Source organism: Protopterus annectens, chromosome 8.part0 (genome assembly GCF_019279795.1).
Source record: "Protopterus annectens isolate FY-2018-M chromosome 8.part0, PAN1.0, whole genome shotgun sequence".
Classification (NCBI taxonomy): Eukaryota; Metazoa; Chordata; order Ceratodontiformes; family Protopteridae; genus Protopterus; species Protopterus annectens.
In genome coordinates, this window is record NC_056741.1 from 1,800,761,202 (window position 1) to 1,800,833,290 (window position 72,089).

Genomic DNA, 72,089 nt, shown 5'->3' on the forward strand with positions numbered 1-72,089 from the left:
AAAGTTATTGAAGAAATAAACAAACTAAATGAGAAATACAAAGAAATTTTAACTCATAAAGTTAAAATAACTTTAGAGAAATACAAGTTTTGTCTTATTCAATAAGCCCCAAATACTTACATAGACTTAAAAATAAAACAAAAGGTTGAATAAACAAAACCATATCAAAGAAATCTTTTCTCTAAGGAAAAAGAAGAATGTTTCTAGTATACCAGAAATACTAGATGAATTTAGAAATCACTTTCACAAAATTAATCATAATAACATTAACATGGAACCTAAAGATAAAATAAAGGAGTTTATAACCACAAACATGAATAAAAAGCTTAATAAACAACAAATTAAACTATTGGACAAAATTATTTCATATACAGAGGTTATTACACAAATAAATAAGCTTAAATCAAACAAAGCACCGGGTAATGATGGTATTATACCAGAGATATATAAAATCCTTTCTAAAAGTACATATTCATTAATACATAAGGTTTTTATTTTGGCCCAAACTGAGTTAATAACCCCCCCCCCATCTTGGCAATATACATTTATTTCGCCAATTTTAAAACCTAATAAAGATCCAACCAGATGTACTTCATATCGCCCATCTCATTACTTAATGTTGATTATAAAATGTTTATGAGTATTTTTGCTGATAGATTGAAGACAATCATCCCGGCATTATAGATATAGATCAGACAGGCTTCATTGTAAATAGAAATACTTTTGATAATATAAGAAGAACTTTAACATTAATTGATTTTGCAAATAGGAAAAGAAAGATTTAACACTTATTAGTCTTGATATAAGTTCAGCATTTGATTCAGTAAGTTGGGACTATCTGTTTACCTTACTGAAGTGCACAAACTTCTCAGATGCATTTGTAAATCTAATTGAGCATTTATACAAAGGAACATTGGCTTATATTAAGGTAGGAACATATGTTTCACAAAAAATACCCATTTTTAAAGGTACAAAACAAGGATGTCAACTTTCTCCACTATTATTCACTTTAGTAATGGAGCCTTGGGCTAATTTGATCAGAAACAGTACTGACATAGAGTGTTTTGAAATAGATGAAAATACAACATCCAAAATTCAACTTTTTGCAGATGATGTTCTAATTACATCAGCAGGATCTAATTCTTCTATGCAGTCTCTATTTGATAAAATGATGAATTTTAAAAGTATTTCTGGTTTAATATTCAATGAAGAAAAAACTAAAATACTACCTATATATACACAAAAAATATTCTCATTAGTGATTTTACTAAATATATACCCAATTCAGGTCAGATAACTTATTTAGGTATAATACTATCTAAAGATATTAAATCTATTATATATAATAATTATAATACCTGTTTTCTTAATATACAAAATCTTTTTAATACCTGGAATAATATGTTTTTTACTATGGAGGAGAGACTTACAATTATTAAAATGATAATATTCCCATAGATTTTATACTTAATACAATCAATAATACTTCCACCTACAAAAATAATTATCAAGAAACTGAATACACTAATGTTAAATTTTCTATGGGCACCTAATAGACCTAGGATTGCATTAAAGAAACATACTAATAGCTGGTCTCAAGGGGGTATTTATTTTCCAGACTTTAATTTATATACTATCTCTTCTATTGTAAAAGTTATTACTTTATTAATAGATCAGTCATATGCCGCAAAATGGAAAGATTATTGGGAGCTAATTAGTATGCACTTCATGAAAATCTCCTTAACACATAAAAATATGATTGTAAATAACTCCATGTTATGGTTACTAAAGGAATTTTGTACTTCACCTATTACACCTAAACATATGGTTTGTTACCCATTAAATATTATTATTAGCTATCGTAACTTTATATTCATGCACCCTAAGTATAGGGAATGGAATTTTATTATATTCCTATAATGTATACTCAGGGTATGCTTTTGTCATCTACTTCTGAAGGAACTCATTTAGCTATAGATAATGATCTAAAGTACTGGTATCAGTTGATATCTGATAATAAAGTTAAAAATCTAGATTTCTTAAAACAAGAATTTGATCTAAGAGAAACTTGCTGGTTAGAGGTTCAGACCTTTAGACAACATCTCATTGATAGAATAGATCTAATGTCTATAACAGTTAAAGAATCTATTCCAACACTGATTGATTACTTGATATTAAATTTACAACATAAAGTTTCTGATAAAGGTAAACTTTCATACATACATAAAATTATCAGACAAGAAACTTTTTACAGTGCAGATACATACTGGAATTATTTCACTTCTATTAATGGGGACCCACCAAATCAACAAGATAAACAATATATATTGGAATCTGCCTATAGAACTACGTCTTCCATTGTCTGGAGACTTTATACATGGAAATTTTTACATAGATCTTTTTATACACCTTTGATGATGAATAAAATAAATAATAAAGATTATCTATGTAAGAGATGTAATGTAGAAATTAATGCTGACTGGGCTCATATGTTTTATGACTGTATAAAATTGAAAGAATACTGGAAGTCAATTAATGAATTTTGCAGGCTCTTTTACAGATAATTTCATTATTTCTAAATCTCTTATATTATTCAACACACCTGTACCTCAAAGTGTTAAAAGGTTAAGCTTCCCTTGTTATGGTCTATTCTAGCAGTGGCTAGGAAAATAATAACCAGAAATTGGATTTCAGATACACCTCCTTCGTTCAATGAATTTAAAAATGTTATGAATATAGTGTGCCATATGGAAATAAACACAATTAGGTCAAGAACAACTAGAAAAACATCTTATTATATTGTATGGGATAATTTACAAAATTTGTTAAAAAAATCCTAATTTCAATAGCATGGTATTTTAGTTTAATTAATTGATCTGATTGTAGTGGATGTCTTTGTAAATACTTTAGTTGTTTTGTTGAATGTTATAATCATATCTATTTTTAATTACTTGTATAAAATTGTTATGATATTTCTCTTGTATGTTAAAAACAATAAACCTGTTTTGAAAAAAAAAAAATTCAAAATGCAAGAATTCTACAAGCAATCCAGAAGAAACGGAAGTGAGCAACTACCATAGCAGAGGCTCTGTGGCCAATGCCATTGCTACCATCTTAGGAACTGGTAATAATTGCAATAATGCCAACCCCAGTCCAGATGTTCAGGTGTATAACAATGCAAAAAACGACAAGGGCTTGCCAAAAATGATGAGAATCAAGTAGCAGCGGGGGAGAAGTTGTTTTCGGCAATAACAACTTCTTGTGAATGTAATGTGAGATTTCATACTAAACCTTTGGTTAAACTGTTCAGTTTATCTAGTGTGAAGCTAAATAATGCTCAAATGCGTTTGTTAGATTTAAGTCTAGGTTTTATACCTAGCAAACGAGCTGATTTAGCTTGTTGTCTTTTGGAGCTGAAATTATACACACGAAAGTTGAACCTCACATTATGAAGGATGTTGAAGTAAAATCTAGTATTTTAGTTAAAAAAAATCAGTTTTTAATCCAAGTCTGCATAACAATTTTAAAGTATTTGAAATGCATTGTTCTAATGACATCAAGGAAGTGTTGAATAGTAGAACTGTTAAACCTTTTTATAATTTGTCTAATGAAGACAGAAAAGCTTTGCTGGAATTACATACTAGAAGTAATTTGCGAATTATGAAGGCCGACAAGGGGGGTGGTTTGGTTATTATGCACAGTGTTGATTATGTTGCTTCTATGGAAAGGTTGTCGAGCAGTGGGGATGAATACAGTGTAACATCTCTAGAAGCAATTGAGCGTAGTTACAAGTATGTCAAATATGCTTTGTATGACTATTTTGTTGATGGCGACCTTTCTATTGAATTATATGAGTTTTTCTCTTTTACAAATCCTAAAGTGGGGTTTCTTTCTGGAATTCCCAAGGATTCGTAAGGATCCCATTAACCCCCCTTTTCGGCCAATTGTGTCTTCAGCTGGTTGTATAACAGAAGGCATTTCTGTATATCTAGACAAATTATTGAATCCTTTAGTTCAGGGATTGGTATCTTATGTTAAAGACTCTTGGTCTTTCTTAGAACTTATTAGAAAGTTTAGTTCATCATAAAGTGGTTCTTTTCTCACATTGAACACTGAGTTTTGTTTAGTGACAGTAGATGTTGTTTCTTTATATACATCAATCCCTCAGGTGTTAGGTTTAGAATTTATTTCTAAATTCCTATATAAATACACCAATTGGTCTAAGTCTTCCATCACCACTTGTATTTTTTTGTTGGAGCTTATTTTGGAACATAATTATTTTATTTCAACAAAAAATATTATAAACAACTGAAAGGTGTTGCGATGGGTGCATCAGTAGTACCCGCTGTTTCTGGGTTAGTTATGGCTTGGTGGGAGTTGGGAACAGTTGGTTAAGATCACTAGTGCCCTGGATATTTTAATTTATTGTCATTATATTGACAATTTGTTTTTTATTATAAAAGGGTCAGTTGATTGTGTTCCTATTTTTATGGAACAACTAAATCAAAGTAGTGATTTTTTAAAATTCACTTTGAGTGATTATGGACACTAGGTCAACTATCTAGATGTCACCCTTAGTCGACATTTACATAATAAACATTTTTATAGTAAGATGTTTAGGAAGAATACATATGTAAATAATTTTTTACATTATTCTAGTGGTCATCCCAAATTTATGACACGTAATTTTCCTAAAGGACAGTTTGTTAGAGTATCAGGTCTTATTAGTGATGAGGACGTGTTTTTATCAGAGATTAAGTTTATCATTGAGTTATTGTTAGAGAGAGGTTATTCTGAATTTTTATTGAATAGCTTAGCTAGTGAAATCCTAAGTCGAAGGTTGCCTGATTCCCTCCATTCTTATTAAAGGATTACCAACAGAGCAGGGCAAAAATTATAAGGGAGCAGAAAGAAAGAAAAAAGAAGACATGGAAACTGGAAATTAAGTTGAAATAGTTGATATAAGTTTCAAATGAACAGTAACCTTAGATGTGTTCTGGACATTTCAGTTGATAGTGAAACTATTAAAAACATCACTATTAATAACTGGAAAATTATTAGTGGTAATAGCAATCTATTTGCTGTATTGGGTAATGGTCCAAATTTTGTTTATAAGAAACCAGGGAGCATTAAAAATATGTTGGAACATTCTGAAACCAAAGTTTGGTTTAGTAACTAACAGACCTAAAGGTACTTATAAGTATTATGAATGTTCAGTTTGTAGATTTATACATGAAGGTCCACATGTTTGTCTTGCTCATTTAGATAAGACTATTTATATTCCAGGTAGGTTTTCTTGTAAAACATTTAATGTAGTTTACATTGCCTTGTGTTCGGGATGTACAGCATTCTACATTGGGATGACCACTAGACAGCTGAGCAAACATATAAAAGAACACTATTATGCCATTAAGGTGAAGGATTACAGCAATGCTCTTTATAGGCATGTTTGTTTATGTATTAGGTATAAAAAATTTCTATTTTCTATTTTAGAGCATGTGACTGAAGATTTAAGAGGGGGCACCATGAAAAACAGGGTCGAAAGAAAAGAGACCCTGTGGCAACTCAGATTAGGGGCTGATAGTCCGCCTGGACTAAATGAATCAGTCAACATTAAGTGCTTTCTGAAAGATAGAAAGTTAGTTAATTTTATTCATAAGGGTTGCTGAGCCATGTGTTATTCATAAGTATTATATATATCATCATGTTTTTTTAAATGTTTTATCATGCTTCAGTTTAAATTGTATTACAAAGTGTTATATACTTTTAAATGAATATTCATTGCTAATTGGTTTATTGAGTATGTAATTAATTGATTAATGCTGGGCATTATTTAAAGTATGGAAGTTTTTAGTTGTATGTATTTCTGATGAAGTCTCTTTGACGAAAGCGTTGGAATTGTTTAGCACTCTAAAGTTTTGAGGTTTTATTTGGTCTTCCTCGAGTTCCTACAGTGTTCCTTTTGGTATTTTCATTTTTACACTGTGTGCTGTTTTTTCTTGATTGCTGTAGGTCTATTGCCAGCCTCCCTGACCAGTTTTCATCTTGTCTTTTCATCAATTTTGGACGGATGTCCATTTCTTTGCAAAGTCACTGTTACCCCATATTTTCTCCACTTTTTGATGACTGTCTTCACTGTGTTCCATGGTATATGCTGTGGATATTTTTTGTACCCTTCTCCTGACTGACACCTTTCAACAATGAGATCCATTTGATGTTTTGTAAGTCTCTGCAAACCATGGCTTTTGCTGTAGCAGGCAACTGAGTAAATGTCAAGCAAATCCTACTAGGACAGGTGAACTTTATTTAGGGATAATCAGAGTCTCTTTAATTGATGGCAGGTGTGTACCCAAGAAGACTGAATGCTGTAATTAAATCAAAAGGTGCTTCAACAAAGTATTAGTTTAAGGGTGTGCACACTTATGCAACCAGCGTATTGTACATTTTTTGTTTTTTATATTTTTCCCCTAACAGATTTGTTTGTTTTACAATTGAATTGTACAGGTTATAGGTCACATTAAAGGTGGGAAAAGTTTTTAAATTATTTATTGTGGTCTCATTTTTTTTTATATCACAAAAACCTGGCATTTTAACGGGGGGTGTGTAAACTTTTTATATCCACACTGTAGGTGTGTGTGTGTGTTCATGTATGTATGCATATATGTGCCCGACACACCCCCTGCACATTATATATACCAGTTCCAAGATCACACTACAGTGACAATACAGGTGGATTCCCCAATCTGTACTGTAGTGTGATCTGCATTTGACACCTGCAACCACTGCAAGTACAAGCTACTGTACACACAAAAAGAAAAAGAAGATTGATCACACTACTCCGTATTCTGTCAGGCTTCACAACATCTATGGCATACAGGAAGAAACAACCAGCAGCACTAAGTAGGCTGGTGAAACAGACTTTGGTAAAGTATGGTTTCACACAAGTGGAATTGCAGGGAAGTGCAATTGCTTATCTGCAATTCAAAGAACTATAATTTTGATTAAAAACAGTAGACCCATATAAATATGTGTGTGTATGTATATATCTACATCTGTGTGTGAGCCTGTATGGATCTATATGTGTTGATATGTGTATGTATATATATATATATATATATATATATATATATATATAGAGAGAGAGAGAGAGAGAGTGAGAGAGAAATGTGTGTGTGTGTGTGTGTGTGTGTGTGTGTGTGTGTGTGTGTGTGTGTGTGTGTGTGTGTGTGCATGTACAAATATATATCTATAGCTATCTATATATCTATATCTATATATATATATATATATATATAGAGAGAGAGAGAGATATGTGTGTGTGTGTGTGTGTGTGTGTGTGTGTGTGTGTGTGTGTGTGTGTGTGTGTGTGTGTGTGTGTGTGTGTGTGTGTGTGTGTGTGTGTGTATGTGTGCATGTACAAATATATATCTATAGCTATCTATATATCTATATCTATATATATACATATATATATATATATATATATAGAGAGAGAGAGAGAGAGAGAGATGTGTGTGTGTGTGTGTGTGTGTGTGTGTGTGTGTGCGTGTGTGTGGTTGTGTGTGTGAAAATATATATCTATATCTATAGCTATCTATATCGAGATATATATATATATATATATATATATATATATATATATATATATATATATATATATAGATAGATATGGGTAATGTGAAAATAATCAAAACAACACAGTAGACATTAAGTACTTGTCTGACTGGTTCTGGTGTCCTGGCTGTGTATATGCAATGTGTTTGTGTAAGACTGGCAAACAGATGGGTTAAGGTTGTCTCACAATTTCCCCATTGTTCAGATTAAGATTGAAGGCCAATGAGGTACTTTCACATGAAGTGGGAGCCTGTTCTAAAGGTGTGGTAACCTCTGGGAGACAAATCCATCCCTCCAGCAGGTTCTATTAATGTCACATACCAGGTTAAGGTCTTCAGAGCGAGTAACCTGTGTATCATTTGACTTGCGGATCTGCAGCATTTCCAATAAAGCAGGTTCAGAGATTGCATAATAATGAAAGCAGAGATAGCCTCTGAGTAGTCTATATGAAACAGAATAAAGTGACAATGGTTTCAGATGATCCATATAGGACAGATGATGAATACCTTGAATTTTCCTTGTGAGGACCCTTTGTGGTTTCTCCAATTGCTGCAGATGGTTGGAAAGGTTACATACCAAAAGGGGCGCTGTACTCAGTTATTGGCCTGCTGAGGGAAGAGAACAGGGAGGTTATAACTTCTTTTTTTCTGGAGGCAATGCCCTTGCTTATGAGATGAACAATATAGAATGCCCTTCTTACCAGTGTGGAGGGATGGTGATCAAAGGTAAGATTTCTGTCAACCTGTGTGCCTAGGTCTCTCATCACTGGGTGCATACTTAGGGTGTTGCTATTGATGTGAAAGTTAGCAGGAGCATCGCTCTTACCAAAAGGGGTGATAATACATTTTTTTGCATTGAGTTTAAGGCCATGACTTTGGCACCAATCATTTCTTTGTGTAAGACCCTCTTGTAGGATGTTGACATCATTTGGAGATTCTATGACTGCTTCCAATTTGCAGTCATCAGCAAACTTTGTCAGCCTAAGACCTTTAGTTTTTGCTTGTACTTCATAGAAATAGATTCCAAACAGTAGAGGTCTCAAGACAGATCCCTGTGAAACACCACTGGTTACAGGTCTGCTGTTGGAGGTGGATTCACCTATATTCACTATAAGGGTTCTATCAGTGAGCCAGTTAGCAACCCATCTAACAATATAAGGGTTGATACCTAGCTGGGTGAGTTTATCAGTGATGACTGAGTATCAAAAGCCTTGGTTAAGTCTAGGTAGTCTGTATACACAGAGCCTTAGTGACTGTCTCAAAGATGTCCACCCAGTTTAACAGGCATGATTTCCCTCTGACAAATCCAAACTGAGTAAGATCAAGTGTTTGGAGATTACCTATATCTTTGTTGATAAGGTCCATTATGATTCACTCCATGGCCTTGCAGATAAGGCTAGTCAGGCTAATAGGTCTATAGCTGCTGGGTTCAGTGGAAGCACAGACTTTGTGCAAGGGAATAACGGTGGCCATTTCCCATTCAGCTGGAATGAAGCCGGTGCTTAGAATATGACTGAAAAGAGTACCCACCGGTGTTGCTAATTCTTGTTGGGGTCCATATAGGATGCAGCCTAGGATGTTATCAGGTCCCATAGATGCTGTGTTTTTAGCCTTAGAGAGGGAGTTTGTGACCTGCTCTTTAGAGATACAAGGTAGGGGACAGGTGGTAGGGATGTCATGGGGTGTATGTGGCAGGGACAGGTTAATGAAGTTTTCACAGAACCTGTCAGCCAACAGGTTAGCTATGTCCACAGGCTCAGTATATATGGTATTATTAACTACCAGTTCAGCACAAATCTGGGCCTTTCCTTTTAGGTTATGGATTTAGCTAAAGAACACCTTATGGTTGTCCTTAGTTGAGGAAGCTAATTTGGATTCATAGTTTGCTTTGGAAGACTTCACAAGAAGTCTTATTTGCTTCTTTAAGCTGAGGAGGGAGTGATTCCAGTTTAGGGCTCACTCCCTCTTACTCTTAGACAGCAATTTCTTCCTCTTATTGTAATGCCTGTTAATGGCAGTTGTCCATCAGGCTCTTTTAGGAGTTCATTTTGGTTCTATCAGGTACAGCCGAGTCAATGCAATTATACAGGTGTTTGTATAAAGCATTGGTGTAGAAAACGGCATAGTTGCCAATTTCATCGGGGGGGGTGTGTGTGTGCAGTGAAGCTATTTATACCATCCTGGAAGAGGGTTATAATCTCCTTTGGAGAAGTTTTTTAGTTTAGTTGCTGCTGGGAGAGGGGGTCAGGTGTGATAGTTACTTTGAATGAAACTGATTTGTGGTCAGGTCTCACCAGGGAAGACGTCACAGTGGGGGTGCTGCAGTGGTCCTCCATATTGGTAAGCACCAGATTAAGGATGTTGGCACCGTTTGTGTTGGTGTCAACTAGCTGGTCCAGGACACTGGAGTTCACGAAGTCAAGTAATCTTTGGGCAAGTGGGTTTGAGCACGAGTAATTATACCCAGACAAAGGATGGGTAGGTAAAAATCACACAAAACCATGGTGTTCAGATGTATCTTAATAGACTCAAGTAGATCCAAATAGGCAGAGTGGGAGTCCTGATTCATGGAGGGGGTCCTGTAGCTAGCGATGACTTGAATAGGTGTCCTAACAACATTTAATTGCACCTGAAGTATCTCCAGGGAATCATATTGTTTAAACAACCTGGATGTGTATATATCTTTAATGAATATTGATACACCTCCTTTAGTTTTCAAAGCTTCAGTGTGTGGTCTGAATGTGTGTGTGTGTGTGTGTGTGTGTGTGTGTGTGTGTGTGTGTGTGTGTGTGTGTGTGTGTGTGTGTGGACCCAAATGGGCCAGGCATACTTACGCGAAAGTGCTTTTCACAGAAGAAGCACTTTTGTGTAAGTATGCCTGTTCCCGAGGCCATACTACGGTGCGTATAAGGGAAAGTTCCCTTTTCCCCACTGTAGAGTGGTCTCGGAGGGAGAATATTAAAGTAGGGGGGTGTGGAGGGTGTAGGGGAAGCCCCCCTGCTAAAATGTTAATGTAGTGTTTTTTTTTTAGTAACACACTTTAATGAAAGCGCTTTTTCGATAAAAAAAAGTGTGTTCGGTGGTTATGGATTTAGATGTTTACTCATTCGAGCAAATGTTCTAGATCCATATATATATATATATATATATATTTATATATATATATATATATATATATATATTTATATATATTTATGGGTCTACTTCGAAAAAGGCCAAAATACCGATGACCACAACACCGAGACGAAAATCACAAAACACTGAGTCATGAATCAGGTAAGTATGCACAGGGCAAGTGAATACTTGCTCAAAGCAACAGTAACTAACAACACATCACCTAAAACCCAGATAGGTGGGGGCTATGCCCCCCACCCCCCAACTATATATACCAACTCTGGGATCGCACTATAGTGGAGAAATGGCATAATTCCCCCATTGGACAAGTATTGATTACTGGCCTGGGGTAAAGAGAGGATGTTACTTATTGGTGTCAGAGTAGTAGGATACTAATTGAACTTTAGTAACCTGTGGACAGTTGTGTACTCTCAACAGCCACAATGTGAGCATTCAGAGTTTCATTTTTGCATAGTTTTATTTATTTTTAGTTAGTTTAGTTTAGTCAGGGAAAGCAGGCAAAGATGTTAGCAGAGGATTATGGTAAGCTGAAAAAGAACCGTTTGGCCAAGGGACTGAAGCATGTAGCTGGACTAAAAAGGAAATTATTTCAACTTTAATCACAGTTGTTGCACTGTCCAGTGGCCAGGAGGACAACCAGTCTGGTGTTGGGGATGTGCAATCTTCAGAAACAGGATAGTTCACCTTTTCCTCAGAGGACTTAAAAATCCATCTGGAGTTAAAGAGACTAGAGGCTAAAAAAAGGAGAAGCAGTGTCAGCATGAATTGGAGGCCAAACATTTGGAGTTGGGGTCAGGAGAGAGACTGTGGCATTTGGAGACCAAAGAGAGACTGTGACATTGGGAGACCAAAGAAAAGAAGAAGCAGTGTTAATTGGAGGCCAAACGTTTGGAGACTGAAGACAGACTGTGTCATTTGGAGATTGAAGAAAATGAGAGACTGGAGTAATTGGAGGCTGAAGAAAAAGAGAAGCAGTGACAGCATGAGAAAAAGATGTTGACCCTTCATCAAGGTTATGAAGGTAATGGGGAAAGGAATAAGAGGACCCCACAAGCAATAAAGGTCAGTAAATTTCTTCCACAATTTGCTGAGGGGAATGACTTTGATAGTTTTATTCACATATTTGAAAGAGTGTGCAAGCAATATAATGTTGACCAAGAGCTCTAGGAATGGTTCCTGACCACCCTTACTCCATGGTAAAACTGTAACTGATGTTTCTAAATTGTCTGATACTAATTGGTTAAACTATGCTAGAGTAAAACAATGTTTATTGAACTGTTATAAATTAATACTTGAAGCTTACAGAAAAAAAGTTTTGTGAGCATAGATGCAAGGCAGATGAAAGTGTACATGATTATATTTCTGAGTTAACCACTTATTTTCATAGGGGGTGAGTGGGTGTCAGGTGACCACTTTTGAAAGACTGGCAGTCCTTTTGGTGAGGGAACAAGCCCTTAGTACTTTGCCTAAGGACATGAGAATCTGGTTGGCAGACCAAGAGTGTAACTGCAGATGAGCTGGGGAGAAAAGGGGATCTCTGCTTAGCAAACAGGAAATCACTGTACAAGAAGGGGATACCCAGTGCTGCACATGGATATAAGGAAACCCATGGTGGGCAGCCTAACTTACCCCAACATAGTCTATCAGTAATAGTGGAACCACTAGTTTAGGTATATAGACAGGATCAGGGGTTAGATGTTTTAAATGTAACCAGTGGGGCCATGTAGCATACAAATGTCCACTGAAGCAACGTGGGGAACAAAAAGTGAGTGAGCCAGCAAGTGGGAATAACAGGGTGCCAGTAACAACAGGAATACCAGATTATCACTGGAGTTTGTATCCTATCTTAGTGGATGGAAGCCAGGCCACTGATAAGAGAAAGACAGTCTCTAACATAACCATTGGGATGCATGCAGTGGCTAAAGAGGATCAGTACTTGCTTAGGGAGTCCACTCCAATCAGAGCTTTAGGAGGGATCCCATTCCACATACTTGTGGCCAATGTTCATCTTGACTGGGAGAATGAAAAAGGAAGCAAGCGGGTAGCTGTGGTTGAGGATATTCCTGCAGATTTCTTGATAGGGAATGATTTTGATAATGCAGTACCTTGTGTGTATGCAGTTTCATGAAGTCAGACTTGGAGACAGGCGTGTAGGTCTGGTAGCTTGCAGGAGACCCAGACAGACCCCACACCTGAAGCTGGGGCTGGTGATGTGGCTATTTCATGGAGGGAGCTACTGTGTAGCAGTGAGCCTGAAAGTAAGACACATCTGCTGGTAGGTACTGATGCTCCTGTGTGCAAGGTGACTGCAAGGACAGAAGTGAGTGGTAGTACCCAGCCTGACAGTGAGGCACCACTATCAGAAGATACTACGATTCCCTGTGGAAGGGGAGCTGGGAGGTCTTACAAAGGTAGAGTTGAGACAGGGTCAGCTTTCGAACCCTACCCTACCATACGAAGCTTGAGGGAGGTAGCTAAGGAGACACCTGATGCTCAAGGAAAAGGGGAGTCTGTATATTGGAATAAAGGGTTACTGTATAGGGAGTGGACCCCTGAAGGAGAGCTAGAGGGTGAGGTAATACAGCAGATGGTAGTGCCCAGAGCCTACCATCTGAAACTTCTAGCCATAGCCCATGACATTCACTTTTTAGGTCATATGGGCATAAAGCATACCAAGAGACGTATTATACAGAACCTCTATTGGCCTGGGATTGCAAGAGGTGTAACAGGGTACTCTAGGACCTGTGAGCAGTGCCAAAAGGTAGTCAAGGTATGGGACAAGGTCAAAGCTCCTTTGATGCTTTTGCTTGTGATTGAGGATACATTTCAGAGGGTAGCTATGGATATTGTGGGGACTCTGGGTACCCCATGTTCCACAGGGAAGAAGTATAACCTGGTGGTAGTAATTATGCTACAAGATACCCTGAGATGGTGGCTCTGTACTCCATTGAGGCAGAGAAGGTGGCAAATGCTTTGTTAGAGATTTTCAGCAGGGTAGATTTCCTGAGAGAAATACTAAATGACAGAGGTGCCAATTTCATGTGATAAGGTAAAACTTGTTAAATGAACATGTAGTCTCTCGGCAGTTCAAAGCACAAACTCTTTTATTAGAAAATAGTAAAACAGACGTGTGGGAGACAGTATTCAGAAAGTCATGTCTCCCCGATCAAAGAAAGCAAGCATATTATATAGAAAATCTTATCATGATAATAAATTTTATCTATGAAACAATTACTAACATCCAATAGAAATATAACAAAACAGTACATTTCATACATCAGACCACTACTCTATATCCAATAGAAAAATGCCAAGCTCGAAGAAATTACACTTCATATTTCTTATCTATACTTTACCCTATTAAGGAATGACTTTCCATTCTACTACATGCCTGCAAGGAAAACAGGATCTCAGGCTAAGTTACTAGAAACTACGAGAAGTTTCTTTCCAGTACTTTTCCATAACATCAGGATACTCTTGCAATCATGTGCACTAACCTGTTACCATACACATGCATTTCATTTCATTATTTTCAACCTCTACACATGTCAGACCTGCTGGCTTGTCTGTGGAAGCATTGTGGGGTGAAGCATTTAAAGACCACCCCATACCACCTCCAGACTAACGGTCTTGTGGAGAGGTTAAACTACATGAAAGACCATGATACAGGCATTTGCAGACACGTTCAGGAGAGAGTGGGACAAATATTTGCCCCATCTGTTGTTTGCATACATAGAGCTACCCTAGGAATCCACAGTTGTTTTGCCCTTTGAGTTGCTGTATGGGCATAGGATGAGAGGGACTTTAGATTTGATTCATAATGAGTGGGAAGGTGAGTGTGAATCCTTCAAGGAGTCTGTTGTGGCATTATGTCCTTATTTGACTTAGGGAGCTCATCGGCTTGGCCCAGGACAACCTGGAAGGAGCCCAACAGCAGAAAAAGGTCTTGTAAGACAGGAATGCTCAAGCCCAAGAGTATGCTGTGGGACAGCAGGTTATGGTGCTCATTACTCGCAATTACAATAAGGTGCAGACACCTTGAGAGGGACCCTTTGAAGTGGTAAGGAAGGTCAGTATTGTTAGTTACATGGTAAATATGCTAGGTTGGAGGCAGGGGCACAAATTGTACTAAGTTAAAATAATGAAGCTTCAGAGCATGTCAGGAAGGACCTGGGCAGACTGCAAAGGGCAGAGTTGACCATTAAGCTCAGTGAGTGTTAGGTGGGTATGGCAGAGGTCTCTTACCTGGGACATAGAGTAGGAAGTGGTAAGATTAGGCCAGAACCTGCCAAAGTGGAAGCCATTCAGGCGTGGCCTGCTCTGTTACCAAAAAGCAGGTGAGGGCATTCTTTGGGACAGCGGAGTACTATAGAAAGTTTGTTCCCAATTATAATACTATAGCTGTTCCCCTCACAGACCTGACAAGGAAAAATAGACTAGATAAGGTAGTGTGGACCCCAGCCTGTGAACAGGCATTCAAAAAGCCTATAGGAGCTTTGGGAGGACCCCTTGTATTAACCAGTAGAGATTACAGCAAAAAAATTGTTGTACATGTGGATGCTTCAATACATGGGGTGGGGCCTGTACTCAGCCATGTTTCCACAGAGAGTGAGAAAGAAGAGCACCCAGTTGTATATCTCAGCCATAGACTCAACCCAGGGAGGAATGTTATGCAGGTGTAGAAAAAGAATGTCTAGTCATAGTATTGGCACTGCAGAAACTTCAGTCTTATCTGTATGCAAGGAAATTCACTGTGGTTACAGACCACAATCCCTTAACATGGCTACATAGAGTCTGTGAACAAAATGCCAATTATTAAGGTAGAGCCTGGGGTTGCAGGCATAAGACATGACAGTACAGCACTGTAGTGGGGTCAGCAATGCCAATGCAGATGGACTGTCAAGACAGTGTATAGGTTTATGTGTTCCCAGACAGGCCCATTCCTCTCAAACATTTTTTCCAGGGTCACTTGAAAACATAGTTTGAGTCTTCAAAGGTGTGGGGGTGGGAGATGTGACAATGTGAGGTATTGCTATCTATGCCAGGGAGAATAGGACAGTGCATGTGTAACATATGCCAACATAGTTAGCTGGAGTTTTGTAAATAATTTTGTGTTATTTAACTATCATACTGACTTGTACAGATGCTACACTTGTATCGACAGTAATATTATAACTGATTAAATGTTTATGTTTAAAGAAAAATTCTGGAAGGGAAGAGTACAGGTTTTTGAAATTGTTCTATAGCTTTCAGATACTGCAATAGTTCTTAGCAAAGCTCTGAATGTGTATGGTACCTGTGTCAAGTGATCAAATGTAATGTAATTCTATAACCAGCACTGAGAGAATGGAACTCTCATAGCAGCTTGTTTTGTTTTCTTTGGAACCTGATATAAAAATCTATGACAGTCAGTGGGTCTATATTAGAACACTGAAGTATTACTACTTCAAATGTTCTAATATCGAACCTTTTGCATCGAACGCTGAAAATAACAAAGCTGCAGAATATTGAATACTTTCCTAGGGAAAGTATTTGGTAGGCCATTTCTGCAGCTTTGCTATTTCCTCGACTGTGGAGCGAAGGTTATGGACTGGATTAAGGTAGGTGTGCGAACAAAGGTAAGTGTGCGATAGGGACCTTAGGGTTAGGGAGCAGCAAAGGTGAGTGTGCGATAGGGACTTTAGGGTTAGGGAGCAGGTAAGGTGAGTGTGCGATAGGGAGTTTAGGGTTAGGGAGTGAGTAAGGTGAGTGTGCAATAGGAAATTTAGGGTTAGGGAGCGGGTAGGGTGAGTGTGCAATGGGGACTTTAGGGTTAGGGAGCAGGTAAGGTGAGTATGCGGTAGTTACTGACCTTAGGGTTAGGGTTGGGTTAAGGTAAGTGGATAGCTAGTAGTGTATGTATGGTTTAGTGTAGGGTTTTGTGAAGTGTATGTGTGTGGATTATGTAGTTTGGTGTGCTTGTGTTGTGTGTATGTTTGTTGGAACAGCAAATTTTTTTTTCCTGGGAAAAAACTCGCTTTTCTGAGTGTTCGATGTTATAGTGTTTCGAGTGAAATGGTTCGATATTAGAACATTCTATGTAGTAATACTTCGATGTTCTGATATAGACCTACAGTCAGTTGAGTTAGTTTAGTTCAGTTTTAGTTTGAAGCTCATCACCTTGCCTTGTGGAAGTAAATATCTCAGTATATAATTTTGCCTTGCTGTATTAATTAAGTTAGCTAGGGAACAGTTATTCTTTAGACAGTCAGAAAATACAGTGAGATTAATTGAGTATTGTTTATCTGCATCTGATTAAACCTGTCCAACTGTGTTATTTTTATTTCTCCTGTAATTGAAACTCTGGTGTTTATTATACTTATTTAGTATTCTCATGTTTTCTATTTTATCATTTATTATTACATATTTTTATACCTTTCATTGTGGCTGGTCTTTTAGAGAATACTTTTAACATCTTGAGAGTACTTATGTTTATTTTAGTGACACCTTGGCAACTCCAAAAAGGCACAACAAGAAAGTTTACTAAAACCAAAATTTATTGTTTGTAGTTAAGCGCTTTCGGCAAGGGTAATCCAAACCTTCCTCAGAACAATTCAAAAAGTCATATGACCACCCTTTAAATACTCAAATATAATTAATTTAAAGAGCCGTGCAATATCTAAAACATTTAATAAAAATATATTTATATAAAAAATTCATCTATCAAATCTTCTCAATTTCAATACACTAGAGATAGAAACTACTTCATTTAGTCCTGGAAATGAAATTGCATTTAAAAACAAAATCCACCACAGTTCCCTTTGCTCTAAAATTAATTTCCACGGTCCACCCCTAGGGTTAACTCGTACATGTTCCAGGACTAAGAATTTAAATGTATGCTCGGGATATTCGTTTATATGCCTAGCCAAAGCACTAGTATATTTCCTTATCCAGATGTCATTACAATGCTCACATATATGTTGTTTGAGCCTTCACTTCGTTTTTCCCACATAATATGCTATGCAAAGGCAACACTTTGCTGCATATACCATCCCTTTCGTCTGACATGAATACCTTCCAGACATGGAAAAATTCAGCTACAGCTTTATTCCTGCATCAATGTTCTCCCCGTTCCTCTGATACCACAGCAAACCTACATAATCACTTCTAACCACGTTATATCAACTATCATGAAAACCAAAAACATCAGTTCCATAGGTTTTTGTAACATTCCCCACTGTTTGTAAATGCTAAGCACTGCATGTTCAAAACTTCCTAAATCTTGTAACCTACCCTCTATCCCTGAAGCATTGTATATTGTCATTATGGAGCATCTAAGTAAGGTCAACTCCATGAGTGAACTTATTATTCTTACTAGTTTAATCAGTTTGTCTTTGTGAAGGGCAGGTCCAGTCTGCTTAACCTTGTTGGCTTCTTTGACAGGTTCCATGAGGGTCTGCAGATGGACTTGTCTATACTGTCTATGTTGATCTAGTTAAGGCTTTCAATACCTACTCTCAATACTGGCATTATAGACAAACTTTACAAACTCAGTATTAATCAATTTATAATCTATTGAATAGAAACCTTGCTAAATGATACCACTCATTGAGATTGGTGGGCTCTTCCTTTCACCAAAGAAATGTTATTAGCAGTGTACTCCAGAGTGTTATCCTCCTTTTTGCCATCTGCGTCTTTACTGTTAAAGAAAATGTCATGACTAGTGATTAACAAAGTTTGCTGCTGACTTTAAAATGGGTATAGTCATCATAGTCTCTTTGGCTACCCCAATTTTACAAGAGGGTTTAGATTATACCAATACCTGGTGTGTTAGTCATGGGCTCACTTTAAACATGAAACGTGTGATAAAGCCATTTTTCTAGCCTCGTACCACATTTCTGGTACTCCCCTTAAGACAAACAGTATTAACAGATATGTGGATATCTATGCAAATTTCTTTGGCAGTTGGTGCAGAGGCTTAATGAGTTGTTAATGAACAGTTTCCTGTGGTCCGGGGTTTGATTCACTCAAACTCTATTGCCTGTATGACTCTCAGTGGATCACTTAACTATTGAGTGCTTCTGGGCTGAGTATGAAAAAAATGTCTGTTGCTCATTCATCTCTAACGCATATGACAAGAAGGCTGGGGTTATCATTCAGATGGTTTAATACTGCTCATATGTGCTACCAGCAACACAGGATACCCCCTAGGCTATAAGAGATGTATAAATGAGTGGCACCTGTCCACATCAGACTGTAGTGATATACCACATTGTTGTGTCAGCTGCTGTTCACAAAATGACATGTGGCAACCTCAGGCATCTACAGTTTTTTGCTTCCACAAGTCTCATGTCTTCAGCATATGCATCTTGTGTGACATGTTTGGCTTATAGCTTATAGATGATTGTGCTTTGACTCAAGAGTGCTGTGTGTGTGTACTACCTGTAACACTGCCAGCCCAGCTGTCTGGAATTTTATAAATAATCATATGTCATTGTGAATATTAATATGATTCATATGCTTGTCTTACAAATGTAAGGGAACTGTATGTTATGTACTGAGCTTCAAGAATGTAACCACAGTGTACCTTACTAGAAAAGTACAGAAATGTATATAAACTATTTTCTTTCTTCTTCTTTTGGCTTTTCCCGGTTAGGGGTTGCCACAGCGGATCACCTGTCTGCACACACGCACACCTAGGGCCAATTTAGAGTGTCCAATCAACTTACAGCATGTCTTTGGGATGTGGGAGGAAACCGGAGCACCCGGAGGAAACCCACACGACCACAGGGAGGACATGCAAACTCTGCATAGAAGGCACCCCAGCCGAGGATCGAACCAGAGAACCTCTTGCTGTGAGGCAGCAATGCTAACTGCTGTACCACCGTGGCCGCCCCAGAAATGTATATAAACTATATACCTGTGCAAATGTATGTTTTAATAGTAGAAGCTGGAACATACAGAGTTAACTTGCAAAACTTCAAGAAAATAAGTTGAAAAGTAAAGCATTCTATGATTGTGTTATCTCTCAGTAAGCAGACACAATGTCTAGAGGTGGAGGTTATCCTATTGTCTTGAAACAGAAATAATCAGTAGGTTTCAAACGTAAAAGTGCTTAATTGCTTTATGACTTCCAGTTCTGAGCAAACATCTGAGAGATATGTATTTTTCAAACAGAAATGTTAAATTTTGTTAAGTTGCTGTTAGCCTAGGAACTGAAGGCAGGTGACAAAGAGTGATGTCATCCAGGCTAACCCAGCAAATAAAATATTTCTGGTGATTCTGAACTCTGTATTTACTGTGTTAATTGAGTATTGTCTTGTTCTTTTGTTATTTATTATTACATATATTTAAACCTATCTTTTTGGCTGATATTTGTGAGACATATTTAAGCTCTTACAGTACTTGCATATGTATTTGCTGACACTGTACAGGCCACTCCAATAGCCTTGCTCTTTGTCACACTTACCATTTGGATACTAGTAACATTACACAGTAGGACTGGGCACCCTTTGTAAGGGCCTTAGTGTAGCTGGTAAGTAGTGATTGGTGGCAGTGATAACTACCTTATACTCTGAGCAGAAGGGGGCATAGCTAGTAAACCTGGGCCAGCCTTCCCCATGAGTGTCTGTGTGTTTGTATATAAATCAAATCCCAAAGTGTGTGTGTGTGTGTGTGTGTGTGTGTGTGTGTGTGTGTGTGTGTGTGTGTGTGTGTGTGTGCGTGTGTGTGTGTGTGTGTGTGTGTGTGTGTGTGTGTGTGTGTGTGTGTGTGTGTGTGTGTGTGTGTGTGTAAGCTACTTGGGCAGGGACACGAAGCACTGGTTGGACAGAGAGGGTACTGGAGGTTTGGCTTGACCACTCAGCTAAGATCTTAACCCTATAGCTGTGCCAGTGAGGAGTTTTATTGGGGATCTGGAGAAAGAGGTAGAAACCAGCTCCAGACTGACTGTGATCTCTGTGTGCTCTTAAGGGAAATTGTACTTTACTGTGTGTGCATTTTTCATCCTCCAATTATGTACATCCTTCACTGTTGCCAGTGGTGAGGATTGAGGCTCCTTGATTACTAGGCCAGTGCAGGGGTGTCACACTACCTAACTCAGCTGTCCTATGCCTAGCTGCTCTTTTTCACTTTCTGTGCAGTAATTTATTTGCTGCACTGTCACACCAATAAATCTTGCTGTTAATAATTACTCCTAATCAGATACTTTCTGTTGGATGTTCTTGGCATATTGTGCAGTTTTCACATTATAGCATAACAGCTTGCATGTATTACCTGTTAACACACCATGTGTTGCACCAAGAGTAACACCTTACTTACTTCCATACAGCAGTTTTGTGCTTTAAAGTGTTTGCACCTCTGCCATGCTCATTTCATGTATATCACTGGAAATACTGATTACCTGACATTTTGGCAAGACTTCAGTCTTTTAAAGAATGTTATTCAATACAATGGAATCTGCTTGCATCATACATAAATGACTTTCTTTAGCCACATAACAATGCCGATTAGCATTGTTTTAAGTTTTTCTTCAGTTGTCTTGTTCTGAACACTTTCAACTGATGATCATTTATACTTTGCTTTCAAGTGTCTCTCATATTGTAGAATTCTTCTACACCAGCCTGGTCCATTTTGGTTACTTTCTGTTATGCTGCATTTCCTGAAACAAGGTTTGACAGGCGTAGATCATTATATAGTCTGCTACTATTATTTACTAATATCAGTGTAGCTATTTGGTATTAAGCTCACAATACTCATCAATGTGCCTTTAAGAATGCCATCCTCGGTGGTAAAGACATTCATGCTTCTTTCCTTGTGAGCAGACAAAACTCTCTAGCACCTGTTTGCATTTATTTATTTCTTTCAATCATGGATCAGAAATTCTAATATGGCATGATCCATTTTCATAGGAGGTCTGGGAAGAAAATCTTGACTAAACACATTGCTCCAATAGATATTGCATAAAATGGTTCCAGTGTTAGAAGCTAATTTTCTAAACACCAGATCCAGCCAGCTTTCTGTCAATACTTGCATTACACAGAGATGCTATTTGCAGATACAAGCTAATGGACAGAAAAATGCAGAACGCGGGTCTTTAAACAGCTGCACACTATGAAAAATTAAAAGAATGACATATACTGGTTACATCATTGAATTTATATCTCAGCTGTATCTTTACTATGAAAACATAATAAACATATTGCTGTATACTGTTTACATTGTGTGTTTATATCGTCTGCACAGCTGAGGGTGTTGCTGTCAGATATTTCCCTAGAGACTGGAGCACTAACCACATGACTTTTTGTTTTCATGTGTGTCGTGGCCCAGGAAAGAGAAAGATGTTCAGTAGAACAGGAACAAGTGACTTAAAAACAAAATGCAAACAGTGGCTACTTTACATTTTATGGGATAATTTAAGCAAAAACACTGCACACATGAAAAAATCTATATATCAGTCTGGTTTAAGACAAGTCAGAAACATGAGTGAATAAAGATAAAAAGATGGCCATTTCATATTGTTCATACACAGAGTATCCTTTATATCACTTATAAGAGAGTTCTGTCCCTCCAATTGCAAAAATCAAACCCTAAAGCAATTTGTTTAACCAAAGCTTAAAAATCTGAAATAGTACATTTGAGAAATTTTATAGTATACCATTATCAAGCAACAGCAACGACCAAAACTGCACACAGCATACTGTCCCTCAGTGCAAGTAAAATTGTATTTATCTGTGTGATACCACTCAAATGCTCTGATTTAGGCATGACACTATAATTTTGGCCCTCAGTTTTAGCCTTGTTCCTTCTACATTTACAATGTTACTCATAAAATCAGGCTTATGTGTATATAAACTCAGCCTACATAAAGATTCACTGCCACTAATATGGTCTAGCTTATAAGGACCGTCTATTATGAAAAAATAAGAAAGTGCTCCTCTTTCTGACCATTTTTTATAATTTTAAAGCTTAGAGGTTGAATGGCATGTCTGTGTAGACTGAACCAAAAGTGGTCACCCTGTAAGTGACAGGCTGGTTGATTTGATTCTCACATGAAATCTGTTAACAGCCTCTGTTTAGATAAACAAAAGTTTTACTACTGTGAAATCAATCTGTACAGAATACACTTGTTTTTTGCTAGAATCTGTCAGTAGTAACAAGATAACTGTAGTAGTCTTGGGCTCACTATGCCATTTTGCAATTTTAAGTTTTGTTTGACCACACACACACACACACACACACACACACACACACACACACACACACACACGCGCGCGCGTGGTTTACTATAGTATTTTTGATTGCTACAATTATGAGTAACAAGACCAGAAGATTGTAGGGCGGGAATGTGGAAAACCACAGGAGTGAAAAAAGTCAAATATTGAACCTTAGAAACAAGTGTTAACATGGGTTGAGAAGGGGGTCAAGTCCAGCTGTTCGCATCTGTGGTCTTTCTTGTCTTATGCTTTTCTGGTCTCGTTATTCCCATATTCGCAACTGAAGTAATTGCAAATATGATAGCAAACCACACAAACATTCTAATCTTAGTTTAGACATTTATTGAAAGTCCCACAAAAAATATACTGACCTCACAGTTCTATAAAATGTGTACTAACATCTTTTATTTCAGTTTAATACAACCATTGGTAGTTAGAAATATCTCTGTTCTATAGAAAGTGGTTAACAGGTTTGACTGCAAAACAAACTGTGCACTGTTCTGCTAGAAGCTTGATAGCTATAGAGATTATTTTTTAAAAAAGTAAATAGCTGGGTTCTACTGACGAAAAATGCAAGCATATTCCACAGTCTAAGAAAGTGTAGAATGCAGCTGTCATTTTTTTCTATCACTCAATTATTTTATTGTTAGGTTCCCTGATCTAATGTTAGCTCATTTAACACTGTCTCTCAGGTATAGATTTTAAACAGAACTTGACCAGACGCTGCTTTATATAGCAGGCAGAGGTCACTTCTAAGTAACCTATAAACAGCTCATTTTTTCAGAGCTTACAAACACAGGGCGACCACACCATTGATTACTGAGGTTTTCTGCTGAATCCTGATCCATCCATTGCTAGATAAGTACACTACAAAACTGTCTTGCACTATATCTTGAAATATACAAGTGTTGCTGTTATATTTGTCCATTTTTTGCAGACAGAGTTTTTGCACCTTTAAATACTTTTAGGTGTTGTTTTTGCAGTGTATTTGACCATTGAGATGAATCCAGATCCATTCACAGCTAAATAATTAACCTGCATTGCTGTGTTGCACTTTTTCTTTAAATGTACTAGTGCTGGTTTTTATATTTATGCATTAGTTGCAGAATTTTTGTACTCCTACCTATTTTAAAGTATTTGTTTTCTGACAGTGTAATAAATTCCAGAGAATATGCACTTGTGCCTAATTCTAAGTGTTGGTTATTACTTTGTTGTTTAAACTTTATTATTTACTGCCATTTGGGCTTCATTTTAGTGGTTTAAAGTTTGAAAAGCTAGGTCTGCCCTTTACTGGGAGTAGCCTGGTCTCTTCTATACTGAGAATCATTGAAGAAGCCTTTAATGTGTCTTTTGTGATTGCCCAGTGGAATATTTTATTGTGCAGTGGGCTAATTTGCTTGTTTACTGCTTTTTTTCTGCCTATATAAATTTATCATGTTTGTATGACACTGCGCATCACACAGCTATGGATAGCAATGCCTTGTATAAATGCAGGTGCTTAGAATCCCAATTTTCCTACAAAACGTCACCTAAGAGTTCCTGAGCACATAGTTGCTTGTCGAGCACCACGTTTGTCTAAGCAGAGGCATTGCTCCATGAGACTGGACTATGTTTGCACTTCTTTTCCGTCTAGCACCCTACGAAATCTGTTCTTCCTTACAGTGGTTGCACTAAGAAGAGCCACACATACACACACACACACACACACACACACACACACACACACACACACACACACACACACACACACACACACACACACACACACACACTCACAGACACTCATATATACATACACTTACCTGAAACCATGGAACTGCACTTTACTGTCTCTGTGGCCAGCTTGGTAGAAATGGTCATCCTGAGACAATTGTCTCATGTTTTCTGACAACCATCTAATTCTGAAACAATCCGTTGAAGCACGTAAGAAATGTACTTGTACACGGCCTCTGGAGATAAGACTCTCACATACAAACACTAGAAATACCAAACAGAGTGCCAGAAACCCACAATACTATGCAATATCGCTTCACATACACTACAGGATAAACACACATACTTACATATGCTGAGGGTCATAAAAGTATTCTACACAAACTAAAACCTCAAATGACTCCCAGATGTAGTAATAACGATATGTGCCCTCAGCAACCTCAAAAGCACACTACCAAAGAAACACCCACCATGACACATTCAGCAAAAAACTCACAGTGTCTCTATGTCCAAGAACATAAAGCAGACCACCACACAATCCAACATTTTGGTCATCTCTATTGTGAGGCACATTGATATCCCACTTACCAGGCTAAGTAAGGATAGGATTATGGTCAGTTTCTTATCTGGGACCAGGATCCACCAAATCATGCACACACTCAGGTCATTGAAATAAAAGTATCAGTATGACTCATTGTCCATGTGGGAGTAAATCATCCAAGACACAGTTCCCTGGACTATATGAAGAGAAACATGATGGAGCTCTCTGACTGTGTCCCATGAGTCTAGCTTTGAGCAGCATTATTCATTCTCCATGGATGATACCATAATATAAACAAAAAATAATTGAATTCAATAATTAGCTTAGTTTTTGGTGCTATTCAAAAGAGGTACATTATTTGATGGCCTGGGAGGTTATGGTTGATATATCATGATGCTTCACCAGGTATAATGTGCACCTGTCCCCTCTTGCCTTTTGAATAGTGGCTAAAACCTTGTCAACCACCATAGTGCCTTGTTTAGGCATTACCAACCTGATAAACCATCCAACATAGATAAACTATCCCAGAATAATCTAAATGTGATATGTTCAATGTAAGCAGTTTAAACAAAGAACTCCCCTCCCTGCAAGCTCTCTTGACTCTAGAGATTGTAGACATTTCTGTAGTTACTGAGATATGGTTTAAAACTGTTTCAAGCATCCCAGCACTGCAGGGCTATAACACCTTTTGCAAATTTAGACCAGCTAGGGCATAGAAAGGGACAAACAGTGGAGTTGTCTCAATTTACATCAAAGCAAACACACCTCAAGGCTGGTTAAGCAGTGTGATGCACTTGAACTCCTCCAGGTACAACTCACCTTAAGCAAAGTTTAGTACCTTATCTTTGTGAGTTATAGGTCCCCTCAATGACACACAAAATCCATGCCACTTACCTAAATGAACTTCTTGAGTCACTTTCCATTCAACCTAAAATCACACCCATGGGTGACTTCAACTACCCCACTGTAATGGGAATCATGCACAACCTTACACTTGCAGGCATAAAGATTCCTGGATTTTGTCAACATGAATGTCGTAGATCAGCTAGTCCACACACCCACTAGGGGTGGCAACATCCTTGATCTAGTTCTGACCGACATAAGGGAGTTGTGCTCCTCCCCATGTAACATTCTCACTGGTTAGGTCAAACCATAAACCTGCTTTCTTAAGAAAGTCATGGCCAAAAATAGGAAGTGCAATGCCCAGCAAGGTAAGAACTCCTTCACCAAAGTAAATAAACAACTCTGGGTACTAATTAAGTCTACAAAAGCTAAATTTGAGGTAAAAGCAGTCTCTCAGTCTAAGGACAACCACCAGGTATTTTTCTGCTATGTCCAAAACCTCAAAGGCACTGCACAGCAATGTAGTGAACTAAATTTAATTGAAACCACCTATACTGAACCAGAGGATTTAGCAAATTGACTGGTAGAGAAATTCAGCTGAAATTTTACCCTGCTTTCTCTCCCAGACACCTCCCAAGAAACACCCCTAGCTTTACCCCCCCCACACTATTACTGGGGAACAGGTCCTCAGTGCATTCTCCAATGTCAAAAACAGTACATTGACGGCATCTGATAATATCCAGGAAGGCCTCCTTAATAGTGTAAAACATGACCTGTCTGGCCCACTAGAAACACTATTCAATTGTAGCCTCCAACAGGCTTCATTCCAAGGGAATGAAGGACTGCAACTGTTATCACTCTGCATAAATACAGGCCATCTATGGACCTGAGGAACTAGCAACCCATAAGCCTGACTAGTTTCATATGTAAGACCATGGAAGGAATAATTATGTACATGATAAATAATGGAATTGGAAACCTGCAGATATTGGATCCAACACAGATTGGTTTCATCAAGGGCAGGTCTTGCCTATGCAGTCTGGTGAACTTCTTTAAAAAGTTCACCAAACAATGGACGAGGGCAAATCAGTGCATACTACTGCATAACTTGGCATGGCCAAAGCATTTGACATAATATCATACATGGGCATTGTAGATAAGCTCTCACAACTATGTATAAACCCCATTGTCACCCACTGGATAGCCAGCTGGATCATAGATAGGGCAGAAGAAATCAGGATAAGTGAGGCCATCTCCATAAAAAGTCTGGTCAAGAGTAGTCTCTTAGGGCTTGGTATGGGACAGCTCCTTTTTGGCACCTACTTCTCTGAAGTCAAGACCTATGTCAAAGGGTGCTGGTTGGCCAAGTCCGAAGGAGATTGTGAACCAGGTGCATTCATGGTATTCGCCAAAGATGTAAACATCCTTCGAGAAGACCTGACACAAAGTTAGAACTGTTTCCAGAGTCACAGTCTAAAAACTCAGTGCCAAAAGATGCATAACAGTATCCTTCAGAAAGATGATCCCCCTCCCCCTGGTAATTACTGCACCCCTAAGTGTTAACCTTGAGGTCAGGGATTTGGGAACATATATAGACAGTGACATCACCTTTGACCATCATGTGGCTACTGCAGTAAGGAAAGTATTCCATGCTGTACAGCTTAGTAGCAAGAGTATAATGTCTAGATCCAAAAATGTCATTGTTCTGTTGTACATTAGACCAATCACTAAGTACAATGTCCCCTTCAGAATGTACCTGACCAGGCATGTGCAATAACTGGACTGTCCACAAAGGTTACAAACAAAAGTAATACATGGTGTAGACATGTCCTAAGCTGACTACCTCAAAGCCTTATCCTTGTATTCTGTCTTCTACAGACTGCTGAAAGGTGATCCACGCCTCCCTTTCTTGTTGCGGGACAGGTAAGTGTCTCAGAGGTTACCACTTCTCTGGAACAGGCTTCCCCTTCATGTGAAGCAGAGTTGCTCCCTGCACCTATTCAAGTGCAACTTAGATCAGAGGATGGGGAATCATACATTTACCCCTGGGTCTGCCACCTATATCCCTATTAGAAACAGTAAGCTTGCAAATGCTTGTCCACTTATACCCAAGCTATACCCCCTATAAGATAAATAGTATCAAAACCTGTCACTATATTTGGGAAGCACAGCTAGGCTGTTTTGGGTCATTAGCCCAGTAATTGCCTATGAACTTTTGAAACAGAATAGAAGACATTTTCTGACTCCTTTCTGAATGGTTGAAGTTTTCCAATCCTATAATGTTTCTAGTAAGAAATCAAGCCTTTTTAAGTTATTTCAAGTGACTTGTTTGAATGCTACAAAAGCAGTGTTCTGTTAAGAATGGCACAAATCAGAGAGGTATAAAGTGATAATGTGGGCTCTCTGGAGTGAGTAGACATGTCATTTTACAATTAGATGTGATTTAGAATATGTTTTACTGAGTTTGGGAGGTACACACTGGTCAACATTTAAGTATTTTACCATTATTAGATCTTTAATGATGGTGTTAATTCAACCATTTATTTCATAATTATGATATATATCCTTTGGGTCTTTATCATGTGGTTGAAAGCTAATAATAGCGAATGACCACAACTTCGAAAACACCGGAACTCGAAGTTGTTATTGTGGGGTCACACTACAGTGTAGATAGGGGTATTTGCCCTTTCCTCACTGTAGTGTGATCTCGGAGTTGGCATATATATATATATATATATATATATATATATATATATATATATATATATATATATTTAGCGGGGGATGTGGGGGGGTGCAGCCCCTCACAATTGCAACTTCGAGCTCTGGTGTTTTCAAAGTTGTGGTCATTCGCTATTATTAGCTTTTGACATGTGATACAGACCCATATCCTTTTACTGGTGGTACATCAGAAGCTCAGCGTGGTACAGACTGGTAGGGGGAAGCTGTAAGAATCAACAAAGGATGGTTTCTTAATTTTATATGAAATTATAAAAAAAGTATTTTCTCATTGAAAGTGGTGGTATTGGAGTCAATAAAGGATATTTTTGCATCTGTAAAAATTATGACCAAAGTGTTGCTTCCTCTGGTGGTTTGCCATCCCCCTACTGCCCAGGACTGGTATTATTGATGGGGAGACAACAATGACTTTCAGATTTCAGAAATATTGCAGATAAAAAAAATAATTTTCTTTATTTCTGTCTGTAGAATTGTCAGATTAGGCATCCTCTAGTGCCTGACAATGGGGTTATTGTCAATGGCAGAACAAGCATATCACCTGCTATTTGTGCAAGAGGCCTGGTGCAGAGCAGAAGCTGAAATGAGATGATATGAAAGCAAAGCAGCTTTTATTTCACACTGCAGAGGTTTTAGGCATTCATTTTTGGATGTAACCATGTCCCACCTGACTTCAGTCCTCTAAGTCTCTGACCCTTATACCCATCCTGTAACCTTTTTACTCCTTCCATCACTCTCAACTTGCACTGTGCAGGGTTCGGGGATTGCCTATTTGCTATCATATTAATGTCGGGAGGAATTTCATTATGGGCTCCTGTCTTTTCACGTGGTCAGCCAAAGACATCAATCCAGCACATATACACTTGTATCCATCCACTGACTCATGGCTTAATAGCAAAGCTGGTGCCTGCTGCTTATGGCAGGAGTAAAATTCCTCCTGATTCCTGAATTAGTTCTGATCTCTACAAAGAAGTGCACCAACAGTAAGAAAGATCTAGTATTTATCCTTGAACAAGTAGACCTGTCCTCTTTCCTCTCCTAACTGACCAACCATCAGCCAGACTAATAAATTAGTTCTAAGTCAAAAATAGTGCAGCTGAATTCCCTACCTCTGTACCTTTGTACAGGTCTTTGTCAATGGATGCAATAGTGGAGACCATATACTCTTTTCTTTTGTTTTTCTGCCTGATAGCAGCTTTGTGTGCGACAGAGAGAGAGAGATTGCAGTTTAGCAAGGTCTAGGAATTTGCCCTTTATCCCCCCCTATAGTGTAATCTTGGAGTTGGTGTATATAACTAGAAGTGGCATGAGGAAGTGCAGGGGGGATTGCCCTCTGTGTGAAACACTTTTTTGACATTTTTCTATTTGATAATTCTGTCCTACCTTGTTTCTACAACCAAAATATCTCTTCCCTTACTAAATTCTAACAACCAAACTACGTCTTCTCTCATGGAATTCCAGTTTCCCTTTACCTGTCTCAAGCTCACTGCTCCTCTTTTTATCTGCCTGTCCCAAACTTACTACAGTTTCCTCATATTCCCTCCTTCTTGTACTTCACCTCAATATTGCCTAAGCTATCACTGTTTAAAACAAGTTAACACTAGCACAACAACAATTAGCCATATTCTTGTTCATACACCATACATGTTTCTCATAAATATTTACCACAAAACCCATGATATTGATCTATTGATCAGTCATTTCTCTATGATGGCACAAGCTATTTCATGCTAGTTTACTGTTAGCTTTCTTTTTTCCACTTTATATTACTCAATTTTTTATTGTTTATGTATAAACTATTTTCTACTTATATTTACCAAAGTTATGTAGTCTTGATTGTTATCAATTTCTTGTATTGTTTGTAATGTGTTTTTGTAATGGAGCTTTTCGCCCTGGGCCTCCACTGAAAAAGGGCCACTGGCCCATTTGGACATCCCTGTTAAAGCAGATGTAAAATAATACAAAATTTGCTCTAAAATGATACATTTCTTTTAGCACTCTTTTCAGAATTCACTTATAGTTTGGGTAATCTTCACAAGATGTTTTTCTTTACTTCAGTAACTGAACTCTGGGACTGGACAGTAGTACTTGTGCTTGTGAGCATGATTTGTAGGTCTGCAGCCTCATGGAGAAGATGGGAAGGGAACTTATGCTTTTTGTTTAAGAGTCATTCAGTTCCCTTCTTTCAATGAGTGGGAGCTGAAAGACTGTATTCTTGATACAATCCCTGAACTGTGACAGTTGACTTTGAGTCAATAAAAATGCATACATGTATGAGAAGGAGGCACATTGCTGGAACTGTGAGGGCAGCCAGAAGATGACATTTGCTAATTTACAGGACTTGCTTCAAGTAAATCAGCCTTTAACTAGTTTAACATCAGAACACAAAGAATGTGCGCACTTGCTGTAGCATGCTGACTGCATGGCGGAAAGGAATGGAATGCTGGCTTTAGTCATGGAACGTGGATTTGACTAGTGAGCTAGGAGGAGCCAACCAGGAGGATGGGAGTGAGTTAGTGAGTGAGTAACAGATGTCAGTTCACCCATCCATGGAAGAGGTTGGCATTCCAGACCCAGTGTTTGAGTGTCCCATAATGGAAGCTAGGCAGAGATATGGAGAGTGGCAGTGGGTCTGTATGTGATCTCCATGGCCTATCAATAAATCCATAAAAACAGCATTTGGAGTATTGTCTATGGAAGTGTATACCAACAGCTCTGGTATTCCAGGCCTTTCCATGGTAGAAAGCTTGCCAACTGCTGCAGGAAGAGGGAACATGGCAAAATGCCAGACCAGCTGTAGGTGACTTTCACACAGCTCCTGATATGCTACCCAAGGCTGGGTATGGGAATGAAAGGTCTGAGGAAGCTCTTTGGAGTTTTGTCATCAGGCAGAGTGGGATGCAAAAAAGGAAATACTAAAGAAAAAAAAGCTCACTTACTCTGGTGGCTTTCTGTAAGGAGCCTGGAAGCCAGACCAGTGTTAATAACTTGCTTGCACTGATATCACAATGCATGGTCTCTACAGATCTTTATATACTGAATACTCCATAAAAGACAAAATGATTCAGTTAACAAACAAGGGAAGACAAGAGAGGAAGAATGCATCATGGATAATACATATCTGAGAATTTTGATGTTTTGATACAGTAGAAGATGTTTAACACATTCCACTTCTCCAAACCTTTGGGAATTTGTCAGAGTAGTGCAGCAGAGTTTACAAGTAACTGGGCTGTTTGTTTTGTTATTTCTGTAAGATGTACCACAACTGCAGTGATGCTCATTTTAATTTTATAATAATACTATATAAGGTACAAGCTGGAAAAAATTCACATTCTGAAAAACTGATATTTTTATATCATAAATTCTGTGTCAGGAACTTATCATTAAGTGCTATAATTGTTTTTCAGAGCAAAGGCAGTAACTCCATGTGATGCATTAAATATATCAGCACACCATCATTTAACAGCCCTGCCTATCATGCCATTTTCCTGTGCCATCACCCTCACGTTTGAATTTCACAGAATGACATCTGATACAGGTGCACATGAATAGGAAACAGTGCCATATATAGCTGTTTGTGAGGATGCCCTGGCACAGGTAAGGCAGTGGTCCTCACTGTCAGACCCACCAAAATCTCCTCGGAGTACTACCAGTGAGAATGTGTTGGGCAAATAACAGCTACAATTAGAAATAAGGTAGCCTTCATATGTACATATGTACACACATGCATGTGCCGACATACTCTCATGCGTGTGAGCGCACGTGCACACGCACACACACACACACACACACACACACACACACACACACACACACACACGCACGCACACACACACACACACACACGCACACACACACACCAGTTTAGCAAGGAAAATGATAGCATACAGAGTGAATAGCTGTAAATTAAATAAAGGACTAGTGGTAATGTCATATAATGTCATAATGGCAATAATGGAAGTGCATGGTTAGAAAAGAACAAGCAGTAAAGAACACAGGCAGGCGATATGACCTAATACCACTGTAGGGGCACCAAAACAGGAACATACTCTTTACAGCACTAAAGTTAAAATAAACAGGTATACAACACTTTCTGAGGACATCACCTACAATTTTCATGATATGACATCCTATTTATGAAGCTACAACAATGAAAATATCCCAGTGAAAGGAAATAAGCATTATTTATCAAGACCTGAGAATGTGAGAAACAGATGAGTGAAAATTTCTAACACATCTAAAGGGGTTATTATCAGCTGAAAAAGAGCTACTTTGATTTTTAATATTTCTGTGTTGCCAACTGTATTTCAATTTTTTATCATACTTGTATGTTTATATATATTTGCTGTACTTTGTGTTGTTTTGTTTGCTGCAAAACTGAATGTCTATTCATTTCATTCCTGTAATTCTTTGTCTTGTCTAGCCTTGGCCTGGGTAGTGGCTGAAAAGGGTCTTGTACTAGTCCACTGCCCTGGTTAAAGCAGTACAAATACATAAAAAAAAGGGGGCAGCAGCAAAAATAGCAGGGGTGGCGCATCTCTTGAGTGTTACCTTGCTATGAACCTAGGCTCCCCCTGCCATAATATTTTATTCTGCCCCAGAAGGCAATTCATGGTAGAGATAGGCCAAATACGTAGTGAGAAGGTTGGTGTCAGAAATAGGCAAAAAAATAAAAGCAGAGGGGAGCAGCTGCTAGAAAAAGACAAAATAAAAGTGAGACCAGACAGTACTGACAGTATATAAAAATTTAAAGTAACAGAGTAAGGATAAAATAAAAACAGAGGTAAAAATATAAGGAAAACATATAAATATTATCACAGAATGCTATATAACACTTATGGAGACATCTAACATAAGGGAAGTGAAATATGGATGCACACACTGATTCATCTTCCTAACAAACTGGCAAGAATCAGGTATAGAGGAAGAGATGAATAAAACAGTATATCACAAATATTAAGGGCGTTGAAATTTTACTCCAGTTAGTCAGACTGCAACATTTCACATATACACAAATGTAAATCCTGCTGAAATTAGTACATGATTTACAGTGCACCAGTGGAAAAGCAAGCAAATATTCACAAACAGGGAAGGATATGATCATACTACTAAAATTATAATAACATCCACTGATAAACTAAAATGTGCAAAACATGTTTTAGATGACAAGTTCAGAATCTATATGGCCTTCTGAGAGAACTCTCTGTGCCAACACACCAATTGATTTTGCAAATGTAAACAAAAGGTTAAATATTTTTGTGTTAGAACCTAGCTTCATTGGCAGCTTATAATTAATACTGATTTTCCATCACAAAACTGACTGCTGTTAAGCAGCTAAAAGATGAGAGGCAGACCTACAAGCTGACACACTTCAGGAAGTTTCCCTTGCATGTCATTTATAACCAGGTATCATCCACAACTTATACTCCATTTGAAGTATGCTGAAGGACTGAACTGGGAAAAGGCTGCAATGCTAACTCGATATAATATGTAGCTGAAAAAGCATGTGCATACCCCTGATAAGAAAGTGATAAATACCATGTCTATCCAATAAGAACTTTTAAAAACTGTCAAAGAGAAGTCACATGACACATTGATTTTAGTAAGATTACTGTCTTAAAGTCATAGCTACCATATAATGCTATGTTATACATATACCTATGTTGTTTGTCTTTTTTTGACTTTTCCCGGTTAGGGGTCACCACAGCAGAACTCCGGTCTGCTAATGATGGGCAGTAGATTTTTACGGTGTCGAGTTGCCAGCCCGATGCCCAACCTTCAGCGAAGGCACGTCCATTCACGCATGTCTTTCAGAGGCCACTCGACTGCGGGGAGGACATGCAGACTCCACACAGAAGGCACTCCAGCTGAGAATCGAACAGGAGAACCTCTTGCTGTGAGGCAACAATGCTACCACTGTACCACCGCTGCATATTGTATGTGTCTGTGTGTGTGTGTGTGTGTGTGTGTGTGTGTGTGTGTGTGTGTGTGTGTGTGTGATCGCTTTACTTTAAATGCATAAACACACACACACACACACACACACACACACACACACACATACACACACACATACACGTGTATACATATTTACATAAAACACATATATATATGCATATGTGTGTGTGTATATATATATATATATATATATATATATATATATATATATTTTTTTTTTTTTATATATATATATATATATATATATATATATATATATATATGTAGATATAGATATGTGAATATATACAGGATTCATACCCTTTGATGAACGTTGGTTTGGTCAGCATTTGTTTAGTTGACAGAATCTGGCTGATTAAGCAGTTGGTCGACATATGTGTGAGAAGGGACAATTCTCAGAGTTGTGGAATGTGTCCCTTGTCTTGATATGGTGTAATGTCAGAGTAAGTATATATAATTAGCAGGGGGAGTGGGGGTGAAGTTTCTCCTGCAAAAAACTTTTCTGTTTGTTATTTTGTTGTCTAATTTTGCTTGCATCAAGGCTGATGCTCAGCACATGCATAGTAGCTTTCAATATTCATGGTTTCAGCTTTTTTGTCAACATTTGTGTCATTCAGTAATTTTAAATGGACATATATATATATATATATATATATATATATATATATATATATATATATATATATATATATATATGTATATATATATGGTATACCTTCATATGTGCGTGATGCTGCTGGGTGATTCCACTAAGGTTGAAAGTAGGTTTACAAAGTTGCACAATATCGGAAGAAACTTGTCCGAATGTGCAATGAGCAAATGTACAGTGGCATTCGCTCATTGCAGCTTTGGCATTTTGGGTTGAGAGTGAACTATTGTGGGGATCGGGACAGGAACCCTTTGCCCACTGTAGTGCGATCTCAGAGTTAGTATATTAAACTAGGAGTGTGGGGGGCACACCCCCATGGGTGGTACAGGGTGGCTTGCCCCCCTGCATTACGATGTGTATTCAAAGTTTTAGTTCGAAAAGCAGTGAATCTGCTTTTTGATATACTGATTTTTGAACTCTGGTGCCTTTTGCAGTTTAAATTTTGCATTTTAGAGTCACACAAGAGTGCAATCGTAATTTTGATTTCCACTTATATGAAGGTATATCTTATATATATATATATATATATATATATATATATATTTATTATAAATATACAGTGAATATAAAAAGTTTACACACCTCTGTTAAAATGCCAGGTTTTTGTGATATAAAAAAATGAGACCACAATAAATCATTTCAAAACTTTTCCCACCTATAATGTGACCTATAACCTGTACAATTCCATTGATAAACAAACAAATGTGTTAGGGGAAAAATATAACAAATAAAAAACTTTCAATAATCTGGTTGGATAAGTGTGCACATCCTTAAACTAATACTTTGTTGAAGCACCTTTTGATTTAATTACAACATTCACTCTTCTTGGGTAGGAGTCTATCAGCATGGTACATCTTGACTTGGCAATATTTGCCCACTCTTCCTTGCAAAAGTGCTCCAAATCTGTCAGATTGCGAGGGCATCTCTTGTGGGCAGCCCTGTTCACTTCACCCCACAGATTTTCTGTTGGATTTAGGTCTGGGCTCTGGCTGGGCCACTCCAAAACTTTAATTTTCTTCTCGTGAAGCTATTCTTTTGTTGATTTGGATGTATGCTTGGGATCATTGTTGTGTTGAAAGGTGAAATTCCTCTTCATCTTCATCTTTCTAGCAGACACCTACAGGTTTTGGGCCAAAAGTGACTGATATTTGGAACTGTTCATAATTCCCTTTACTTTGACTAAAGCCCCGGTTCCAGCTGAAAAAAGCAACCTCAAAGCATGATACTGCCACCACCATGCTTCACCATGGGGATGGTGTTCTTTTGGTGATGCAAAGTGTTGTTTATGCGCCAAACATACCTTTTTTAATTGTGGCCAAAAAGTTTAACCTTGGTCTCATCAGACCATAACACATTTTCCCACATGCTTTTGGGAGACTTGATGTATTGTTTTGCAAAATTTTGCCGGGCCTGGATGATTTTCTGTGTAAGAAAAGGCTTCCGTCTTGCAACCTTACCCCATAGCCCAGACATATGGAGAATACGGGAGATTGTTGTAACATGTAGTACACAGCCAGTTCTTGGCAGAAATTTCTACAGCTGCTTCAGTGTTGCTGTGGGTCTCTTGGCAGCCTCCCTGACCAGTTTTCACCTTGTCTTTTCATCAATTTTGGAGGGGCGTCCAGTTCTTTGCAAAGTCACTATTTTCCATATTTTCTCCACTTTTTGATGATTGTCTTCACTGTGTTCCATGGTATATCCAATGCTGTGGACATTTTTTTGTACCCTTCTCCTGACTGATACCTTTCAACCACGAGACCCCTTTGATGCTTTGTATGCTCTCTGTGAACCATGGCTTTTGCTGTAGCAGGAAACTGAGTAAATGTCAGGAAAATCCTACTAGGACAGCTGAACTTTATTTGGGGTTATTCAGAGTCTCTTTAATTGATGGCAGATGTGTACCCAAGAAGAGTGAATGTTGTAATTAAATCAAAAGGTGCTTCAACAAAGTATTACTTTAAGGATGTGCACACTTATGCAACCAGCTTATTGTACATTTTTTATTTTTTATATTTTTGCCCCTAACAAATTTGTTTTTCAGTTGAATTGTACAGGTTATAGGTCACATTAAAGGTGGGAAAAGTTTTGAAATGATTTACCGTGGTGTCATTTTTTTATATCACAAAAACCTGGCATTTTAACAGGGGTGTATAAACTTTTTATATCCACTGTATAACAACTGATGTTAGCTTACAAACTTGTATAGTTTTTTTTTTTTTTGCATGTTACAATGTATTTTTGAACTCTTTACTTGCTTAACTTGGATTGAGAATATTTTTCTTTTGTTCCTGCTAAACTTGTACTGTGAAAATGTTACTTGTATCACTTGTGACTGTAGAGCTTTTCTCCCCGGGCCTCTGCTGAAAAAAGGAACAAGCTTAATCGGACTAACCCGGTCAACAAATGTTAAATAAATAAATAAATATGTGTGTGCTGTATGGGGGAGGTTTGACCCCTTCATAAAATTCATTGGTTGCAGCATCAATCTGTCATTTTTGTCTCGTTTAAGATTCAGTGTAGCTCAATGAGACATAACGGAAGTGAAACAGACATATAATCTAATTAAGAGTATTTCAACTGACTGATTCAAAATGCATTCTAAAAGTCATATAACATTGTTTTAAAGGCTTCTATATCTTTAATATCTGCTTATACTATGTTGAACAGAAACCTCAGCATTGTTTATTTTAGTAGCTGCTAGATTTGAAGCATATTTGTCAACATCGGTCTTAGGCAGTAGAAAGGTTTTAGGTTAAGCTGAATTATCAATCACAGATTCACTCTGTGAAGGTGGTAATGATTTCTGTACCTTTCATCCGATATATAACTCATTGATTTGGATATGAAAACTGAACTTCTGAGCTTAATTACTTAATAAAGTGTTTCCTGTTTCTTCTACATGCTTGCATATCAGGAATTAGATATGACCTAGGCTACACAATGTCAACCGCATGTTTTTTAAAAGTCCAAAAATTGGTGATCATCTTTACTCTTTCTCCCTTTTTGTAATACAGGAACATTTTGATTGATTTGTTGTAAGAAACATTGTTTTGCATATGTTTCCTTTCCTACAATACTATCAGGTGGAAACAGTGAGTATGAGGCAGATGGTACAAATTTAGAACACCTACCAGTCAACAGATCTGCTGGCAAGAGTCCTACAGGCTGGAATGGTGTGTTCATGTATTCTCAGACTGGTACAGTGATCAAAGTTCTCTGAACTAGCACACATTTTGATTAGATTTTAAACCATGTAGGAAATACATTTACATTTGCCATTTTGTGTCTGATTTTTATTAAAGGCCTGCTGTGTTTCAAACTCCGCACTGGATCTTCTTTTTTTTTTTTTTTTGCATTCATGTTTAGATTTTAAACCATCTTCACCTTACATTCCATTTGCCTGTGGCTTTCTGGATACCTAAGACTTGAAAGGCCTGGCTTAAATGTCCATCATCTCACAAAATTGTTAAATTCTTGACTTTTGAGAGCAATTGTTCAATATCGCTTCTTCAAGAACACCACAGCTAAGGAAGACAGCTTTCAGCACGGCAATGTTATGACTTGTGGTTTCACATAACTGCACAACTTCCACAAAATTGAAATATTAAGCCACACATGCAAATCCTGCTGTAATACTTAATTTGGGCTTTCATATGTCTTTATGAAATGATTGAGACCTCCATACTGACTTGGTTAATAGTTTTGCAATGTTATGTTAAATGCCTAGAGCAACATTAGTAAAAATGGAATGGTAACCGCTTGCTTATTTATTACAAGGTGTCACTACCACCTTTATCATCGCTTTTTAATTATATTATTTATCATATTTGGGCTTCATTCTTCACCCTCAACTTTTATTTTACACAGTCACAGTTCTATCATGCTTTTAAGCTGCATATATGAAAGCTGACTTGCTCCTCATATAGCAAGCACTTCATCAAATGTCAAATCAGTTTTCTTAACAGCCTTAATCTGACCTGGCAATTTCTATTTCCACACATTATTCTGTCCCTTATCTGTGAGTCATACACATCACCAAACTTGCAGTCTTATATGATGTGTTTTAGTTTAGTCATGAGCACCTATTCACTCCAGAACCTCTTGATTCCTAATTTAAAAAGAAACAAACATACAGAAGATTATTTCCTGGCTCACAGTAAGGCTCAGACTTGCCTTTCTAAAAATAAATCTGGTCTTTGTCTTCTTCCTTAGGATTAAAAGTGTTAAATGCATCAATAACTTCCTCATGTTACAGTGAGCTACAGCATATTTCAGGCCAAAAACTGAAGGACTGGTGCTTCAGTGAAAACAAACAAAAAAAAGAAATGTAGTTTTTGCCCTTATGGCTACTGACAATCAAGCCTCCTTCCAATCAGATGTGCTCATTCATTCCCCTTACCCAGGAATTTCACTGGGTATCAGGGCAGGAGCTGCATATGATAGATGCCATTCAGTCAGCCATGACAGTGGTTTAGGCCCTCACAAGCATGTAGGCAATAACTGTGCATGTCATGGCCTAACCACAACAACCCCACAGCATGGAGACAGATGATCTGTGTCGCTGCAGAGGATCACAATGCCTTCTCCACATCAATGCATGTTTCTACACTCACATTATGAAAGCCAGTGGCATGGTGAGCCTGTCACCTATCCACAGGTCTGTCATTTGCATGGCAATCTCAACTCTGCGGGGGCTCTCTGCATATGAGGCTGGTTATGCTCTGTCCTGCCCCTCCAGGATGGGAATGCCCATTTTCCTCTGCCAAGGCCATCAGGCTCCTGAGCTATTAACAGAAGCTGAGCTGCCAGGGACTTAGGCAGGATACTATCTTGCTATTTCGCTAGTGCTGGCAGTTGAAAGTGAAAAAAATGAATCAATATTTGCAACTGTGAGGTATGTGACCATGTTCATCAGAATTCTAGCTTTTTATAACACTACTATATATATAAATGTGAAAACTAAACCACAATCAAGGCTTTTATAATCAAAAATGGAACTGTTCTGTTATTTACACATGGATATGATACTACATGTGATAAACGGAGATACTGCCAGTCCAGCTAGCTGGAATTTTGTAAATAATTATATGTCATTTGTGAATATTAATCTGATTTATATAGAAGTGTGACAGAGGGAGACACTGCCAACCCAGCTATCTGGAATTTTGTAAATAATTATATGTCACTTGTGAATGTCAACATGATTCATATACTTGTGTTATAAATGTATTAGAACTGTATGTTCTGTGCATATCAAAATGCTGGCAATGAAGTGTGTGTGAAAAGGGTTTCTACAGTACTGAGCTTAAAGATGTATCCACAGTGTACCCTACTGGTTAGAGTGTTTTAAGCTAACACCTGAAGCTTACAGGAAAAATGTTTTGTGAGCATAGATGCAAGGCAGATGAAAGAGTGTGTGAATATATTGCTGAGTTAAGTACTTATTTTCATAGGTGGGTAAGCGGGTGTCAAGTCCCACTTCTGAGGGGCTGGCAGACCTTTTGGTGAGGGAACAAGCCCTTAACACTTTGCCTGAGGACATGATAATCTGGTTAGCAGATAGGCAATGCAATACAGCAGATGAGTTGGGGAAAAAGGGAGACCTATACCTAACAAGCAGAGCATCATTGCCCAGGAAAAGGATACCTAGTGCTGCTCTTGAGTCTAAGGGAACCCATGATGGGCAACCTAAACCACCCCAACAGAGTATGTCAATAGCAGGGGAAGCCACTAGTCCAGGTACATGAACTGGATCCAGGGTTAAATGTTTTAAATTCAACCAGTGGGTCCATGTAGCATATAGATGTCCATGGAAGCAAGGTGGGGAACAAAAGGTGAGAGAGCCAGTAAGTGGGAATGACAGAATGCTATGTCTGGAGGCAACAAGGGTACCAAACTACCACAAGAGAGACACAGCCTCTGACCTAACCATTGTGAAACCTGCAATGGTTACAGAGGAGCACTACTTGCCTGGTCAGTCTACTCCAGTCAGAGCTTTAGGAGGGACCCCATTACAAATACCTTTGGCTAGGGTTCACCTTGACTGGGATTGTGGAAAAGGAAGCAAGCAAATAGGTGTCTTTGAGTATATCCCTGCAGATGCCCTGATGGGGAATAATTTTGATAACACAATACCTTGTGTGCATGCAGTGACAGGCTTTGAGACAAGCATGTGGGTCTGGTAGCCTGGGGGGACTCAGACAGACCGCAGGCTTGAAGCCAGAACTGGTGTGGTAGTTACTTTAGAAAGGGAGCTACCCTGTAGCAGTAAGACTGAAGGTGACCCACAGCTGTCTGTGGGTACTGATGTTTGATTGGACAGACTGACTGCAAGAGCAGAGGTGAGTAGTAGTACCCAGGCTGACAGTGAGGCACCACTGTCAAAGAATACCAGACTTCCTGTGGAAGGGGAGCTGGGAAGAGTTACAAAGAGAGAGCTGAGATAGGCTCAGCTCTCAGACCCTACATTATAAGGCCTGAGGGATATAGCTAGTGAGGCACCTGATTCTCAAGGAAAAGGGAAATCTATATACTGGGACAAAGGGTTACTGTATAGAGAGTAGACCCCTGAGGGAAGGCTAGAGGGTGAGAGAATACAGCAGGTGGTATTTCCCAGAGCCGACTGTCTGGCACTTCTAGCCATACCCTATGATATCCCCTTTGCAAGTCATATGGGCATAAAGCATACAAAAAGATGTATTATGCAGAACTTTTATTGGCCTGGGATTTCTAGAGATGTAACAAGGTATTGCAGGACCTCAGAGCAGTGCCAAAGCAAGGCAGGGGACAAGGTCAAAGCTCCTTTGATGCCTTTGCCTGTGATTGAGGAGCCATTTCAGAGGGTAGCTATGGATATTGTGGGGCCTCTGAGTACTCCAAGTTACACAGGGAAGAAGTATATTCTAGTGGTAGTAGATTATGGTACCAGATTCCCAGAGGCAGTGGCATTTTTCTCCATTGAGGCAGAAAAGGTGGCAAATGCTTTTAGAGATTTTCAGCAGGGTAGGTTTCCCAAAAGAAATACTGACTGACAGAGGTGCCAATTTCATGTCAGACCTGCAGGCTTGTCTGTGGAAGCGCTGTGGGGTGAAGCTCCTACAATCCCCAAACTAATGGTCAGGTGGAGAGGTTAAACTCTACACTAAAGATCATGATATGGGCATTTGAAGACCAGTTCAAGAGGGAGTGGGACAAATATTTGCCCCATCTGTTCTTTGCTTACAGAGAGGAGCCCCAGGAATACACAGGTTTTCACCCTTCGAGTTGCTGTATGGGCATAAGGTGAGGGGACCTCTAGATTTGATTCAAGATGAGTGGGAGGGTGAGTGTAAAATCCACAAGGAGCCTGTTGTGGCATATGTCCTACACCTCAGGACAAGGCTCAGGGAACTCCTGGACTTGCCCCAGGAGAACATGGCAGAGGACCAACAGCAAAAAAAAAAGGTCTGGTATGACAGGAATGCTAGAGTTGGAGAGTATGCTGTAGGGCAGCAGGTTATGGTTCTCATTCCTATCAGCCACAACAAGCTGCAGGCAGCTTAAGAGGGACCTTCAAAGTGATAAGGAAGGTCAGTGATGTTAACTACATGGTAGAATTACTAGGCACGAGGCAGGGGCACAAACTGTACTATGTTAACATGATGAAACCATACAATGATAGGGAGGCCCTGGTGCTAAGTATTTGCAGTACAAGGCAGGAGGAGTCTGAGGGCAATCTATGGCTAAAGGGAGCTAGCCAGCCAAATCCCAAATTACTATGGTGGAGTCTAGTATTGCAGGCATACAATAGGACAGTGCAGGTGTGTGCTGAGGTCAGCAATGCTAAGGCAGTTGTAATCTCAAGACTGGGAATAGGGTAATGTATTCCCAGATAGTCATCCCTCTAAAGCTGTGTTTCTCAAGGGTCACTTGAAAAACTAGCTTGAGTCTTTGGGGAGGTGAAGTGTGACAAAATGAGATACTGCCAGCCCAGCAAGCTATACTATTGTAAATAATTATATGTCATTTGTGAATTTTAATATGATTTATACAGAAGTGTGACAGAGGGAGATACTGCCAGCCCAGCTATCTGGAATTTTATAAATAATTATATGTCAGTTGTGAATGTCAACATGATTCATATACTTGTGTTATAAATGTATTAGAACTGTATGTTCTGTGTGTATCAAAATGCTGGCACAGAAGTGTGTGTGAAAAGGGTTTCTACTGTACTGAGCCTAAAGATGTATCCACAGTGTACCCTACTGGAAAAGAACAGAAATGTATATAAACTATTGTAACTGTGTAAACGTATATGTTTTAACAGTGGGAACTGGCACATAGCAGGTTAACTTGCAAACCTTCAGAAAAATAGTTGAAATTAAATTATTTTATAACTGTGCCATAAAAGATGGTTTCAGTGCAACAGGAGACATAATGTCTAGAACTAGAAGTTTTTTGTATTGTCTTTAAATATGGAGGAATGTAAATTATTTTATGACTTCCACCATTTGCTTTGGATCTAAGAGATGTCCTTGCTTATGTATTTTCACAGAGTGATTCTAAATGCTACCAGCTGCAGTGGGGGGTTTCACCTGTGATAGAAGACAAGAAGTGATGTCATACTGCAAGTATCCCAGCAGCAATATTTGAGATATTGATTTAAGAACTCTCTGAGAGAGGTAGTGCATTCTGTATTTGTCTTTGACCTGACAACATCAGCTGGAAAACCCACATCTGCCTTGCCTTGTTCTGTAAGTAAGTTAACTAGGGCACAGTAATTTCTCTTAGATTCAGACAGGAATACAGTGAAGTATAGCTTAGATGTTTTCTGTATTTATTTGAGACTGTCCTTTGGTCTAGCGGTAGGACTTCTGCCTTTGAGCAGTAGGTATGTAAGTTTGAAGCTGTCCGTCCCAAACTTTTCCAGACTCTGGAATAGATTGCCCATACATGTCAAGCAGAGTGCCTCTTTGGCCCTCTTCAAAAGGAACCTTGATGATTGGATGGGAGAAAGGAAATTCACCCCAGGGATCACGTCAGTCACCCTGCTAGACAGGGGTCAAGGGAAGTAAATAGTGTGGGAAGAAATAGCCAGGTAATTGTTATGGCTAGGCTTGTATAGGCCCTATGGCTGATAGCCTAGTACCAACCTATGAACCTATTTCCTGTGATTTTGAACTCTGATGTAACTGTGATTATTTACTGAGTATTTTCTTGTTCTTTTATTATTTATTATTAAATATATTTAAGCCTTTCATTGTAACTGATCTTTGCAGAGACAAACTTTTGTTCAGAGAGTACTTGCATATTTATTTGGTGACACTGTGCAGGTGACTCCTAATATCCTTACTCTTGGCCAAACTTCCATTTGTATTAACAAGTTGCATTACACAGTAAGATTGGACACCCTTTGCTTAGAGCCTTAAAGCAGCTGATAAGTAGTGGCTCATGCCAGTAAAAACTAACTTATAGTCTGGGCAGAAGGGCTCAGAGCTAGTAAACCTGTACCAGCCTTTTCCAGGGGTGTGTGTGTGTGTGTGTGTGTGTGTGTGTGTGTGTGTGTGTGTGTGTGTGTGTAAATCAAATCTCAAAGAGTGTGTGTGTCAGCTGCTTGGGCAGGGACATGAAGCACTGGTTGGAGCGAGAGGGTGCTGGAGGTCTTTGCTTGACCACTCAGTTGAGATCTTAATGCTATATCGGTGCCAGTGGGGAGTCTTATTAGGGATCTGGAGAAAGAGGGATAAACCAGCCCCACACTGACTGTGGTCTCTGTGTACTCTTAAGGGAAATTGTACTTTACTGTTTGTGTACTTGCCATTCTCCCAGTGTGTACATCCCCCACTGTTGCCAGTGGTGAGGGTTGAGGTTCCTTGATTACAGGGCCAGTGGTGGGGTGTCACACTACAGATGTACCTGAGGGAGGAATTCACAAAAATCTGCTCCAGTGGAAATTGGAGGTAAACAAAATAGCAACAACTCGTGCCAACATAAGTGTACTAATGACACTTTGTTATATAGACTCACTGAACTGCATGCACATAGGCAAAATAAATAAGTGAAGAGACATTAAGTATGATCTGTACTCAACAAAAAACTTTCCTGAGCAGTGGAAAGGACTCCCGTTTTACAAATCCCAGTAATAGTAAGTCTATATAATTCACCCTTACCTACATGTGTAGAGAAAGCTATCATTTCCCTGGGAAGATATAAAATAAGGAAAAAAATAGCAAAAAGGAATGAAGAAACAATAAATGACCAGAGGAAAACAAAAACTTTAATTAAACATCAGACTGCCTAATTTGATATTACCTGCTGTTATTTTAACATTACAGCTCTGGCCCTTTTTCCTTTAATTTGTTCTCCTTTTCAGTATTCATTTCTCCACGATACTTGACTCGTTTCCTTTTTTTGCTGTTGCCCTCCCCACAGCGTACATGTCACTTTAGATGTAATGTGAGTTAACTAGCCCTGCATTAGTTGTAGGTAGTTACCCTGTTTAACATCTCAGTCACAGATTATGTGTATTTATTGATTAAGCATTTGAGTAAATGAAGCAGTCCACAAAAGGATGCAAATTTATTCCAAACGCAGATAAAGATATTTGTTTTATGTTGATTGCTAGGATACAATGATTACTTTCTTGTCATTCATATTCTCCTTTTGAAAATGCTGCTATAAATAAAATTATAAAATTAGAAAAAAAAAAAGAAACTACTGGTGAGTGTTCAAAAACAAAAGTGTCATCTGAATGCATCTAATTATAGGAAATCTGTTTATTTGCAGACATACAAAGCAGTATATCTGGAAACAAGTGAAAAAATACAAGACAGCGTTTTCTGTTTAGGAAAGAAAGTACCACTGAAATATCCCCGCTCCCACAAAAAAAAAATGTTCTCTGAAAATCAAATCCTATTACAGAGAGCAGAACCTCTCACCTTGCACCTCATGCCCCTGCAAACAATGTGTCAACTCTGAGCCTGCATACTTTATACAATATTTTGTATTTTCAGAAAACCATGATTTTTCCTTACTTTAGAGGTGATCTGGTTTTAGAGTTGAACTATTTATTAAGTGTGGGGGAATATGGGTGCAGCTCGCCTCCCACAACAAGGGCTATGCAGGGAAGCTTGAAGCACTGAAAAAATATATAAAACAAAAGTTTAAGCAATGCCTCAATTACTATAACACCATTTATTAATAACCATGATTTCAGTTAATTCGGCAGTTCAGTGAGCTGAATGCTATCAGTTCAGATTTAGTCATTTTGTATTTGAAAACGTATGGATGTTATCTGGAAGCGCATATACATGTGTGTCTGACACAGACCTCTCAACCAACTGAGGACAAATTTCAACAGAATCAGGGACAAGTCAAGAAAAGATCAGGGACAATCAGGGACAATTTTAAAATATTAGTGCTATTAACTTGAAACATTGTCAGAATCAGAGCATATGAATTAATACACATTTTCTGAGGTAAAAGAAGTTTATAACTCTTAATTATTGTCATTATTCATTAAGTGTAATTCACCACCTTTCCTCCAAAAGTCACTAGTTTTAGTAGGGATTAAGAGGGACAGAGTTAAAATTTAAGTCAAAATCAGGGACGTCCCTGAAAATCAGGGACAGTTGAGAGGTATGGTCTGACAGTGTCAGAATGTACTACCATTCATATTTGCTTTTATCGGCTATACCTACAGCTCTAACCTCTTAACCTTTATTTCTATGTTTTTACCATTTCACTTTACCATGTACGATGATATCTGCACGGGTTCATGTCTTTTATCTTTTCTATCTCACTAATTAGTTACTAGCCTTCTATTTAATCTTGTAGTTCACAACCTCTTTGTAACATGATCTTGGCAGTGTTCTACTTTAATGCCCCATTTGGCTTCTACAATCTTGGGTTAAGCCTTCAGAATTTCATATGGTTTTTCACAGGTGGCCATACCGAGGCATTATGCAGTACCAATACCTACTTCCTGTGCCTTTAATTCCATTCCCTACACAGTCCAACCTTTTGCTCAGATTGACCACTGTCTTCCACAATCTACACTGCACGATTCACAGTTGGTGATCACTCCATTTCCAGGCTTCTCTCTCTTCATCTGCCTTGTATTGTTCCCTTTTTTCACCGGAAGAGTACATAGCTATAGTTCTTTGCATTAACTTCACTTGGCATATTGAGGGTGTTAAGTCTTTGCATCATGCAGCATAAGGCATGCCTTAGCAAAAGGATACCTTTAAGAAGAGTTATAAAAAGAAGGGTGGCTGAGGGGCATGCAGGCCAACATATCTGAAAAAACAAGACAGAGAATTTATGTTCCAGTCTATACCATTGAGACATTTAATGATGAGCACATTTGTTTTATTCATGACTTCTACTAAAATGTATAATAGAACAGGTATATAAAGTTAAGCGAAGAGAAGATAGGTGTGAAGAGTAAATCATAAACAAACCTAACTCATTGCTTGCTTATTATATTCAATATTCACAAGGCAGAGGAGGACAGAGCACTACTGATAGAAACATCACTAGATGAGATGGAAACTAAGACATGTATGTTTCAAAAGACTCTTAAAGGAACTTAACCATCTTATACTATATGGGGCAGTGCAGAAAATTGCTTGACTGTTATGCAGCTATGGAAAAAATAATGTTAACATGTACCTATTCTGTTCTTTCTTCTATTTCTTGTTCATCTGATTCTATAATCACATTGTTCTATTACATAAAGAACTGAGCACTCAATAGATACAGTCACTATGTCCTAATTTCGTTTGTTTATTATTGCATCTGCTTTGTCTTTCATTTCACCTGCTTATGCCCAAATCTATATGTGACCTTTGTATGAAAATAAAGGTCCCTTGGTCTGAAATGTATCAGATTTTTGCCTTAAATGAATGCAGAAGATATCTAGTTCTTTTGTGGCTAGTTCTGAAATTCAGTTTAATGTTCACAGTTTGTTTGGTGGATTATCAAGAGGATATCAATTTAGGAATACATTATGCTATTTTTATTGCATGTGCAAGAAAGGTGCTTAAAAAAATTCAATATGTTTTAGAAAAAAGGAAGGATGTTTCTTCAGATGAGAATGCAAAGGTTAATTGCTAGAGATGTATAATTACATCTGTTCATACTTTACTCCTCTTCACTATCCCTTCTTCACTCACTTCATTACTTCAATCAATTTCTCTGCCCTGGCTTTCTCTCTAAATATACCATTAGTCTATTTTTCTCCCATTTCATATTGCAATTCCAGTTTGTATTATACTTACCTTTAAGTTCTCTCTAAACTGGCTGAAATTTCTCTAAATAAATCATTGGCACCTAACTTGTTTCTTCTCTTAACCAATGTTTTCATATTATGTCTAGTTAGTATAATTATTTAAACTGTAAATGTTTTTGCATCATTTTTTGAAGATTGTAAAATTATTGTTTTTAAAATGTTTTGTAATACTTTGGAGCTTTTTCCCCCTCGGCATATGGTAAAAATGGGTTCCTACCCTGTTGGACTTTCCCAGTAATCAAATCAATAATTAATTAATTAAATAAATAATTACAGCTGCAATTGTCCATGTGCATGTGTGTGCTTGTGCATGTGTGCACGTACGAGTGTGTGCATGTATTCATATGAAAGGCAGAACAAAGGAAGCCAGCAGTGAGGTTTAGAAATAGTCTCAGATGAAGGACATATTGACCTACTAATTGATTAACTATGTAAGTACATGATGGAAAAAGCTGTCCATTTCAGATACGACCTTGGAGACTATAGATATAACACACAAAAAACGATCAAAGACTTTTTATAGTAACGGCACACATCATCCCTGTCTGTGCTGTCTTCATAAATAGTTATGCAATACAATCTGCTGACTTACATGGAAAGTTTCTTACTTGTGAATACTATATCTGCTTATAATGTATCATGCCTTCTAATTAGCTTCCACTTTGACGGGGATAAAAGTAGGGTGCTGGACAGACAGGGCACTCTAGAGACTTTTGATACAAGTTGAAAAAAGAACTGAGAAAACAATTGCTACTTCAGGAAGGACAATACATGCCTTTTAGAGTTTAGCAAGCTTTTCAACATCTGAATAAAATTAGGTGAACAGCTTGAGTACGGGACTCTGCTAAGTACAATTGTCTTATGGTAAACAACCACTCTTAAACATAAGGCAGTCATGTCAGTGATAAGTGATTTCAGTCTAGGGAAAGGAGGTGTAGTGCTAAAGGAATTTGTGTTGGTTTAGATCTGTTAAATGTGTCCATAATCATCACTCCAATTAATTGATGAGGAAGGCATGCTATTTTGCAAATGTCTACCATTTACAACAGAATCAGCAGTGAAGTGGTAAAAAATGAGTGGTCATGATTTAATACTACCTGATGAGAGCTGCAGAGCAGGGGGCAGACTCATTTGCAGCACTGATTAGCAAGGTTTGAAAACAGTCCTAAGAGCCATGATGTCTATCAGAGTAGGAAAGATGTGCATACTTTGATATTGTCTGCCCTTCTCAGAAGAATTGCCAAAAGCAGGGACTTTTTTATGCATCAGCTTATTTCTGCCACATGTTGCCCAGTGCCAGGCATGCTGCTACCACTAACCTATGCTGTTACAGTCATTACCTCAGCCATAGTCCTCATCGCCACATTGTACTGACAGCGCTGCTGTAGAACAGAGGTGCAAATCTGCAGCCAGAGAGTATTTTGTAGTTTACCTGGTTGCCCTGCTACATGCAATATACATACCATGCTGCTATATATGCATGCAGGAGTTTCCACTATATTGTCAAAAGCTCACAAGAGTGAATAGGTTCATAGGTAGGTACTAGACTATCTGCCCGAAGGCATTTATAAGCCTAGTCAGAATGTGTTGGCTTTCACCACCCCCTTAAATTAGTTCCCTGTGCCTCTGTCCAGCAGAGCCACTAAAGTGATGGTACAGTACCAAACCCTAAAGTCTTGAAGAATGTAACAGCGACATACCATTGAACAGAATAGGACTGTCATTGTGTGGGATCATGTCGCAGTGGGGAACAGGGTATTACTCCTTTCCCCACCACGGTGCAATCCTGGAGTTGGTATATATAATTAGCAGGGTGTTGGGGGCATGGAGGGCTTGCAAAAAAAGCAAGTGTTCTGTGTGTTTATTCAGTGTGATTTTTTTTTTGTTTGATGTCTCATTATTCAAAGATTTTGGGTTTATATTTTGCCATTTGTTCATGTGAATATTCGACAATACAATAGGAACCCACAAAAATGTGGCTGGGTCTTTTAGAGTGCAGAAGCTATCCTCATGTTCACCACTAGAGAGGCAGTGCCATTAAGGGAACACTACATACTCTTCTAAGATGGAAGAACTAGCAATTGGCCATTACATCACATACCTCACAGCCATCACCTTGACAGTGGAGATGTGATGCTAGATCCAGTCAATGGAGGCATAGTCGGTTCCAAGACATCAGCAGGTCAGCTTAGTGCTGAGATGAGCTATAGCAAAAGAGACACACACACACACACACACAATCTTGTAATACTTACCTGCTGTGGTGCTAACAGACCATCTACTGACATAGACAGCGATGGCTGTACCACATTTTAGGATGACATTTGACACATTCCAATACTGATGGTTGTTAGAGAATTTGAATAGAATGAGGGTTAAGAGTAAAATAAATTAGATGAGTGGGAAAATACCTTGCCCTGGACCAGCTCGTTCTTACCCCCTCTAGAGGTAGCAACATCCTTGACCTGGTCATTACTAACATGGGCGACTGTTGCTCTACACCAATAGTCAACTCCTCCCTGGTTAGATCCGATCACAAGCTAATCACCTTGGAAATCCACATCCCTCCCAGCCCCCAACAAAGGTAGCCACCATGAAAAACTTCTCCAAAGCTAACTTTGGGGTCCTAAAAACAGAGGTGGCTAACTTCACGGCAGCCATACAAATGGAGAATAGTTGCATGACCACCAAATCATACACCAATGCACTGTACGAACACATACACAAATGCATGGATCTCGCCTACCCAATAGAACTAAAATGCTCTCCACAAAAAAAAAAAAAAAAAAAAAAAAGGAAGCCAATCTGGTTATTCCCTGCCATAAACAAACTCTACAACAGAAGGAGAAAACTGATGCGGAATAAGGTGAAGTCCCAAGACTGGAAAAACTCCTTTATCAGCCTCAACAAAAGGTTGAGCTCCCTCATCAAATCCTCTAACGCTAGTTATGAAAACATAATTGCAGCAGATAGTAAAGACAACCACAAAGCCTTCTATAGTTATGTAAAGAATCTTCATGGCAATACCAGATTTGCTCTGAGCTACTGCACAATGGTACCTCCTATACCGAGCCAACAGACATTGCAAATATACTGGCGGACAGATTCAGTGCTAACTTTACCCCCCCCCTCCAAAGGACCAATCACAATACCAGTAGATTGCCAGGCACCCAGTATTACTGCTGCACAGGTTAAAACAGCACTGTCCAAGGCTAAGAATGCAGCTTCTATGGGACCTGACAGTATCCCTGGCTGTGTTCTACATAAACTACAGAGTGAACTGGCACCTCACCTGTGTACCCTGTTCAATCACAGCCTCACCTCAGGCTTTGTCCCTACTGAATGGTGCACTGCTACAGTCATCCCTCTCCACAAAGGAGGAGCGACTACAGACCCCGGGAACTATCGCCTCATTAGCCTGATGAGTCTGATATGCAAAGCTATGGAACACATCATTATGGTCCTAATAAACAAGGATATAGGGAATCTCCAAACTCTGGATCCTGCACAATTTGGTTTTGTGAAGGGTAGATCATGCCTGCTCAACTTGGTTGACTTCTTTGAGTCAGTCACCAGAGGTGTGGATGAAGGTAAGGTGGTTCATACAGCCTACCTTGATCTGGCCAAGGCCTTTGATACCATTCCCCACTCAGGTATCATAGAAAAACTTACTAAGCTATATCACTAGGTGAATTGCAAACTGACTCACAGATGGAACCCACAGTGTGAAAGTAGCTGACTCCAAGTCAGACTGCCAACCAGTCACGAGTGGAGTCCTACAGGGTTCGGTCCTGGGTCCTCTCCTGTTTGGTATCTTCTTCTCTGAAGTTCAGGCCAACACGAAGGGACTCTGGATGACAAAGTTCGCAGATGATTGCAAGTTGGGAGCTATTATCAACTCCCCAAGTGATGCTGACATCCTACAGAAAGGTCTCAATGAGGCCAACGACTGGTGTTAGAACCATGGCCTTAAGCTCAATGCCAAAAAATGTCTCTTCATTCCCTTTGGGAAAAACCCGGTTCCCTTGAATTACCACATTGATGGTAGTCCACTGAACACAAAAGGCATTATAAGAGATCTGGGAACACAGGTTGACAGCAATCTCTCTTTTGACTACCACATTGCCACTGTGGTCAGAAAGTCCTTCTATTTGGCACATCTCATTACTAAGGGTTTTGCATCCAGGAAGAAAGAGGTCATTGTCACCCTCTACTCTTCCCTCATTAGGCCAATCATCGAGTACAATGCCCCATTTGGCATGTACCTCACTAGACACCTGCAACAACTCGAGAGGCCACAGAAGTACCTCACAACGAGGATCCTAGGCATTAAATACTTGTCCTATATGGACAAACTCAAAAAACTCCAACTATTCTCTGTCTCATATTGCCTACTTAGAGGCGATCTCTGCTTGACTTACAAAGCCATGCCTAACCCAGCTCTGTTAGAAATGCTACATCTAAAGAAATCCCAATCCCTCTGCACTACATGCTCCAGAGACCTCAGCCTCATTACTACAATCAACAAAACATGCTGGAGGGACAGGTTCATAACCCAGAAACTGCCCATGCTATGGAATAGACTTCCCATACATGTCAAGCAGAGCACCACACTTGCCCTCTTCAAGAGAAATCTTGATGAGTGGATGGGAAATAGAAAATTTACCCCGGGGATCACTCCAGTGGGTTTACTCGACAGAGGCACTAGGAACTAAGGTTGGGTGGCACGATGCCAGGGTAATCCTATGGGCTAGGCTTGTAAAGGCTCCAGGGCTATTAGCCTAGTACACACCTATGAACCTATGAAGGATGCAGAGGGTGGAAGTTACAACTACAGGACAAGCAACTTTTCCTCATCTCATTGTATATTTTCATGACTACTCCTTGTGTAATAACAACACCTAGATCTTTTTTAATTTGCCCATAGGGGTGGGTATAATATATATTTTTGATGCAAGTATTTCTTATGTAAGGCCCTCTTTTTCAAAGCATTATGAAAACAGTTGTAGAAACCACAACTGCTCAGTAATATATTTTCTGTACTCATGACTGTTTCTTCAAGCAGACTCAGCACTGTCTACTTTCACATTATTATTGCTGGACTGTCTTTAAAGCCAGGTAGGGTATGTATGTGGATCTAGCTTCTATTCCATGCTTACACTCCCTGCTTTGCCATCATGTAAAGCAGCAACCCTTTCACTCTGCAGACTGAGTTTATACAGTAACATTTCTTTTTCAGTCATTACAGACTACTGTTCAGGGTTCTGCTATCCCAGCATAACATCAAGTAAATAGTCCTAGGCCATGATAACATAAATACAGATTTTATTTCCCTTTTGAAGCATTAACATGTTCCTGTTGTGCTATGGAATGAATGCTAATCCACAGAGTTCCATTACTGTTGGTATAAAAGAAATGTCTTGGGTGTCCCCTGGCCTCTAGTCTTACTAATACTAGCTTAGGTCTCCCATAAAAACAGACCAGCAGCTTAGAGGGACCAAGACAGTAAATGATAAGATGAATGAATAGATACAGAAATAAATAAATAAATATAAAATCTTAAATCCTAAGGGCACATGATAAACTTAAAAGTTATAAAAGAGGTCATCAGTACACAGGTCTTCTTCGTCTATAACAGAAAGCCCAGTTTAGTTTTTAAATAAACAATGAACAATGCTATCTGAAAAGAAGAATGCCTTCTGGAAATTCAAAAATTCACATGTGAATAGATGAAAATTGTATGTTTAAAAATATAAATGGGGAGTACAAGCTGTTAATAAATAAAAGACAATAATTTGAAACTCAGATTTGTCCATTCATCCATAATCCCTTTTTCCCATTTACACATGGGGTGAGGGTGTCACTTCAAGAGTGGCAATCATCTAAAATTACTTTCTTTAAATAACTGAATGCTATGTTGGATTGAAGTAATAGAAAAATATGAACAGCTTTGAGAAGACAGTATTCTAACAAGTTACAGAATAAATGAAAAAAAAAAAAGACTGTGAGACACAATGGAACACATATAACTGAGTGCAATAAATGTGAACGTGGAACTGCAATTCCTATTTTTTACAGTGCACATTAAAACTGTCTAACATCAAATAAAGTGCTTTGCATGATGATTTCACTGCGTCTGCACCCCTTCAGCATGGGAGGCACTGCACCCTTCATACCCCTGATACTCATGTATGCATGTGCCTCTATGAGAGTCTATAATCAGTTATTGCCGATGAGCATTATTAACTGACAACACATTCCTAAATATCACTAATGGTAGCCATTATGAAAAAAAATCTAACTAAAGGGATCACAAATGTAAACAAAGGCATTACATTTGTGTCGCCAACAAGCATAAAATATTTTGCCCTCACACTCTGGGGAACTTAGCCTAAATGTATGGAGAATGGCAAAAAGAGTTGAATTGTGTTTCAGTCTTCTGATGTTTGGCTATAACATAATTTGAACAACTTCAGCACCAACAAAATTCCTTACAAATTTGGAAGGCAATGAAAGCTATTCACTGATAAAACGCATGTGACATATATATATATATATATATATATATATATATATATATATATATATATATATGTTACACTTCAGAAGATCGAATGGCTGAAATATCGAAGATCACATGGTTGAGAGACCATATGTTCGATATTTCAGCTTGATCTTCAGAAACTGTAAAAAAAAAAAAATTAAATAAAAGAAGATGTTACTGCAGGGGGGGGGAAGCCACCCTGCACCCCCCATGTGGGGGGGGTTGTGCCCCTTCTACTTAAATATACCAACTTTGAGATCGCGCTACAGCAGGGAATAGGAAAATTTCCCATTCCGTGCTATACTGTCAGTGTAGCTTGATCTCGGAGTTGGTATATTTAAGTAGGGGGGGTGTGGGGGGTGCAAGGGGGCTTGCTCCCCTGCAGTAACATCTTCTTTTATTTGTTTTTTTTTTTTACAGTTTCAGAAGATCGATCTCGACCATATGATCTTCGACATTTCAGCCGTTCCATCTTCTGAAGTGTAACTATATATATATATATATATATATATATATATATATATATATATATATATATATAATGTATTTATATACACTACACATGCATACACACATGCTCACACACACACACACACACACACACACACACACACACACACACACACACACACACACACACACACACACACACACACATACATGCATATACACATATACATACAAATATATATATGTGTGAAGAGTTCTCAGTGAGAGTGGGTATGCATCAGAGTTCAGCTTTGAGCTCAGTGCTGTTCATAGTGGTGATGGACTATATTAGCAAACAGTTCAAAGAAGACACAACAACAAAGCTGTTGTATGCATATGATGTGGCATTGCAGGCAGACCCTGAGCAAGAACTTCAGCAAAGGATAGGGGACTGGAATTCAAAAGAGGAGGCACATTTGATGAAAATGAATGCAGATAAGGTGATTGTAATGGCAGCAAATGGGGGAATCAGAAGATGATGAAAACTGAGATAGATGGGAAAATAGTGGAACAGATTAACAGCTTTAATTTGGCTACAGCCAACTGGCACACAGTGTCGGGGTAGTGTATGACAGTAGAATGCCAAAGAAGTAAAAAAGTAAGGCATACAAACAGTGGTACAATCTGTACTAGTGTATGGTACAGACACCTGGGCAGTAAAGACAGAGCAGATAAGGTAGCTAGAGGTGATGGAGATGAAGTGCTTGAGATGGGTGGTAGGATGAACACTGTGGGACAGACAAAAGAATGAGGATATCTGACTAGAAGCCAAAGTAGCTCTAATTGCAGTGAAGGCGAAAGAAAACAGAAAATTGTAGTTTGGCACCTGTGCAGAAAAGCAGAAGACAATCTCTAACTCTGTTAAATTAAGGAGGGAATGAATATTTTTGTGAATACAGGAAGTCATCCAAAATTTGGGTGTGGCTGATATATTGCTGCCTCCTTAAAATGGAATAAACAAACATTTTGTGGTTGAATTAAAGCTGATTAAAGACCTTTTAAAAAAATTACTACTAATGTAGGTGTCATTTCATCGAGTGTGTCAAAGTCATAGCCTGTAAATTCATAGTTTGTTTTTTGTTACAGAAAAGTCCATTCTCCTCAGTGTTGGGACTTTTTACGTGTGCATTGCCTTTTAACATTTTTGTAACTGTTAAGTATGACATCTTGATGCCATGGTAATGTATGGTAAGACATTGTCTTTTTAAGATGGGCAGAACTTTTGCTTTGCATAGAAGCAAATGGCTATGCTAAGTAAACTGTGTAGGTTAATGTCAGTGATATGTCATGTTTATAGCAGAAGTAAGACTCTATAATGTGTGTCTGGTATTTAGGTGGAGGAGTATGTGACTTAAATTGTATTTTGTACAGGGTAGAAACTATATGCCTTTGGTCTGCAGAGCAGTGAAGATATGTGTGTTCATAATATGTTCACAAATAGGGCTGTCCTAGGCCTGTTTGCATATTTTAAAATAGATCTGATGTTGTGATTGTACTGTGTGGGGGAAGGCTATTTGGTATGTGTTGTATGAATAAACTGTGTAAGAAGCTATGCATTTGAAGGCGATGCTTGCAGAGTTAGGTTATACCCTTCAGGGTTTTTGAAACCACCAACATGCATATTAATGAAATCTTGAAATTATATCATGATCTACACAAAATTCATCACATGCTTCTTTTACATGTTTTACATTTGTTTAGTTCCAGTTTTTCACTTGCATCCTTGCTTCTGTTTGATTCTATTCATATTTGTTTGGTGTCATTACTTGTGGATTCTGCTGTTTAATTAAAGTTTTGGCATACATTTCTTTGGTAAACAATGTTCTTTACTCCAAAGTCAATTGCTACCTTGGAGCCAATGGATTTCTTCCAGCTGCTTTCAGTTACTTCTGTTTAAATGGCATTCACTCAAAACTCTCCCTCTAAGTTTCAATGTGCTCTGATATGCTTTGGATAATCATTGATCGGATGATGCAATATTCACGGATTATGCTATTTGGCTTCATACAGCACAACATTTTGATTAATAACATTTTTCTTGTGTTCTCTATAATAAAACATTAATCAGGTGAATGCAAATTGGTTAAAAGACAGATGAGATGAGATGAAAAGCAAGTGCTTATATTCTGAACAATAACCCTTCCAATGAAGTGCTTTCTTGGCATCTATGCTGTGTGTTATAGTTCGCTGCCTTTCACTGATGTGCAAGGAGTTAATCTAATAAATATACTGATACCTTCAAGGTATCTTGCTGCTTTTAATGATGGACTTCAAGTGGAAATCTTTCAAAACTATTAAAATCAATAAAAACAGAGAAAGTTATTTATTTTTATTGGTTTTATTTTTATCATCGTGCTGCTTTTTCCATTTGGGTTTGATTTTGGTCTTACAAAACTATATTAGAATTCTGGCAAACTATACAGAGAATATACAAATGAAATAGATTCTCAAAAAATGATGCATATGGGGCCTAATGGAATAAATTGCCTCTATTTTGCTAATTACAGGGAGCTCCAGACTGCCATCTTGAATTAATTAAAGCAAGATGAATGACTGTTCTTTAGATGAAAGCGTAATTTTTATTAGCGATGAAACAGAGCATGTGCGAAAACCCAGTGTATGAAGAATTTTCAGTACAGCACCAATAGACTGAAGAGTAAAGAGGTAATGATGCTGGCTTCATGTCAGAAAGGTCAGATCCAGTTTAAAATACATTTGGGTGTTAAAATATAAGGAATTTTATTATAATGACGAAAATATTCCAAAGAATATTTGTCAGTCACACAACAGGTTGCACACACACCTTTGGTGCCGGAAGACTATAGGGATATGGGTGTTGTTCCTTCTCAAGGTGATTGGATTGCTGACACTGCATTAGTGGTTGTTGCAAGCCTGTCCTTCAGATGAGACTTTGAGGTGGTATGTGCTGGATTTGTTGGCAGCTCAGGTGGATATAAAAGATCCCTCAACATCCATCTAAAAGAATAGTTATCCTTTATTTATATAACATAAAACATTATTGACATATTTGCAGACACACATATACACATTTCTATTTTTTTCTTATTTATACTTTTTCTTATAACATTTTCTTTGCCTTTCTTCCACAATTGACCCCAACTCCCTCTCCCAGCATCATAATCTAATTTTTTTGGAATATATATATATAAATTATATATGCCAAATTTCATTTTCCATTAAACAACATTTCATTCAATCTTTTGTTCCATATAACTCATGTTACATAAAATAAATTCATATATACTATTCTCATATATTCTTTCTTCTTGTTCTTATATCTATACATAATCATATTCATGACTATATTCTTTATATCAACGATTTCAAAAACTTTCTTCACACAACTTTTTTCAGAGTTTCACCACTCTTTTAAGTTAAAAAAATGCTTTGTTGTCCTCCCCCTCCACAAAATAAACATACTTTATCAACTTTTTTATATGCTATATTCCTCTTTACTGGTAACTTATTACCAGTATCCATAGGAAATTCTGACACTACTATCTTGGTACACCACTTTTTCCTTACTTTAATGGAGTTATTCACTTATTCAGGTAAATGTTCCCATGTATTTACATAATAATATTGTTTCACCTCATTATTATACCACATCCTTCTATTTTTGTCTATATCATAAATTGTTATTTCCCATGGTATTATTTTTTCTTGATAATTTTTAATTTCTTCATTTACATATTGTTTTTCTCTTTTTCTTATTCTCATCATCTCCCAGAACTTTTGTACTTATAAACATTCCCACAATTAATTTCTCATTCTCTTTCTTTACCCTCTTTAATACTCTACACAATTAAAAAAAAAACAGAATAAGCAACTGGATTTAGCAACCCCAGCCCTCCTTCATCTTTACTCATATATAACACACCTCTTTTCAATGGGTTTAATCTTGAACATTTGACATATATGCTATGTTCCCATTAATACAGAATTCACCATATAACCTTTTTCCTGAATGTTAATTATTTATACATTCCCCAGAGAAGATATTATTTCTTTCATTTCTTTTATCAAACCCTCCCATTGCACCATAACTACATCATTTTCTCCAAATTTTATCCCTAGCAAAGGCACTTCTTTCACTGAAAAATATTTGCCAGTCTATTAAAGTGTTGTGCATTCCATACTCTATACCATCTGGACCAAAGTACTTCATCCAGTTCATTAATAGTAATTCGGGTCTATATTAGAACATCGAAAGTTTAATGGTTTGAATCACTAAAGGTCAACCTTTAATGATGAAACCATTAAAATTTTGAATGTTCAGAAAAAATAAATAAAAAAAAAGAAACTCTAAAGTGTGTAAGCAGGGAGGCAAGCCCCCCTGCACCCCCCCCCGACTTAAATATACTAATTCCGAGACCGCATTACATTGAAGTAAATGGAAATCTCCCCTTACGGAGAATTCCGTTTACCCGTTCGACGTTCTGCACTTTCACTATTCTCGTGTCGACAATGTCGGATTTGACATTGCGGCTTTTGAGAATACAATAGTAACCTAGTAATTCCTTTTTCCAGTTCTTCCTTAAATCATTCTGTTTTTTTTTCACTTCCTGTTCTCTGTTATTTTTTCTTTTTACTCTTTTACAAATTTTCCACATGCTGTACTACAGTGTTCATAATTTCCTTTTGTATTCTTTTTACCAATCCTTTAATATTTTTCATTTCCCTCATTATAATAATATCCTCCTTTACTATTTTACCCAAGTATGCTGATACCTCCTTCCTTCTCCCGTGTAAATAATTTCTCTGCCTATACAGTGATGACTTAATTTTCTTCTCAATTTCTTTTATAAATTTCTTTTTCCCTATCATAATACTGTCCTGTATTATCCTGTAAATTCTCTAATACATGTCTATGCATTTTCCCACACTGCACTCTCTCTTCCTTTCTTACATCATCCTGCCATGGGGAAAAACACTTTTTATACTTCTTTTTAAATTCAGTCCACCATTCAGACCAGTTTTTATAGAAGTTATATGATCCTTCCATAACTGCAATACTTTCTACTCTCCAGTTTCATCCCATAATTTCTCACTTGCTCTTTTTATTACCTTGCTAAGTGGTCTGAAAAATCAGTCACAACTGTATCACCATCTGCTACCCCCAAACCTTCCAATAATACAAAATAATCAGTTTCAGATCAAAGTGCCCCTTCTGTAAGTTATTTGACTTTGTTGTTCCACAAAGCTAATTTAACACATTTTATCACTTCCTTTATTTTTTTTACATCTTTCCCTTTCTTTTTACATATTCATGTGAACCAGCATATAGTCGAATATTTGATGAAACCGATTCTCTCTTTCCATCCATCTACAGCCCTTTTCCCATTTTTGCATATGGGGTTGGGGTGTCACTTCAATAGCGACAGTCATCTAGAGTCAAGGGTCACACTGCTGGGTGACTATGCATGCTGTGGCTGATCTTCTATACCACACACTTGCATGGAAACTGACACTTATGGCCAATTTAGTGTCCCCAATCCAGCTACTACATGTCTTTGGAATGTGGGAGAAATTCAGAGCAGATGGAGGAAACCCACCTGAATACAGGGAAGACATGTAGACTCCACACAGAAGGCACAAAGCTAAAAAGCAAACTGTGGAATCTGTTGCTGTGAGGCAACAACGATATCCACTGTGCCACTGTGATGCCCCAGAAGTGAACCAATCACTCCTTTATATACTGCCCTGACTTGGACTCAAACCAAGGTTGCTGCAACCACAGCACAGAGTACTAATCACTATACAATCATGGCAAGCTATCTGGAGAGGACCTTGTCTGTTATATATGCACATAATGTTATAATTCTATAAACATGCTCTACCCACAACAGTTACACTTTCCATCCAATGTTACATCTAGTATTTTCATTTTTTTACAGAACACAGCTACTCCAGAACAATGTTCACTTCCTAGGTTCCATATCATATTTCCACCCCACAATTTTTCTGTTTCAGTCTTTCTTCACTTGTCAGGAATATTATATTTTCTCACACAATAACATCAATGTCACGTGATTTAGCACACCATTCCAATATCCCTATCCTTCTTGAAGTGTTAATACTGTTCATATTTACTGAAAATACTCAAAAATTGTTGCTTTTTTCCATCTTTTGAAGTTTAGGGGAAATATCTTTAAATTTTAATTTTCTTACTTTTACTCTTTTCCCAACTGAACATCTTTTACTGGTTTTATGTGGAAAATAATCATTGATCATCAGAATTAGATTTTTCACTGGCTAGAACTTGAAAAAAGAATAGTAGCAGTCCCTTTTCCTGACTTCTCTTTCTGCGTGCACTACCCTCATTTTCCCTTCCATAGATATTTTTTTCTTGCTCTACAGTTTCTTCTTCGCTTAGTTCACTGTTTCCCCACACCCCTTGTTGTCTTTCCTCATGTTCATTTTCTTCCCTTTTCACTTTTTTTTCACTATTTACTTTTTGCTCTTGTGTGCCTGCATTCAGACAAACACCTTGCTGAAAGTCCTTTCTCTAAGAAGTCCCCACAAAAGAAACATGATTGAGGCTAGTAAGTATATCTTAATGTCCCTCTATGACCAGCCTCAAAAATTACATTTGGCAAGTATTTCACCATGTTTTTTTTTCACATTTTAAAACAGCCTTCAGCTTCCTCCCTCTATTTCATAAGCTTCTCTCATCTATAACTGTCACAATATTATCAACAGTTTTACATTGATCCTGCATGCACTTCTTAACGGTATCTTCTTCCAGACCATCAGTTCTAAACTGTAAAGTAACTTTTTTTAAACATGTAAGTTACTACCTGAAAACAAATAATCATTCCATGGATGAATGTCCTCCTTTTTACACAGTTCCAGCAATGTCATCATCAGTCCAGAGATTTCATCATCAGTCCAACAGTTTCAAATCTTAAGTCTCTGTTGTAATATGCACAGAAGACCAAATTTCTTGAGCTTTAACACCCAAAACAGCTACCAAATTATCCCATACATATCTGTCCATTACAGTGCCATTTTTGTTCTTATTCTCACAGCTGGTCTTCACTTCTTTTTAAAAACAGTTTTACTTACAGTTTGTTGCTGCTGTCCTTTTTAGCCTGCTGTCACTGCTAAATGTGTTTTCGTTACTCCATTATTAGCTACCACAAAACTACACACCTTCTCAGTTTGTTGCTGTTTTCCTATTTTACTTTCTGTCACTGCTGCAAAAGTTTTAATGGCTGCATTCTCTGCCACCACATCACGTGATTCCTTTTCCACATTACCAACCTCAGCCCTTCCGAAAAAGTTACTTGCTATCTCACCCCATGACACAGCAGAACTGTGATGAGGATCACCCTGCTTGATTGTTTTTAACAGCATTATCTGCAAGCCCTCCTGACACCAAGCTTATTATCAGCACCATTTCAACAGGCTCAATTACTTTCTTCTCCATGGAGACAACTAAACGTTCATTTGTAACATCCAGCACAAAGGAATCTTTGTTTACATTCTGAAGCTCCGTATCGAGCAATTATTTCTCCAAAATCTCACTTTTCACTTCCAAACTCTACATAGCTTTTCTCTCCTTCTCCATTTTGCTGCTTCCCTTGGGTCTCTTCCTTGCTGCTGTAGTAGCCCTCCAGAGATGTCTAGTAGCTCCAAAGAATAGGGGAAGTTGCCCAATGCCCTCGCAACTTTTCCCTAGTGGTAATAATACAATCTTGGATCCCTCCCGAAAGGGAAACACTAGCCTAGTGGGACTAACCCAGTCAACAAAGGATAAATAAATAAATGAAGGAATTTGTTATTTCCATTATCAGTAGAGGTTACAGAAATTGCAATAATTTTTCTTGTGATGCAGATAATATAGAGGAGAGCTTATTCTTAGTCATACATTGTTGATGGACAAAAGCCCTGGGGTGGGGACCATGGAATGAATACTTGAGGAAAATGGAACTGTGGTGGCAAATTTCTTTAAATGTCAATAGCTTTCCCGGATTTAATGACATGCTTTCTATTTCTTGCATTTCAAATTATGTTCATATGTTTTTTAATTAAGGCATTAAGGATACATTGAGTGAATTTTATATACTTATTATCTCTCTCTCTACATGTACTATATATTTATTTATTTATACTTTTTAGTGCAGTATATTTTACGGTTGTATTAATGTATATCATTTGGTTCAATCTATTATAGATTCTCATGGGTCATGTGACTGTAGAGTGGTTTTTAAATTTAGTAATGGAGTTTGCCATGAAATTTATTGTTCTAATGAAGTTTCTTATCTAGGGATGAAAGCGCTAAACTGTTTTTTTTGGAAGTGTTTGGGAATGTATTCATTTATTAAATTTGGTGAGTCAAGCCACTGTTGTGTCTTGGATGTTTCTTTGGTTATGAAGGAGATTTTACACAACTTCAAAAGAGTGGGAAAGGGCATAAGCAGACTGAAGTCAGAGCCCTCACTCAAAACTGATCCACCACAGGAGGAGCACCACCAACACAGATGCATATCACAAAGGTGGAGGAGCTGCTGATAACCCTGCCTAAGGTAGGTGAGAGAACCCTCACACATGGCAGCGGTTTGGATGTAGAAACCAGGCTAGTGGCAGCTGGTTGTGTGTCTGTAGAGGATGTGCCAAGTTGTGTAGTGACCCACTAGTTTAAATGGGTTAGTCAGCAGAGCACATTTGATCATCTATTCGCTAGGTTCATTGGGGTACAGCCATGAAAACCTACACTACAAGGTATGTATGTGGCTATAGGGTATGTAAATAATTGGAACACAGCACTATGCATGGCATGTGCTGATGGGAGTGACAGATATGTTCCAACTTTGCATGAGGTACATTATTCTTTATGATTTTACAGGTTCCACTGGTGGAGGGTCCATCACAACAAGTCGACACATGCCTGATGTCAATTGGTCACTTCCATCTGAAGATAATGGTGCTAAGCACATATCAAAGTCTGACAATGCAATGGCACTATCAACACTAACATTATTGGACAAGCACACATCCCAGATATGAGAAAATGATGGAGGCACAAGAGGAACCTCTGGCATTCTCTATGTTTAATACAGGATGCCCTTGCCATGTTAGGCCAAAACTTTAAACAGGAATCAGCCCAACAAATGGCATCAGTGAGATACATTGCCTGTAAGATACATGCACCCAGAGCAGGGTTGAGGCATCCAGACAGCAATTGCTGCCATGACTCCTGGTCATTCCAACCTGGCCGTCACCCTTGGTATCAATCAACAGATGTGCAGGTCAGTGATCCAAGCTCAGACTATGTACATGTACCATGTTAGAGATGTTGACTGCACTGCATGGCCTCTGTGAGGAAGTCCACAACATTCTGTTATACTCGCACAATAACATGGCATATGGGAAGGATATGAAGCAGACAGATGATAAGGGCAGTTGTGGCCATACTGGCATCCATGAGTAAATGCCCATCATGGTTGTACCAAGGGCCAGATGCATGAAGCATAGTCACATACCAGGCTTACAAAGATGGCACACACTGTTCTAAAGACTGCATTAATGTCATATCTATCCATGGCTGCCTCCACACCTAGGCATGGACACTACCATTGGTATGGATAATGCCTTTAGTATAGGGACACCCCACTGGGCCATTTTGGACACTGACCTACTTCCTAACGAAATGTGGCGGTACACCTGGGTTCCTACAGTCTCTCTCACAGGGCTACTCCATCCATCAGACAAGCCACCTTCACTCCTAATTCAGCAGAGCAAAGAACGGGAAGAAGACAATAGAAAGGGCAAGGTCACAGAGTAAAAGATCTCTTCAAGAAGAAAACTTCCAGCTAAAACTGTCATGATAAAAGACAAAGATAACAAGGACCCAACCAAAGTGGAACAACTATTTAAGACGGACCCTAGCATCACTGATACATACAATTATGTTCAATGATCTAGAGACAGAGATTTTGGAGAAGTTAAATGGGCCCTAGAAAGCCTTGCTGATACAGATTTGGAAAGGATCTATCTATATTCCATTCCCAAAAAACAGCAATGCTATATAATACCATACTGTTGCAATATGGAACACCAGTAACAGTTAGAATTTAATATGGAGTAAGTGACTGGTTCAGGACTGGGAGACAAGCCTGTATACTGTCATCCTACTTATTCAATTTATATGCTGAACATATCATGCAAACTGCTGGACTAGATGAATCAGATGCTGGAATCAATATTTCTGGGAGAATTATTAATAACCTCTGATATACAGATAATACTACTCTACTGGCTAAGTGAGAGAGAGGTGAAGAGCTTGTTGAAAAATGTGGAAGTAGAAAGTGGAAAGCTGGTATGTTGCTAAACATAAAAAAAAATAAAATTGTGTCATCTAGCCTTACTGATTCTTTGCAAATAGGTGGAGAAGTGGAGGCATTAACAATTTTGTTTTTCCTGGCCTTAAAGTTCTCCATAGATGGTGATAGAAAGCAAATAATTATAATGCAGACATCAAAGGCTTGTATAGTCAAAGTTATGGATTTCTCAGTAGTAACATGGCTGTGAGAGTTGTACTATAAATAAGTAAGGCTATGCTCAAGAAAATGGGTGCTTTTGAATTCAGGTATTGAAGCAAACATATGAGCATTCCATGGATTGTAAGAAGATTGAACCAGTAAATACTTGAAGAAATAAATGTAAACTGTTCTCTGGAAGACATGATAGTAAAACAAAAACTCAAATATTTAGCAACATAATGTGAAGACAATATTCACTAGAGAAAGCACCAATGCAGAGAAAGATCAAAGGCACAAAAAGAAGGGGGCAGCAGAGGCTAAGATGGATGGACAGAATTACTGACTATGATTGAGCAAAAAACATAAAGCATCGTGTCTTGACAACTCGGCCTGTCATGGTAAAATTCTTGAGATCACAAAGTTGGATTTGACTAAACAAGAACAAATATTAACATTGCAAGCCCTGCCACTGTACCTTGCCCCCACCTCTGGCCTTTGTGGGTACAGTAATGTCTGATGCACAGCGTGGCCAGTCTGGGGTGTGTTAATGCATGTACACATTTTACAGTGTGCCATCCCTCTCATGGCCCATAGTTTTACAGCAGACACCGCCTCTTTGCCAGGTCTGTCTAGTTGTAGTACGATGCCCTCATATCTTAGAGAATGGGCTGGGCAAAGTGTACATCTTCTCTCTGAATGGAGAACAAATATTCTTCAACAGTGTGTTAATGTGCAGGTAATGTCCAGCAAAAAAACAAGTCTTAACAACAGCATATTAAACCTGTATAATCCATCGTACCGCACACACACACACACACACACACACACACACACACACACACACACACAGACACTCAGTTGTACATCAAGCACCCTGTCCCCCTTCAGCTGATTGCACTCACGTACACACTCACCCATTCACTCATATACACACCTGCACTACCTCTCCCCTTACTAACCCCCTATTATGACCACTGAGGCAGACACACACACACACACACACCAACTTCAAGATCACACAACAGTGTTGTGTTCACTGAAATCACCTTTGACGGATTGACATGCTCCCACACCAACACACACTCCAACATTACCTGCATGCTAAACTCCCTTGTATTTTTTATTTTATTTATTTTAGATTTTTTACCAGTGTAGTACAAGGATCACAATAGTCCATTTGCAGGTGCAGCCCAAAAAAAGAAATTGGAGTCCCTATCAATTCAGTGGAAAATCAGTTCATCAAATGGCATTTTCAGTGCAATTACACTGAATATGTCATTCGTTGAACTGTTCATACTAAGAATGCAGTACAGTGAGTATTGGGAAATTTGCCCTTTCCCCATTGTAGTGCAGTCTTGGAGTTGGTATATTTACTTATTTATTTTATTTATTTATTTTACATTTGTTGACCGGGCTAGTCTAACTGGATGCATGTCCATTTTCAGTAGAGGCCCGGGGGGAAAAGCTCCAAGACAGATACAAAATACAATATAGAAAGTTGTAACAGTCCAATGTTAAACAACTGTTGGTAATAAAAAGTACAGTACTCATCATGAGCATAACACAAACAGTAATGGGTAATATACAAGAGATGTTACTATATACATATATTTAAATTGTCATGACATGGTCTTTTGTCTTTTTAAGGATAAGTCTATAAAGGTGAAGAATATTCATTAGTGTAAAGAAAGAAAGTTAGTCAGGGTTAGTACAGGGGCATAACCAATGAGTATTGAGGAATAGTTTTAGATTCTGTTTAAAAAGAGTTAATGAAGACAGAGATATGAGTTCAGTGGATAGAAGATTCCAGTGCTTTCCAACAGTATTAGAGAACAGTGAGTCTCCTGCCAAGTTGTTGGATTTGCAAGTATTGCTAAGCAGTTTATTTGAGGAGTGTAAATTCTTAAGATTGTTGTAAGGGGTAATGATGCTAGTGAGTACTGAAGTGTTGGTGGGTTGATATAGGGTCGTATGGGCTACAGCAAGCTGGTGAAATCGAACCTGGTTTAGAAATTCTAGCCATCCTAGTTGCTTTAGATTAAGACAGTGATGAGTTCTAAAAGGAGAGGCAGTTGCAAATCTAGCAATATTATTATAGGAGATTGCCAGTTTGTTTAGGTTGTTCTTAGAAAGATTAATGTAGATAGATAAAGCATAGAGCAGAGTGGAGACTAAGTGAGTTCTAGCTATAGCAGTCCTGGCTACTGGAGTAAGAAAGGGTTTGATTCTATAGAGGGACCCTAATTTTTTGTTAACTATTTTTACTGTGCTGTTTATATGAGTATCGAAGTTAAGGTTGCTATCTATTGTTATTCCTAGGAGTTTGGTGGTTGGTTTGGGAGATATGAGAGTGCCATTATTAGATGTGAGTGAGAAATTTATTGGGGTGGACTTTCGAGTTGGAGTGAACAGTAAAAGTTTAGTTTTTTTTTGGGGATTTAGGAGAAGGCAGCAGTTTAAAAAACATTCTTCTACTGTACTGAATGCATTTTTGGGTAAGAGACTGTAGTTCAGTTGGAGAAGTGGCTAAATAAATTATTGTAGAGTTGTCTGCGTATTGAATAGAGGTGATGTGAGGAATTGCAGAGTGAAGGTCATTAATAAAGATGGAAAATAGGAGTGGGCCTAATATGGAGCCCTGAGGAACACCAAGGGAGAGGGGAAGGTGATTAGATAGATTATTATTCCATATTACAGCCTGTTGTCTATTGTCTAAGTAAGATTTAAACCAATTTATTGCTAGAGGTTCAAGTGAAAGGGATTTCAATATATTTATAAGGAGCTGGTGACTGACCATATTGAAAGCTTTAGATAAATCAATAAAGACTGCAGAGGGAATAATATTGTTGTTACATTTTTTGTTAATGCAGTCTGTGAAGGATAGGAGGGCGGTGCTAGTACTGTGAAAAGGTCTGAATCCATGTTGACAGTTGGCAAGTAAATTATTTTGGAGTAGATGGTTAAGTAGTTGCTTATGGATGCATTTCTCCATTATTTTTGCTAGGGGAGATAGTAGAGCTATAGGACAGTAGTTAGAAAAGTCATAAGAGTTCCCACCTTTATGTAGTGGGATGATGTGAGAAATTTTCCAGATAGATGAGATAGTTCCTTCACTTATGGTTCGGTTAACCAGAATGGAGGCCGGATAGGCTATGGCTTTAGCTCCTTTTTGCAGGTATTCTGCTGGGAGATGGTCAGCTGAGGGGGTGGTATGTTTTAGTTTTTGGAGAAGGGAGCAAATAAAGGAAGTAGAAACTGGCTGTAACTGAAATAATGGAGGTGGGCTTGTAGTAGATGTAGGCAGATTTGAGGTATCTGGAGATAACTGACTAGCAAGAGTTTGGATGACGTCTGTGAAGAAAGAATTAAAGGCATTAGCAGTATAAGTGGGATTCTCAGGGTTAGAGCCTTGTGGGTTAGGTGTGATAGATTGACCTGGGTATAGAAGTTTGGTGATGCTAGTCCAAAACCTTTGTGATTTCTTTTGGTAAGTTTGCTGTAGTTGGAAGTAAAAGTCTTTTTTGTCTAAGAGGATGGCTTTTTTTGTATTATTCCCAAGTTGTCTAAAGGTTTGGTGATCTGCAGGATCCTTAGTATTACGCCATTTAGTCCAGGATTTGTTTCTAGGAAGGATTTTTTGCCTAGTAGCATTTGTGAGCCAAGGGGCAAGTTTAGTTTTATTTCTAACAGAGCAAATTGGGGCTTGTTGGTCAAGGATGGCTAAGAATGTGGAATTAAAGTATTCCACAGCTTCATTTAGTGGGAGTGATTTTAGTGGTGACCAATTACAGTGTCTGAGTTCTGTTTGGAAAGTTCAGGGTTAAAATGCTTTTTGGTGTGCATTGTCCTGAAAGTGTATATATAATTAGCAGGCGGTGTGAGTCCCCCACATGAAGGGAAATTGATGAGTGGCATTTCTGAGAAAATGTCATTCATTATAGTAATGGTTCGCTGAAGTGATATAGAGCCAAGAAATTCACAAAAGAATAAAACAGAACTAATTCACAATATAAAGTAATCACATAGAGTCCTGCAGAAAATAGAAACACAGAACAAGTATTATTAACAGAGTAGAAAAACACATGCAGATTAATTTTAGTAGTAAATATGGCAGGTAAGTAGAAGATGAGAACAAAGGATCAAAGCACAACTGTTGTAGGTGAGGGGGGAGTTAGGTGATGTGTCTAGTGTAGAAGCACTTGAAATCAGATTTTTGATGGAAGTATCATTTGAATTTTGCTCTAATAGTAGGGAAATAGGACATTTCTTTTAGGTGGGAGGGGGGATTTCCATACTTTGGGTGCAGGGATGGAGAAAGAATGGTCTGTACATTGTAGTTTAGATTGGGGGGTCTGAAGTGAGGGAGTTAATCGGGAGAGGTGGCCGAAGTTGTAGAGAATGGTTTGATTATTAAGTTTGGTAGCAAGATGCAGGAAGGCATTTGGATGAAGTTGTTTGAAAAGAAGTGGTCCAAGGAATAGCTCAAATCTTTAGGAAATTGGGATCCATCTGGCTTTGGTGAGGTAGTGCAGTGGCATTCCTGAGTGATGGAATTTGAATTAAATCAGCAGATTTTGTTTTTAATGGACTGTAGACCTCCAACACAAATTTTGACTACTGAAACTAACAGGTAAATGCAAGCTTTTAGTTGTGATAATTAAGTAACTTGGCAGAGGTGATTTACACAACAAGCAGTTCTACGAATTGCTAAGTTGTGTAAATCACTTATTGCAGGCATTTCTGGGGAGAGCACACAACTCTTTGTCATAAGACTCTCCCTCAGAATACTCATTTAAATTTGCAGTAGCCTACTATGATGCTGGACCTCACCTTGGTTAAGCACTGCTGTAGGGCTATCTCTGAATCAGAAACAGATATGCCAGAGGTAAAGAGGGCTTACCAATAAGTGGTAATATTTCTGAATCCCAGGGACTGTGTTATAAAAATGTTGTCTTTCACCGGGTTTTACCAAATTCTCTGAAACCAGACATTCTACTCTAACCTAAGAAAAGCTTACTCAGATATAAACCAAGAATCACACTCAGGGTCTGCAAAGAGGCAGCAAACTAAACTATTTTTGATGCAGTCATGCTTGATTTAAATGCAATAAATCTGGGCTTATTACCATGGATGGAGGATTTTCAAAGCCTTGTAGAGTATTTATCTATTAAAGCCACAGAAAGTTTATTGTATGAATTTAACACTGAGCTTGGGGAGTATGGCCATGAGACATCTTAGGGTTGCCAGCATTGTGTAATACTGAAATTGGCATAACCAATCCTTTACAGTACCACCTCATCTGACACTTAGCAGTAATTAAACAGGCTAAGCAAATTTGTGGTGAAAAAAAATGAAACATTTTTTCTAACATCTTCAGGAATCCATTTCAGTAAGGACACCATGTCTGTTTGAATTTTCTGAATAGCCTGGTACTGCTGGTTATGTTATTTAGGTGATCTGTGATCTTGTATCATCTCTGCATTTCTGTTGTAACCCCAAGAGCCCAAGAAACTGGTAAACAGTAGCAGAATAAGTATACCTCGGGGTCCTTCACTTTTCAAACGATGGACCCCAATGCTTCATTGCTAAATGTTTGCATAAATGCATGCATTTTTATTCTTTTGCATTATTTTAAATACATTCTTATATACCATGTTATTTAAATTTATATTTATTGTTTAATGCATATGTTTTTGTTCAATAAAATACATTTTATTTAAGTGAGCTTTAAGTTTGTAGTCTTTCAAAAATTTCCTACAAGAAATAAAATGAAACATTATTAACCAATAATAAGAAAATGATCTATTTTGTAACATTTCAACCATAAAACACCACTCAACTTGCTGTCATTATAGTCCACTAATGTCCATACTAATCAATTACAGCCACTGTGACT